The 70820-nt window shown below is 49.3% G+C and overlaps 1 protein-coding gene across 3 annotated transcripts; it reads right to left on the bottom strand.

The window, feature by feature from the left end:
- Positions 1 to 34924: 34924 nt before the first annotated feature.
- MSX2 (msh homeobox 2) lies at positions 34925 to 40992 on the bottom strand. Of its 3 annotated transcripts, XR_009260090.1 has the most exons (3): positions 40483 to 40992; positions 37770 to 37947; positions 36551 to 36662 (listed from the first exon to the last, which is right to left on the bottom strand). XR_009260090.1 is itself a non-coding variant. In XM_058723671.1 (2 exons), exons 1-2 carry the CDS (start codon positions 40859 to 40861, stop codon positions 36238 to 36240), a joined length of 804 nt encoding a protein of 267 aa, XP_058579654.1. In that variant the 5' UTR covers positions 40862 to 40951; the 3' UTR covers positions 34925 to 36237. The 3 variants fall into 3 exon arrangements, 2 of the variants coding, with proteins under 2 accessions (XP_058579654.1, XP_058579668.1); XM_058723671.1 differs by lacking the exon at positions 37770 to 37947 and having other exon boundaries at positions 34925 to 36662; positions 40483 to 40951; XM_058723685.1 differs by lacking the exon at positions 37770 to 37947 and having other exon boundaries at positions 36555 to 36662; positions 40455 to 40988.
- Positions 40993 to 70820: the final 29828 nt, after the last annotated feature.

The raw sequence follows: 70820 nt of genomic DNA, 5'->3' as shown, positions 1-70820 counted from the left end.
AATCCGCGGGATTGAGTGATGATGGCGCCAGGACACAAACCCAGGCATGATCAACCCCGGGTTGGAAGTGAGGTCTTTTTTTTTTTTGTTTTTTTTAAGTTTTTTAATTAAAAATTTTAATGTTTATTTTTGAGAGAGAGACAGAGTGCCAGTGGGGGAGGGGCAGAGAGAGCGGGAGACAGAATCCCGAGCAGGCTCCAGGCTCTGAGCTGTCCGCACAGAGCCCGACGCGGGCTCGAACCCACAGACAGCGAGACCGTGACCTGAGCCGAAGTAGGTTGCACCCTGGAAATGAACTCTTTCAAACCCAACCTGCAGGTAGACAAGGGCCATGTGTGGTTTGAGGACTAGCCTGAGATACTCCCCCCCTCCCCTCCCCCCCTCCCCCGCCTCCTGTGACGTAGTGGTGACAGGGAGGCCCCGTCGGTGGGGGAAGGGCCACCTCACTCCACCCGCATCCCCACCTGGGTCCCCAACCCAGGGTAGGAGGGAGCATCCTCACTTGTGGTTATGAGGACCCACTTAATGCCTGGCCCAGGAGCAGCTCTCAAATAAATATTTGCAATTATTATTGCAAATAGAGATTAGTTATTCCTCTCCTGCAAGAATGCAGGAGAGATACAAGGAAATGTGATGATGCAAAGGGTGTGAACCGTGAAATGTCAGCTCAGCGTCTCAGGGAGGTCACCCCCTCCGTGGGTCCCTTGGCTTCTGAACTGTGCGATGTTCCACGGTTCCAGCTGGGCACTTCCACCGGGGGGTCCCCCACGACAGCGCTTTAGTCTTTCTTCAATTTACCGTGGCCAGCGCCCAGCACACTGCCCTTGCCCACACGGGGACAGACCGCGGTCACTTGTTCTATCTCGACCGTACCAAGCCCATTTGCTGAGCTGACCCGTCCAGCTGGCCCAGCGGCCCTGTGAGCGGGTGCTGCGATCATCCCCGTTTTAGAGAAGGAGTCGAAGACCCAGCGATGGTAAGGGACTCGCTCAGTAACGAACATCCTATTACGTGGCGCGGCCGGGATTTGAGCCGTCATCAGGTTATCAACCACTCGTGAGTGTGTGCTGGCTGAGTTGGTGGACGAACAGGGAAGAAGAGAGGGAGGGAGGAGCTTGAGAAAAGAGGGTGGATTTGGACAGGAGCAGCATGTCGGACAAGGCTAACAGCCATAGGGAAAAGACGAGACGCGAACAGAGGTTCACATCTCATTCAGGAAAACAAACATTCCAGTGTGTGTTTGTGTGTGTAAAGCTTTTACTTTCTTGAGTCGCACTTAGCAAGTGCACCCTGTACACTTAATTAAGCGAGAGAAGCCTCCCTTCAGGTCCATTCTGCCCGTTCCTGTCTTCTATCTTTCAGGGGTCATGGACTCCTCTCGGCTATCAATTAAACAACTGAGTAGCTATAGCTGTTTCCTGAGAACCCGATCTCCTACCCCCAGAAACATGGAGCTTTGAGGGCATACGGGTATACATACATACATACATGTACACCTGGCTTTTTCCTTTTAGGAAAGATTCCCTTTAAATTAAAAAAAAAAAATATTTTTATTTTTATTTTATTTAATTTTTTATTTTATTTTTATTTTTATTTATTAAATTAAAAAAAATTTTTGAGACAGAGAGAGACAGAGCATGAGCGGGGGAGGGGCAGAGAGAGAGGGAGACCCAGAATCCGAAGTAGGCTCCAGGCTCCGAGCTGTCAGCCCGGAGCCTGACACAGGGCTCGACCTCACAGACTGTGAGATCGTGACCTGAGCTGAAGTCGGACGCTTAACCGACTGAGCCACCCAGGTGCCCCTTAAATTTTTTTTTTTTTAGCATTTATTCATTTTTGAGAGACAGAGCAGGAGCAGGGGGAGGGGCAGAGAGAAAGAGAAGGAGACACAGAATCTGAAGCAGGCTGCAGGCTCCAAGCAAGCTGCCAGCCCAGAGCCTGATGCAGGGCTTGAACCCACACACCGTGAGATCATGACCTGAGCCCAAGTCAGACGCTCAACCGACTGAGCCATCCAGGCGCCCCAGGAAAGATTCCTTTTAGAAGTGAACACGGATCCCTGGCCTTGCAAATGAAAAAGGGTCAAGAATCTAAAATTCCCACCCTTGCAAGTCCCCATATTGTTGAGTGGGTCTAAGGGCAACACTGGTGGGCTTGGGGACAGCTATTTGTTCTGTCGGCCCCTCCCCCAATTCTCTCACCCCCCTGGATGAGGGAGCCATGACCTTAGTAAAATGTGTCCTTCCCCTGTTTCCGAAGGCAGAAACGAAATCATCACTGGGATGATGGGACAAAACTTTACAGCTCACGGAGGACTTTCAAATTCTTTCCTTGATCTAACGGTTGACCAGTAGGTTGCTCCCTGGGAGGGAGGAATCACACACCCATTTCTCAGACGGGGAATCCGAGCCTCTGAAACAGAATGGGCGGCCAGGGCTGCCGCAGAGGAGTCTCGACTGGGCCTCGTGCCCGTCTGACTCACCAGCTGCCCCATCCCCAGGGACGGTGCCACAGGCCTCCAAGAATGGGGCCTTGGCCCAGCCTTAGGCTGGCGGCACTGGGAAAACCTGTGTCACTGAAACCATTACGTCAGAGGCCACTCAGTTCCTTCACCTAAGGTCAAGGCCAGCAACTTCCTGGCAGCTGGAAATTCACAACCAGGCTCTGGGTGAGTCAGTCAGCTGGAGACAGCTACCAGCACTGTCTGGTGAGGGGCTCAGTAGCCCTGCCCTCCCTGGGGCTAATGTCTGCCCTGGCACCCTCCTCTGTGTCAACAACTGGGGGGGAGGGGGGGAGGGGGGTGAGCCTGCTCTCAGCCCAACCTCTAGCCCCTTCCTGACCACTCCCCTGGGTCTTGCCTTCCTGTGCCACGGACCCCAGAGCGTGAGCCGATGTTTTTACATGCATAAAAGACATCAAATCACAAAGGAAACCAATGAAAATGCAGTTGTAAAAATAGCGTTACTTTGCAATAAACGAATGCATGTGCTTTCCTTCTTATTACATTAAACAACGAGATCTAAAGAGGGAGGTCCAACGTCCAATGTAATTTAAAGCACTGGTGAGCATAAATGATACTATGTTTGCAAATGTAACACGATAGGAAAATCTCTGTGATTCTGTGGGTATCACAGCTATCACAGCTATGGGCCTGTGGCCTACATTCATCATGGAAGGAGAAGCTAAATTTCGGTGAGGAGTCAGTGAAAATAAAGATTTTTACTTTTGCCCCATCTGAGTTCATGAACCCCTGGGGGGGGGGGGGAGGGGAGGGGTTCGGTAGATCCAAGATTAAAAGGCCCCGTGCACCAATTTTATCCTTGCACAGGGCTTAGATCCCCTGCTGACAAGCAGGATAGAGTGATTAGGGGCGAGTAGCTCCGGCCTGACAAGTCCCCTCTCTGCCTGCTTAGTAGCTGTGTGACCTAGAGGAATTACTTAACATCTCTGGACCTCAAGACCTCCTCCGTACAGTGGGTGGTGATAATAATCACTACCTCATGACACGATTGCTTAGCCCAGTGCCTGGCACACAGTAAGGGCTCTACTAAATACTTTTCATTCTGAGTGGTTGTTTTCATCTGCCCTTTCCAGAAAGCCCGAAAGGGCAGGGATTATCTCCATTTTTCCATCTGAAGACACCGAGACTCAGAAAAAAAGGACAGTTATGTGCCCAGCATAACACGGGCTTTTCTAATCATGATGCAGCCAGAGGAAAATTCCAGAAAGGTAATCTGAAAGAAACACAAGTCTGGACAGTGAGGAGATACTAAGGAGAAAGGCAAAATTCTCTAACCACATGCCAATCAGGTGACGTGGTCTCCAAATTAAAAACGTGGTTTTCGTTCTTGTTTTTGTGTTCTCCTCGGCAGGCAAAACTGTGCTGTTGCCGAATATGTATCTGCCCCAGTGACGATAAGCAGAGCTGGCTCTCTGGATTCTCCCAGGTAGGTGGCAGCAAAGTGTAGCCGGGCACGTGCGGCCACTCCAACACCCATCCCTCTCCGGGAAGCCCCCCCATCTCTCCCTCTCAGTCTGTGAGGTACTGGTGCGGCCGCCCTCCCATTCCCTCCTCAGTCTGTGAGGTACTGGTGCGGCCGCCCTCCCATTCCCTCCTCTACCCCCACTGTGATCCAGGTAAGCCACGGTTCAGAGTGCCACGAGACCCACGCCAAAAAAACAAAAACAAACAAAACAAAACAGGGACAAGCAAGTTGTGGCTTTAGTTGGAGCATTAGGAAAAGGGCCCTTTCTTTCTCTGAGGGTTCCTGAGAGCCATTGCCAGCCATCTTTATCGGCACCTAAGGACCTAGATCAAACCATACCTGATGGCCGTCTCTACTGTTCATTTTTCATTTCTGTTTAACACATCTTCTTTTCTGTTTAATGTGGGCTGAGCATCTGCCACTCGTACACAAGATCGTCTGAACTAACAAAATCTCATTTTCTTGCTTCTAGCCTCGCCAGCTCACCTCAGCAGGGTCTACCGTGCCCCAAACTCTTACAGGCCTAAGGCTACTGCAGTTTCTTAGCCTGCTGATGGAAGGGGACATGTCTTCAACCTGTCACCATTCACCCTCTGCCACCGCCACCCAGTGGAGCCATTTGCAGACTCGGGGTTCTAGAGAAGCCCCCGAGGCTGTGTTGTCCTGGAGTTCAGCTCTGGGCTCCCTGCCTGGACAGCAGGGGGTCAGGTCTTGAGCCCGGTTCTGCATCATGTCTGCAGGCCCTGGTTCCAGGACTTCCATTCTGTTAGTCCGGTATCTGAAGTACACAATCTGGGTGCTCCCCGAGCCAATCGTTCTCCTCCCTGCCGTCTACTCCAAGGCAGGCCCTCCACTACCAGCATCTTTCAGCTCAGTCCTAGGCTGACTCGTATCACATTTTTGACACCGTTTCCATATCTGGCAAAGAAATGGCTTGGAAAGTCAGACTTGGGGTAGACTGTGAAACTGAAAAATAAATTCCTTATGGAGATCATTTAAACCTAAGCCATTACAAATCCCAGCTATAAGAAGAAGGAGGGCTAAGACTTTCTAATACCCTGACAGTTAAAATAGTCATCGAAATCCAGCCTGATTCTCTAAGCCATGATTTTAAAGTCCTATCGGGAAAACTCAGGAGACGGAGCATGTTTGTGCAGAGGCGGGACGGTTACGGGAGCAGTGTGAGGAAAGAAAGTGAGTTTTCTCCTCCTGGCTTTGGGGAGGCCCCTTTGCACAGCCTGCGTGGTCTCAGAGCCTCTAATAGAGAACTAACTGACTGTCCCTGAAAGCTTCCTTAAAGACACATTTCCAGGTGGGACCGCATGTGGCTCGGATGGAGACAGTCACCCCTCCGGTGCACAGAGAAAGGGACAGGGGGCTCAGAGGGCAGTGGCCACAGGACCATGACAACGGTGTAGCTCTGCGGGCCAGGAATTTAGCCCTGGTCACTGCCTTGGATGAGGCCCACCTGGGGTAAGTCACTGATCTGAAGTTCGAATGGGCAAAAAGGACAGTAGCCGGGCGTAAATGACAATAGCTGAGGGCTCATCGTCTGCTGAGCCCTTACTGTGTGCCAGGCAACCTTCTAGGTCTTGATGTGCCCTACCTCAGTTACACCTCACGACAGCCCTATGGAGTCAACGGTCACGTTAGCCCCGTTTTGCAAGGGGAAGCCGAGGCTTAAAAAGGTCAGACTCCCCCATTACTTCTCTGCTGCTGTGTTCAAAATTACCGGAAAACTTCGTCGCTACAATCGCTTTTATTTATTACCTCCGAGTTTCGGTGGGTCAGGAACTTAGAAACACCTTTGCTAGGTGGTCCTGGCCTGGGGTCTTTAAAAAGGTTGGAGTCAGGGGCGCCTGGGTGGCTCAGTCGGTTGAGCGTCCGACTTTGGCTCAGGTCACGATCTCGCGGTCCGTGAGTTCGAGCCCCGCGTCGGGCTCTGTGCTGACAGCTCGGAGCCTGGAGCCTGTTTCCGATTCTGTGTCTCCCTCTCTCTGACCCTCCCCCGTTCATGCTCTGTCTCTCTCTGTCTCGAAAATAAATAAACGTTAAAAAAAAAAAAAATTAAAAAAGGTTGGAGTCAAGACATTGGCCAGGGCCGCAGTTAGCCAAAGGCTGGTCGCCTTTTGGAGGATCCCTCCCAAGATGGTTGATGCCTTTCACATCCTAATCTCAAGTGCGGTGCACGACCCTTCTGCCACACTCTAGACCCTCATGAGTAAGTCACTGAGAACACCTTGCGCTTCAGGGTGGAGGAATTCGGCTGCACCTCGTGAGGGGAGAAGTAGCAAAGAGTGTGTGACCATTTGTAAGAATTACCAGTCCCTTGTCCAAGATCACGGTGTGGCTAAGCCAGAGGGTAAGCCCTGGCTCCACAGTGCAAAACTATCCTGCCCCCTCAGGAACGGCAAAAAGAGAACCTTCTTCCCCTGTGCCGGTGACCTAAATGTCAGTGACACCCTTTGAACAGAGAAGACACGCCTGAGGCAAAACAGAAGGTGTTTAGTGGGAAGGAAGTTTCCCTTCCCACCCCAGGGCCCCCAATTCTTCTTCCCAAATGCAACTTGTGCTGACAGTTTTGCACGAACCCTTCCAGACCCCATCGAAGCCAGTGGTTCTCAGGGTGATCCCGGCCAGCAGCGTCGGCATCACGTGGGAACTTGCTGGAAATGTAAGTTCTCGGGCCCGACTCCAGACCTCATGAATCAGAAACTCTGGGGGGGGGGGGGGGGGCAGCCATCCGTGACAAGCCCTCCATGTGAGCTTGATGAACATCAAAGTTTAAAAACCACTCATCTTGGGGCGCCTGGGTGGCTTGGTCGGTTAAGCGTCCGACTTCAGCTCAGGTCATGATCTCACGGTCTGTAAGTTCGAGCCCCGCATCGGGCTCTGTGCTGACAGCTCAGAGCCTGGAGCCTGTTTCAGATTCTGTGTCTCCCTCTCTCTCTGCTCCTCCCCTGTTCATGCTCTGTCTCTCTCTGTCTCAAAAATAAAATAAAACGTTAAAAAAAAAAATTTAAAAACCACTCATCTCTGCGTATAACAAGCAAAGCATCAAACGACTTTAAGCCCCTTATATGTTCCCACCATCTAGGGTGTGTTATGAACGAACCTCTGTACATCCCGAAATTACCTTATAAATAGCACAATTTCAGGCGTGTTGTATAATACCTGAGTGAAAACCATGATACTATGATATCAGTCGCCCTGCTTTGGTAATTTTTTTTTTTTTAATGTAGCGGTAATCCTCCCCATATGGAAATAAATATCCTGCATGTGTCTTGATCTCTTGGAGACCCTGGGCCTTGTCTGCCGTTGGAGAAGTCCATTCCAGATGGTTCTCCTACAAGTCTTCTCATATGTCCAGACTCCATAAAAATACTATGGAAAAATACTTTTCAAGTTTAAGATCATTCTCCTGCGGCTATCCTGCAGTTTCCCTCCTCACCCAGAGGACGTATGATGCCAGGGTGTCATAGGAGGATCTTGTTTCGGCTGTTGCCTTTTTTTTTTTTTTTTTTTTAATGTTTACTTATCTTTCGGAGAGAAAGAGTTGGGGGAGAGGGGCAGAGAGAAGGGGACAGAGAATCCCAAGCAGGCTCTGCACTGCCAGCATGGAGCCCTATGCAGGGCTCAAACTCACAAACCACGAGCTCATGACCTGAGCCGAAGCTGGACACTTAACCCACTGAACCACCCAGGCGCCCCCTCTGCCCATGCCTTTTTTTTTTTTTTTAATTTTTTTTTTTCAACGTTTTTTATTTATTTTTGGGACAGAGAGAGACAGAGCATGAACGGGGGAGGGGCAGAGAGAGAGGGAGACACAGAATCGGAAACAGGCTCCAGGCTCCGAGCCATCAGCCCAGAGCCCGACGCGGGGCTCGAACTCACGGACCGCGAGATCGTGACCTGGCTGAAGTCGGACGCTTAACCGACGGCGCCACCCAGGCGCCCCATGCCCATGCCTTTTTGACTACTGTTCGAAGTCCCTATTCTTTACGGAAATACGACTGAGGCTCATGAATTTTGTTCACCGTAGTTGTGCCGATGATAAGAATAACGGTGACAGGAACAAAGCAGTTGTACCCTGAAGAAAACAAAACACACTAAAGAAAACGAAATTACTCTAACGTCTAATCCTTAACAAATCAGGAAATGCCTCTGCATTTTACCAAATTTATTCCAAATACAGAAGAGTCCACTAGAGGCTTCCTTCAGCTAGCAACTCTAGTTAACTTTAAGGGTGATTCAATTTACAAAACAGCCATTATTCACTTATGCAATGTTCTGGGAATGCATCCATGGAAGAAAGTGACGTCTGCTGGGCAGCCAGGGCCTGATGACAGAGCTGATGTCCTCAGATTGCGTTCGCAACCAGCAACGCATTTTTACCTTTTTATACTCCACGTATTAGAAAAGCAGCAACTAAAATCAAACGTCCTATTTCATCCTTGGCTAGGCATTATAGCAATAAGCAAGCATCTGGGACTTCTGGCCACAGGTCAGAATATAGATACTATGTGCACGCATGGGTTTCTAGGATACATTTCTCTGTCTGCAGCAAGCGTGTTCATGTTACCTTGTGCATGTTAGTTGTCTGTTGCTACATAACAAATTACCCCCAAATTTAGCACCTTAAGCAACAAATACGTATTATCTCACACAGCTTCTGAGGATCAAGAATCTAGAGCGGCCTGGCTCGAGGTCTTTTGTGAGATTGCAGTCAAGCCTGTAGACGCTTTCCTGGGGCTGTGGACTCTCCGACCTTGGCCTAGGGCTACGGGATATGCTTCCAAGCTCACTCACATGGCTGGAAGCAAGAGGCTTCAGTTCCTTGCCGTTTGATCTTCTCCAGAGGCTGCTGCTGACATGACTTTCAGAGCAAGTGACGTCTAAGAGAGAAACGGAAAGACGATGATAACACCCTGCCTTTTATGACCTGCTGCCCCTTGTCCACCTGACTCTGTTCATTAGAAATAATGCTAAGTTGGGGCTCCTGGGTGGCTCAGTTGGTTAAGTATCTGACTTCAGCTCAGGTCATGATCTCACAGTTGGTGGGTTCGAGCCCCGCGTCGGGCTCTGTGCTGACCGCTCAGAGCCTGGAGCCTGCTTCGGGTTCTGTGTCTCCCTCTCACTCTGCCCCTCCCCTGCTCATGCTCTGTCTCTCAAAAATAAACAAATGTTCAAAAAATATTAGAAATAATGCTAAGTCTGGTCTGTACTCAACAAGGGACTGAATGTGTGTATGTATGTGTAGTGTGTATTATATATGTGAATCTGCACATGTAAAATGTCCAAGTATTTCAAAAAACGTTACTTTTTTAACCTTTTTATGTTGAAAATCATGAGTCAGCTAATCTGGTTGTATCATTTGCCCAGCCTGGCAACCAACTAAGGACAAAAAAGAAGCAGCAATGGTAACCTGACAAGAATCAAAGGATTTAATTTGGGGGTGGGGGAGGGGAACAACCTAAACACCCACCAATAGGGGATTATTTAACTAAGGTATGCCTACTGGGCCATCATTAAAAATCATCATATTGTAGGGCACCTGGGTGGATCAGTCAGTTAAGTGTCCAACTTCGGCTCAGGTCATGAGTTCAAGCCCCTCAGGTCATGAGTTCAATAACTCGCGGTCCATGAGTTCAAGCCCCACGTCGGGCTCTGTGCTGACAGCTGGGAGCCTGAAGCCTGCTTCGGATTCTGTGTCTCCCTCTCTCTCTGCTCCTCCCTTGCTTGCCCTGTGTCTCTCTCTCAAAAATAAATAAACATTAAAAAAAAATCATCATATTGTCAAAGGATATAGGGTGCCACGGGAAGATGGTCATAACGTAATCTTAAATCAAAGACTCTGAAAAAAAATACTATGAGCCCAATTTATACAAGAATGATGCCTGTAGGGGCGCCTGGGTGGCGCAGTCGGTTAAGCATCCGACTTCAGCCAGGTCACGATCTCACGGTCCGTGAGTTCGAGCCCCGCGTCAGGCTCTGGGCTGATGGCTCGGAGCCTGGAGCCTGTTTCCGATTCTGTGTCTCCCTCTCTCTCTGCCCCTCCCCCATTCATGCTGTGTCTCTCTCTGTCCAAAAATAAATAAAAAACGTTGAAAAAAAAAAATTTTTAAAAAAAAAAAAGAATGATGCCTGTAAATTCACGAGTAACATTTCTTGAGCACTTACCATACACCAGGCACTATACTAACGTTGTAAATCAATAAGTCCTTTCAGTTAATCCTCACACTCTCCTGTAATGTACATATTGCCATCTTTCATTTATTTTTTTTTAATTTTTTTCAATGTTTATGTACTTTTGAGAGATGGGGCGGGGGGGGGGAGGGGGCAGAGAGAGGAAGACACAGAATCTGAGGAGGCTCCAGGCTCCGAGCTGTCAGTACAGAGCCCAACGCGGGGCTCGAACTCACGGACCGTGAGATCATGACCTGAGCCGAAGTCGGACGCTTCACTGACTGAGCCACCCAGGCGCCCACATATTGCTATCTTTTAGATGAGGAAATTGAAGCACAGCAAGGTGGAGAACCTGCCCAAGAATTGGAGGAAATATTTGTAAATCACACCTCTGAAAGGGGTCTAGTGTCCAGAATATATAAAGAACTCTTACAACTCAACAACAAGAAAAACCACCCACATTTAAAATGGATAAAGAACTTGGAGCGCCTGGGTGGCTCGGTCGGTTAAGCATCTGACTTCGGCTCAGGTCATGATCTCACGGTCCGTGAGTTCGAGCTCCGCATCGGGCTCTGTGCTGACAGCTCGGAGCCTGGAGCTGCTTCGGATTCTATGTCTCCTTCTCTCTCTGCCCCTCCCTGCTTGCACTCTGTCTCTCTCTCTCTCTCTCTCAAAAATAAGAAAAGATGTTCAACACTGTTAGACATAAGGGAAAGGCGATTCAAAGCCACTGTGAGATACCACTTTATACCTACTAGGATGGTGATGATGATAATCGGAAATTAATTTCTAAAAATCAAATTTAAAAGAACAGAAACTAACAAGTGGTGGTGACAATGCGGAAAAACCAGAACCCCCCCCACACTGCTAGCTGGGACCACAAGATAACGCAGCTGCTTTGGAAGACCATTTGGTGGCTTCTCAGAAAGTTAAATCCAGACCTGTCCTACGACTCAGCAATCCCACTCTGAAGCATGCACAGAATGAAAATTACAATCAGGCGTTGAAACAAAACTTTGGTACAAAACTTTGTACAAAAATTTGTGCAGCACTATTCACCGTGGCCGATAGGTGGAAACAACCAAACGTCCATCCACTGATGAGTGGCTAAACAAAAGGTGTATCCACCCAACAGAATATCAATCAGCCAGAAAAAGTAATGGAATCCTGATATATGCCACGCTATAGATGAACCTTGAAAACATTACGCTACGTGAAAGAAGCCAGACACAAAAGATCACATGTTATAGGTTCCATTTATATGAAGTGTTCAGAATGGGTAAATCCACAGAGACGGAAAGTAGATGGCTGCCAGGGGGTGGGGGTGGTGGGTATGGAGAGTGTGCTTCATGTGTACAGGGTTTCCTTTTTCAGGTGATGAAAATGCTTTGGAACTACATGTAGCTGAAGGTTGCACATTATAAATGTACTAACTGCCACTGGCAGTTTGTTTTTAATTTTTTTAATGTTTATTTATTTTTGAGAGAGAGAGAGAGAGAGAGAGAGAGAGAGAACACTCGCAGGGGAGGGGCAGAGAGAGAGGGAGACACAGAAGCAGAAGCAGGCTCCAGGCTCGGAGCTGTCAGCACAGAGCCCGACGCGGGGCTCGAACTCACGGACCGCAAGATCGTGACCTGAGCCAAAGTCGGACGCTCAACCGACTGAGCCACCCAGGCGCCCCATGCACCGTCTTTAACAAAAACTAGAGTTCCCCCAAGCTCAGTATGGAAATATCTCAACATCTCCTGGCTGAATAATCATGACGACAGTAGGCAGAAAAATTTGAAATGATCATACTTGGGTTGTTTAAAAAGCTTATGTCCGATATTCTTATAGAACTACCACGGTGTTTTGAACTTTTCTGTAACCATGTGTAAATATGATTTATGTAATAAAAATCTAGTTTTAATAAGATAATATCAATGCCTAATCGCAATGAAGCAGATTAAATTAGTACATGTATATAGATATACATATACATATACATATACATATACACACATGCCATATACATTAGAAAGTATACAACTTACAACAGAGCTAAGTTTGCAGTTGAAAAATGATTAGTCTGTGGAAATTTGTTGTTATTGAGTCTGCATAGATAATTCCTGGCTGTTCCCAAACCTACTGAATTAGAATTTTTAGGGATGGGGCCAGGCTTCCATATTAAAAACAAGTCCCCTATGTGATTCTAATGGCCGCTTCCTGTCTGCCCCCGCCCCTTGCACACACAGAACAAAGGGCATTGGCTTTGGCTTTGCTACTTAGTAGATGCCAGGAAGCTGGGTAATTAACATCTGGAGCCCTCAATTTATTTGTCTGTTATATGGGGGGGGGGGGGGGAGAAAATGCATGATAGGTACAGTTCTACTGGTAGAGGATAAAAAGGTCATGGGCATGACCAGAAAGAACTTGGGAATCATTCCCACTGGGGTTCAAACACCCCCACTTATTGACTGTGATGTTTAGCAAGATCCTTTCCCTCCTTCAGGCCTCATGGTACCTACCTCTTGGAGGTTTTGCAAAAATCAAGTGACAATCCATGCTAAGTGCCTAGCACATAGCAGGTACTCAACAAAAAACAGCAGGTGTCATTGATAAATGTGCCTTCTCCTTCCAAGGATAGGGATGGGTAGTGAGCAGGGGTCACTGAGAATAGGGCCGCTTTGCCCCTAACTTTCAAAAATCAAACTATAAGTTGTGTGTTCCATTCTCCCCAGGTATAAAGGAAACAGTCGTGCCCTCACGTGTTTCCTGGGTCATCCTGTTCTGTGCCCTGCTTTACTAGCTGAAAAGGAGGAAGGAAGGGAATGGGGGGAAATTGCAACCTGTGTAGGCAACCAGGCACCTGCTAAGATCCTGTCAGGCTTTCTGATGTTGGAACTCACCAACTGGGGCGGTTATAGAGAAAATCACCTGGATGTCTGGCCCTCTGTGCTACAGATGAGGGGCTGGAAGACATTTTCCGCAAGATTCACTTTACCCTTGAGATATTCTCCCCAAATGAGGTCACACCATAACTTGCAGAAATACTGAAAAAGGATGTGGTTCATCACCAGGCTTCAAACCTTGGTTCCATATGCAAATTAATACATCCCCCCCACACACACCTAAATCTGGCAATCATCTTGCGATTCATATGCATTGTGCTTGTATTTTTAAAAAGCACGATGTATTTTTTTTAAAAATATCAAGTTGCCAACGCCAATATTTTACCTATGGTGTAATATCTTGCACTTGGTTTTGGCATTTCTTCTTCTCTTCTTGCTTTAATTACTGGGGGAGCCTCACAAACCAGGTGTGGCCAGGCCCCTGGAGATGCCCACGGCCCCCCAGACAGCTCCTCCCACCGCCCATAGTCCTGGGAAGGGACCCAGCCAGCCGCCTGAACGGATCACAGGGCGAGCAGAAGGGAGCACGGGCCTCCGCACCTGACAGGCCCCACACCCTGGGCATGGCGAGCCCAACAAAAGGCGCCGTGAAATGCAGCGGGAGAAAGGGGCTGCAGCCTCCGTCGGATGGGAAACACTGCCGCCAACCAGCCCCGGGGTGCGCCGCCCTTGTCCCCGGAGTGAACTCTCCCTCTCTGCGCCCAGCTAATGGCGGGGCGCGCGGCCGCGGCCCCTCTTCTCCCTCCCTTTAAAGAGAAGGGCGCGATTGTGTGGATTTCACAGTCTGAGCACAGCTGAAAGGGAGAGAATTAAGTCTCCCTCACGGCTCTTTTCAAGGAGGCCGAGGCTGCGATTCGCCTTCATTCAGAATATATGAAGCTTTTGTGCGTCGGGCCCGGGCAGCCGCCGCGGCCCCGCTCCCCGGCTGACTCTCTTTACAGTGGAAACGTACAGTAATTAACACGGGTTCCGCTCCCGCCCGCGCCCCGAGTTGAAGGGGGCCGCCGCCGCCGCCGCGCGCCTGGGAACCGGAGCCGCGGCCCGCGTCTGTCCACCTGAGAACGGCGCGGCGCATTTGTAACCGTGGCCTTGCCGCCCGAGAGCCATCCATTTTGGCTGGCGCTGCCCGGCTGTCAGGGCGGAGCGTCGCCGCGGCCCCCGCATGTGTTGCTAATAAAAGCCCAGCCCTTCGCTCCACCTAGCAAGCTCTCGGCGGGGGCACTGCCTGGGCAGGGGTGGGGGGAGACCCTGGGGGCCCGGCCGAGGTGACCCTCGGGGAGGCTTCTCCATGTCTGATTTCGGGGAGTCTGCGATTCCTAGGGGGGCAGGAGGGCTGGAGACAAAATACTTAAGCCTTCCTCCATGGGAGTTGTCACTATGAGATTAAAATTTAATTTAATTTAATGGTGGTTTTTTTGTTTTTTTTTTTTGGTCTGAAGGAGATGAAATCTGAAATCCGGCCCAAGTGGCTGAGGCCTGCCAATATTTTGGCTGTGCTTAGTGTTCAAGCTTCTTTTTTGTCACTCTGCTCAGATGATTCATGCTGGAAAGCATGTTGTATCATTTATCCAGTAATGCAGCCTAATAAAACCCCCCTTCAAATATGTTCCTTAAAGAGCCAGAAGAATTTGTTCCTGTAGACTCAAACCTATGTTCTTAATAAAGCCTGATTGAAGAAATGGAGTGCTCTCTCTCTCTCTCTCTCTCTCAAAAAATAAATAAAAAAAAAATAATAATAGGTTAAAAAAAAAGGTTGGGGGCTGCAGAGGAGCTAATCTGATGCTTACTGATGAAACTCAACACTGCTCCCTTGTCTCCTTCCTTCCCTCTCTCTCCTGGTGGTGTTTAAATGCGTGGCTTAACACGGAGTTTTGAATGCAAAGTTAATTTTTATTTAAAAGAAAAAAATTTTTTAATGTTTATTTATTTCTGAGACAGAGGATGAGTGGGAGAGAGGCAGAGAGAGAGAGGGGGACACAGAATCCAAAGCAGGCTCCAGGCTCCGAGCTGTCAGCACAGAGCCCAACACGGGGCTGGAACTCACAGACCGCGAGGTCATGACCTGAGCCGAAGTTGGACGCTCAACCAACTGAGCCACCCAGGCGCCCCCAAAGTTAATTGTTAAAAACCATCCTTCTCCCAGTATGAGCACTAGAGTGATGCCAGTGTTCTAATTTGAGTTCTGTAGGAAGGAGAGCGAGGTTTTATTAGACTGGTAATTACTGAAGTAACTCTGCGCCCGCTCACGGTTCAGTGTCATGGCGAAAACCCCTTGTACCCTGAGCTGCTGAAGTTTCTAGAATGGTATTCAGTCGGCTCCTTGAGAGGTGGGTCACCTGCTCCAACCAGCAGCAGGCCTCTGAAAGCAGGTACCTCCATCTCTGGGCAAAATTCCCTTTCCTTCCAGCAAGGCGGGTACAAGTGAACAAGGTCCCGAGGCGGAAATGGCAGGCCCCTGCTGGACAAGACTCCCTATTAAGGTAGCAGGGTGCTTAATTAAGCCCCAGGGCTCTCTCTGGGTTCAAATGCTGGTGCTACTCTCTAGTCTGTGTGACCTTAGACAGGCAGACTCCCCTGCCTGTGTCTCAGTTTCCTCCTCTATAAAGTGTGGGTGACATACCTCCTGTTCTAGGTGTAATGGCCTTCAAATGATGTGACACGTGTTAGCTTTGGTTCACTATCTTTAATAACAGCTGCCATTTATTTAGCACTCACTCTGTGCTTTACCTATGTCACATCATTCCATCGCCAATGGATATTAGCAGCCCCATTTCACTGATGAGGAAAAATGAGGCTCAGAGGAACAAAGAGGTGAAGGAATTGGCTGCATGTCACATGGTGACTTTAGGGGCCATGGTGCAATTTCAAGTTGTCCTGGGAGCAGGGCACAAGGGAGCAAGCAATCTGGCCAAGAGGGAGATAAGAGGGCAAGATTCAGGCTCTCGGCTGGTTGAGACGGAAGTGAGTTTTAACCGTTTGAAAAGGGGTGTCTTAAAACCCATATATGCACTCTCCTTTCCTCCACCATCGTGGCGTGTGCGGTTGCCAGCTCTTTGCCACGTCTTCTCCCGGCTTTCAGGATCCAGCGATTCCTGGCCAAGAAACAAAAGCCGATGGGGCGCCTGGGTGGCGCAGTCGGTTAAGCGTCCGACTTCAGCCAGGTCACGATCTCGCGGTCCGTGAGTTCGAGCCCCGCGTCAGGCTCTGGGCTGATGGCTCGGAGCCTGGAGCCTGTTTCCGATTCTGTGTCTCCCTCTCTCTCTGCCCCTCCCCTGTTCATGCTCTGTCTCTCTCTGTCCCAAAAATAAATAAAAAAAAAAAGTTGAAAAAAAAAAATTAAAAAAAAAAAAAAGCCGAATAATCGCCTTCCCCAGTGGATTCGGATGAAAGCTGGTGATAAAATCAGGTAGAGCTCCAGGAGGAGACACTGGGGAAGAACCAAGCTGTGTTTACAAGGAATCACAATGAGATGGCTCGTGTGCCCATTCATGCTCTACGAAGCTCACTAGAGATGACGCATGTATCCCTGCTGTCAGTCTCACTTGCCCGCACCGTATCGCTCTGTAAGCGTCACTACTACCTGAGCAATTGGACAAAAACATGATTTTTCTGTTGGTGGATTGGTTCAGCATTCTGTGAGACCTTTTGTTTGGAAAACAAAACAAAGCAAAGCACACAAAACAAAACAAAACAAAAACCCGTATGTGAATACACACTGGGTGAGGGCACAGCACAGCCGAGTGATTAAGAGGCTCATCTCTGGCATCAGAAAGTCCTGGGTTCTTGGGGTGCCTGGGTGGCTCAGTCGGTTAAGCGGCCGACTTCGGCTCAGGTCATGATCTCACTGTCCGTGAGTTCGAGCCCCGCGTTGGGCTCTGTGCTGACAGCTCAGAGCCTGGAGCCTGTTTCGGATTCTGTGTCTCCCTCTCTCTCTGCTCCTCCCATGCTCACACTTTATCTCTCTCTCTCTCAAAATAAATAAACATTAAAAAATTAAAAAAAAAAAAAAAAAAGAAAGTCCTGGGTTCAAATCCCGTTTCTACCAATTACTCACTAGGTCACCTTCAGCGAATTCCTTAATCTCACATAAACCACAGACTCTTACATGAGAATAACAGGAGTCCTTGCCTCGAGGGAGTCTTGTGAAGCGAACCCTTTCCCATAGGCTGGGTGGTTTGAATTTCACCACTAGAGGTTTGTTGTCTATGACGTCACACTTTACACGTCAGTGTCATGACCTGCTCCCTTAACCCTCCCTCTGAGGGTTCAACATCTAGTTACAGGCTAAGAAAGAAGTATTTCTCCTCTAGTCCCACCCCGACACCCCATCCCCACCTCCTTTTTCTCTAGAGGCCTCTCCCGAACCCTCATGCTGGACCAGGTCCTGCCATAGCACGGACGTGACACCCTGTGCTTACACTTCCTAACACTTAACACTTCTCTAACTATGTGCCCTACTCCTGTCTCCCAAGTCTGGTTAGGCAGCCATGACGTATCAGTCGTGTTCATGCCTACGTAAGCTCTGTGCTAGCCGTGGGCATCTCTGCTATGCTGATTGTGGCCTTGAATGCTGCTGCCCACTCAAGGGGACAAGCACTCCTTTAGAGAAATGACCGATCCCATGCCTGAGGCAGGAAATATACAAGACGAGCCTGGATCGTCTTTTAGTAGAAAGCAAGGAAACTTTCAAAGATGAGTGAAGCTATATTAAAAAGAAGCCCACTTTAAAAAGCTCACGCTGGCCAAAGAGGGACCATTTGTGCCTCAAAAAAATAACTGGAATAGACTAAAAGACACAAAATATGTTTAAAGCCATGAGTCTGTTGACCTTTGAAGAAGGCTAGATGACTAGCTCCTTCTTCTGAAAGATGGCAGCTAAAGAGAAAGGATCAAACATTCTTCCTGCCTTTCCATATCAACTGTACCATGGGCAACCAAACAGCTGATGGAGAGAAGCTTCTTGTTATGGATGTATTATGGCTCATAAATGGATAGCAAATGATAGAATTGGGAGGTTACTACTTCACAACCTCTGAAGCAGTCATGAATCTAGGAATTGGTTGATTATCCCCAAAAAGAGAAAAACAGCCATGGAGTGCCCTGTGATGAAAGAACATAACGTCGTCCATAAAATAGTCTTTCCAAAAATTGAACTTAAATCTGATCAAACCTCGAGACCTAAGTAACAATTTTTAAGAGTTACAAGGGACAGGGGCGCCTGGGTGACTCAGTCGTTTGAGGGACCGACTTCAGCTCAAACTATGATCTCATAGTTTGTGGGTTCAAGCCCCGCATGGGGCTCTGTGCTGTCAGTGCAAAGCCAGCTTCAGATCCTCTGTCTCCCTCTCTCTGCCCCTCCCCTGCTTGTGCTCACTTGTGTGCTCTCCTCTCTCTCCCTCTCTCTCTCTCTGTGTCTCTCAAAAATAAATAAACATTAGGAAAACAAAAGTTACAGGGGACAGAGGAGCCTATTGTATAACACCACAGGGATGCGGACTGTGAGAAAACATACAGACAAAAGCCCTGGTGTTTTTCAACAAACTTATTGGAAGAAAACAGTAGAGAGAGAGAAGGACGCTTAGGCATTGAAAGGAATTTTGAGAGACATATGAACAGTTTGCAATGTATGGACCCTAGTTCCATATTATTTTCGATAAATTGTATTTTCTTAAATGTTTATTTATTTTTGAGAGACAGAGAGAGAGAGAGAGGGAGACAGAGGATCCCAAGCGGACTCTGTGCTCTGCACTGACAGCGGGGATCCCGATCAGGGCTCGAACCCGCCAACCGTGAGATCATGACCTGAGCCGAGGTCGGACACTTAACCACACTGAGCCACCCAGGAGCCCTAGTAAACTGTCATTTTTTTAAACAGCTAGGAGACGGATCTAAACACTGCCTGGATATTTAATGATATTAAGAAATTATTGTCACCTTTTAGATGGGATAATAACATTTTGCTTATGTTTTCTTAAATAATTTTTTTATCTCTAAACGTACATGCTAAAATGCCTATGGGTTAGATGACATAATGTCCGAGATTTGTTTCAAAATAGCCCCGGGAAAGAGGAGAAGTGGGTGGGGATAGTTTAGATGGCACAAGTTTGGGAATGAGTTAATAACAGGGTGATGGTCAGTGAAGCTCTTTATACTATTTTCTCTCATTTGGATACATTTGAAAATGTCCACAATTGGGGCGCCTGGGTGGCTCAGTCGGTTGGGCGTCCGACTTCGGCTCAGGTCACGATCTCGCGGTCCGTGAGTTCGAGCCCCGCGTCGGGCTCTGTGCTGACTGCTCAGAGCCTGGAGCCTGTTTCAGATTCTGAGTCTCCTTCTCTCTCTGACCCTCCCCCGTTCATGCTCTGTCTCTCTCTATCTCAAAAATAAATAAACGTTAAAAAAAATTAAAAAAAAAATTACTATGAAAATGTCCACAATTAAAACGGGAAAAAACATTGCAGGTATCAGCTCCGGTCAGTTAGAAGAGACATTTGGACATCAGCGCCTCTGATGTAAGGGGATGTCCTCGCTCTCCACACCAGCTGGGGCTGATTTCACATAATGAAAGAATGTGTCCATTTATTTGTTTGTGTTAATTCCATTGTCTGTTTCCTCTGCTAGAATGTGAGCTCCCAAAGGGCGGGATCTGGGTTTTGTTCACTGGTTATCCCGAGTGCCGTCATCTGTAAATCCTTGTTAACTGAGTGCTCCTCACGTGAAACGCCAAGACCAATATTTCCATTTCACAGAAGAGAACACTGAGGCAGGCAGAAAGAGCTGACGTTCTTGCCCGGGGTCACATGGCGGGTTAGCGGTGGGGCTGGGATTCATATTCCAGTGTCTACAAGGCTCCCATTTAATATCTTTGGGTCAGGGCATCTCAACCGGGTGCAGAAAGCTGAAATGAGGTCTACGGGTCCTGGCGTTTATAAGTACGTGGTAGCTGTCCTTCTCAGGTGTTCTCCGTGAGAAAGACGGGGAATGGGAGAAGCAGAGATCATAGCAACAGCTCCTGTGTCTTAGGATGCCATTTTGAGCACTTTACCACCACGAGGTCATTTAATGCTTACAACAACCCAAGAGGTGAGTACTAACCACCGCCCTGGGCGACCAAGGCCCAGAGAGCACACATGTTCTCAGCCTCACACCTTAGTCCTGACATTAGAGCCTTAAACCCTTCAAAAGGCCGCTGGAAAACATAACTTCACTGCACAGGGGGCTGGTGCTTCTGAAGGCAGCTGGCCCGGAGGCTGGACTCTGGGGACAGACTGATGGAATGCTCACCTGACGGGGACCATTGGATAACAGGTTAACAGGTTAACATCAGATAACTGCAGGGCTACATTGTTCTCAATTATCTAGCCCTCCTAGGCACAGGGAGTCAGAAACCCCACAGTAAATTCCAACTTGGCCGCAAAATCCCTCTAGGGGCCCAGGCAGGTCCCTTCCCCTCTGTGGGTCTCAGTTTCTCCATATTTCACACCAAGAGAGTTGGACTAGGCAGATGTTCCCAAAGGGCACTGCATGGTCTGACATCCTTTCATCCGACACTGAAATTCTGTGATCCCACCAAGGGAGCCGTGGTGTTTCTGGGACATCTCCACATCAAGCAGTTGGAGGCTCATTTTTAACCCCTCATAGATGTCTCTTACAAATTATCCAGGGTCATGGATTAGTTTCAATACAAAAGCTTAATTTCCTCTGCTTGGCTACTGTTATAAGGAATGGTCAAAAGGAGTCAAGGAACAAACACAGTGGGCTGGAGAGAGAATGCCCGGGATGAACTGAAGGACGTCCTCTCCCCGGACCCCTCCGGGTTTGGAAATCTCTGGGGCCTGTAATTCACTGCTGCATTAGGCAGTGCTGAGATGAATCATAACATTTGGAGCCGTCAAAGAAAGGGAGAAGAAAGGAGACAGGGGCCGGGGAGAGTGAAGGCTCAGTGTTTTCTCAGTTAAATACATGTTTTCATTGCAGTGTGATGGGCTGAGAGCAATGAATGGCCATGATTTAGTTATCTTTTGGATGGATGATTTTAAATGCATGTTGGAAAGGCTTTCATGAGACTGACTTTTAAAGCTGAAGCAGAGTGGAAGTCTTTGGGGGCGGGGGGCGGGGGGGGGGCACTGCCTGTCTTTCAGAGGTTGTAAAAGCCCAGGGTCTGGAGATTCCTGGTGCAGGCATTTTGTTTCTATGTTTTCAACTGGCACGCGTTCACTTCCACCCCAGAATCCTTCAGACCGTCGTCACCACCTTGTCACAAGGAAAGGGAAAGAAAGGCTCGAGATGATGTTGGCCGGGGGGTGGGGGGGGACGGAGGAAGGAAGGGAAGGCAGAGGGTATGGTGGTAGAATTCTCTGTATCCATGAGACGTTGCTCTGTGCCCATTACTCTGGTGACAATGTGAGGTGTTGGAGGAGACAATGAGGGAGGACCAGTGCTAGATAAATGATTAAAAGTACTCTCTGCCCCACCGTTCATGAGCAAAATGGGTCATTTTGAAAGTGCTGTTCAGTCACGCCCACCCGCCTCAACACTGAGAAGTTTGGTTTTATTCCCCGTATTATCCAAAATAACACCAGGGAAGACAGCTAGGTTAGCCCTTTGTCTGCACCCCAGGCCTCCCCTGCAAGTGAAAGCCCACAAGGCCCTGTCACTACCTGCCTGAAAAGCTTTCGCTGCTACTCGATGCCCAAAGAAAGGACTAGAATCCTTACCACGAGGTACAAGGCTCACCTCCAAGCCCTGAGGGTGTTCTCCACACCACGCATCCTGAGTCGCATTTTCTATGTCATCTCACTTTACCCCCACAACATCATCCAAGAGAAGTGAAATTGTCCCCCACAAGTTGCATACGAAGAAATCAAGTTCCAGAGAGCTTAACCTCCCAAGGTTAGTGGAGTGAGAATCTGAACCCAGGAGTGCTGACCTAGAGTCTGCACCCTTCCCGACCCCCCTCAAAGCCCATTTGCTCCTCCTGAGCACCCGACTGCCGTTCGGTTCCGTTAGTCTCCGTGCTCTTCCTCTACTCTGAAAGAGATGTTCGTGCTTCAAGACACGGTTAGAAGTTTGCCTCCTCCGTGAAGCCGCCGCATCAGCCCTGGCAACTCGGTTTCCCCTTTCTGCCAACTCCCAGGGCTCTGAAGCCTCCCTGGGGGGTTGTGCCATGCACCTCTGGGCGGTAATTGTGCAAGTCCCTGGCTCTTTCCCCATCAAACCGGAAGCTTCTTGAAGACGAGACCCCAGAGGGCTGGCACAGCCTGGAGAGGAGACAGACATAAATCCCCACATAAACACATACTTCAAAAGGGGGCTTTGGGGGGTAGGCGAAACAGGTGAAGGGGGCAAGAACTGAAAAGCCAAAACTCGAACAGATATTTACAGACCCATGTTGATAACAGCATTACTCACAGTCGCCAAGGGTGAAAGCAACCCAAACGTCCATCAGGGGCTGAATGGACGAACAAATTGTGGTATACACACAACGGTATATCATTCAGACTTAAAAAGGAAGACCGTGCTGAGACAAGCTACGATATGAATGAATCTTGAAAACATGCTTAGTGAAATAAGCCAGACACCAAAGGACACATGGTGAATGATTCCGCTTACATGAGGTATGTAGCGTAGGCAAATTCAGAGAGACGGAAAGTAGAATGATGGTTCCAAGGGGCCGGGGGAGGTGGAATGGGGAGTTAGTGTTTAACTGGGTACAGAGTTCCAGTTTGGGAAGATGAAAAAGTTCTGGAGATGGATGGTGGTGATGGCTGCATAGCATTGTGAATGTGCCTGATGCTACTCTGAAATGTACACTTAATGGTTAGAATAGTAAATTTTATGTTATGGGTGTTTTGCCACGGAATGAAGGAAGGAAGGAAGGAAAGAAGGAAGGAAGGAGGGGGGAGGGAGGAAGGAAGGAAGGAAGGAAGGAAGGAAGGAAGGAAGGAAAGAAGGAAGGAAGGAGGGGGGAGGAAGGAAGGAAGGAGGGAGGGAAAGAGGAAGGGAGGGAAGGAGGAAGGGTGGGAAGGAGGAAGGGAGGGAAGGAGGAAGGAAGGAAGGAAGGAAGGAAGGAAGGAAAGAAGGAAGGAGGGGGGAGGGAGGAAGGAAGGAAGGAGGGAGGGAAGGAGGAAGGGAGGGAAGGAGGAAGGAAGGAAGGAAGGAAGGAAGGAAGGAAGGAAGGAAAGAAGGAAGGAAGGAGGGGGGAGGGAGGAAGGAAGGAGGGAGGGAAGGAGGAAGGGAGGGAAGGAGGAAGGAAGGAAGGAAGGAGGAAAGAAAGATGGAAGGAAGGAAGGAAGGAAGGAAGGAAGGAAGGAAGGAAGGAATGGGGAAGGAAAGAAGGAAGGAAGGAAGGAAGGAAGGAAGGAAGGAAGGAAGGAGGAAAGAAGGAAGGAAGGAAGGAAGGAAGGAAGGAAGGAAGGAAGGAAGGAAGGAAGGAGGGAGGGAGGGGGGAAGGAGGAAGAGGGAGGGACCAAGGATGGAAGGAACAGAGGAAGAAATACATGTAAGGAAAAGAAGTAATTTCTATGACAAGGACTCATCATACATAACACTCTTTTCTCTACCATTCCCCCTCAGTTTTAATACATCTAGTGGCACTAACAAGAAATCCCAACAGAGCAACTGGCAGACCCCGAGTGCGGTGGAGTGTGTTCCTACTCCAGGATTTGCTTACTTTGCCTGGGGAGTTTGTAAATTAATTGGGCATGTAAGACGCTGACCTGACTGGAAGAGTTACAATTGCAGTAAACACCCACCGCCGCCACCCACCTGCCAGGATCAACCTCCAAAGGCGACACCAATCTTACCACATTATCCCCCCACACCACCCGTCTCCCGGCTCCAGGACTGACCTACCTCTAATTCCTCTGAAAACTAAATCTCATGTCCTTTAGCATGGATTTTCTGCTTGCGGCGGGAGTCCCAACTCTTCTGGGGACCTTATGACCCTACCCCTCGGTATGAGCCTCTCTTTCCTCCTCCCCATGATGCTGCCTGCCTCAAAGAAGCCATGTAGGTGACAGAGCTTTTAACCTGTGAGGTTGTCACAGGTCGCTCCTTACTCCTGGTTCTGAAATGGGCTTTGGGGCAAAGCTCTACGGTAGCGGGACCACATGCCTACCATCATGCCATACGTTTAGCGTAGTGGGCTTCTTGAAATCCTCTAAATACCCAAATAAATGAACCAACACAATCAAACTGGAGCCCTCGACATTACAAAGTGCTCTTTGTCCATTTGTTTTATGTGAGCCGTTTAGTTTTAATTTACGATCATATTTCATAACCTACCAGCGAATGACCTGCAGTATATTTGTAAAAAAAAGCGATGAAGCCCCAGTAACGTGAGACCTCACGCTGGCCCGGAGTTTAGAAATCTGGGCTCTGATAAGTGTAAGGCAACTGTCAGACTTTGGGGGAGATTTTTACGTTCTACGAGTTAGTAATACGTGAGAGGTCAGGTTTCTTTACAATAACTGCAAAAATCAAGATAAATTTCACAAAGGCTTCCTGCACCCCCGGCTCTGGGCTCTGCGACCTGCATTATTAACATTGTTACGTCGTGGAGAGAGTCATCGTCCCCCGACCCCTAAAGAGACTTCGAATTGAATGCAGTTCAGTGTCGCAGGGATGACCCGTTTTGCTCTGAAACTACTACTTTTTAAATTTCCCACCTGATTCCTAGAAGTTTTTTGCTTTAAATCCTATCGCTGATCCCAAGGTCTCTAGAAAGCTAATCATGCCTTCATTATGCCTCTGAAAAACACCTCTGAGGGCTACCGAAGCCAGGAAAAGTGCCACATGACAGAAGAGAAACCCGAGGCTTAAAGACAATAAAAGAAAATTTTCTGGAGATTCTCCTCTCCTTCCAAACCAGCTGCAGCTCAGAGCCAGGACTCCGCCTCTTGCACTCGTGTCAGCGGGTGCCTTAATTAACCTCTGGACCACACTGTAAAACAAACTCTAAAGAAGTGGCCTACGTCCACCTAGACAATTTTATAATTCAGGAGGGTTCCATTTAATGCAATATTTTAAATGCGTTTTTGCCCATGAAACGTAAGGACAAGTACAATTGGCTCTGCGGAGTCTGGCTAACACGCCAGTCAAGGTCGTGAAAGTTTCTTTAATATTCTTCTGTGACTAGTCATCAGAGACCCGAACCGATCAAGAATTCTTTATAACTCGGGGCGCCTGGGTGGCGCCGTCGGTGAAGCGTCCGACTTCAGCCAGGTCACGATCTCGCGGTCCGTGAGTTCGAGCCCCGCGTCGGGCTCTGGGCTGAAGGCTCGGAGCCTGGAGCCTGTTTCCGATTCTGTGTCTCCCTCTCTCTCTGCCCCTCCCCCGTTCATGCTCTGTCTCTCTCTGTCCCAAAAATAAAAATAAAAAACGTTGAAAAAAAAAATTAAAAAAAATAAAATAAAATAAAAAAATTAAAAAAAAAAAAAGAATTCTTTATAACTGCCTTGATAGCACTACCTGACCCATCTTGCCAAATGCAAATCATTTTTATTGTCTGGTGAACTGAACCGACTCTTTAAAAGTTGGAACTCACAACATTTTCAGAAACTTTCAAAATCCGTTAAACCCAGAGCCCCCACAGTGTTCCAGAACGGTTGGTTATGTCATTTGGGAAAACATTCACCTCCCTTATTCAATAAACACCATGCTTACCAAGCACCTACTTGGACCAGACACTGTTCTAAGCGCTAGATACATGGTTCCGAAATAGACGGAACGAAACGTTTTCCTCCACGGGCTTCCTATCTTTCCCCACTGCTAACTCTTGCCATGGTTTACAGGAGTTAAGTCAAGATCCAGAGAGCCACCAGTGGCTAGTCTGAACTTGAACTAGGTAACTCGGGTATCTCATTTGGCGGTCTTTGGTGGAAGCACCGACATATCAATAAAAGGAGAACATAAGCAGAGCAATCTATTCAGAAGGGAATACGATGAGGCCGGAGGCTTGTCTTAATGCCCAGCCAGCATGCTATTTTTACCAAGATGGCATGTTACAAGATGAATAAAAATAGCAAAGTTTTCTTTAAAAAAAAAAAAATGCTTTTACTCACACTTTCTCTAAGCTTGGGAAAATATGATTTGATGAGATCAAATAATATACACACATGTTTTTAATTTGGAGTGGCTGTGGGAGATGGATATTATTGGGGACCGAAACCGATCCCCGCCCCCATCCCGGTGCCCTTGGTCCAGGCTGCTTCTCTTAATGAGCTACTAACATTAAAGGTATAGTAGGCCTGGATTTCAGGTCACTAAGAAATCAAAATTGCTAAGGCCCCTTTGAGCTCTGATCAGCTGAACTGAACTAGACATGTAACTCTTCCCCTTTTTGTCTTTTCTTTTTCCATTTTCGTTTTTCGATATTGCTCTCTACCTAGCTGCAGCTATGTGACTTGGGGCAACTCACTTCCACTCGAATGTTCTTGTACCATATCATCACAAAATTCCCTTCTGCCTTGAGATTCTACAGTGTGGGCCTTCACTGTTATCCTACCTCCAGTTTGAGATATTAACCTGAAATGTCATTTAGCTTCAGGTGACAACTTAATTTTAATTCAGAAACCCAGTGGGCCCAAGGACCATCTCCTTCGTCCTGGTTTCTGCTCTTGTAGGTGACATAAACCCCAAATTTTTGATGAAAGTGAACGCTCTGCAAGAGTACTTTTGAGAGCATGTTCCTTGGAGTCCAACGGTTCAAATCCCAGCTCTGCCATTCACCGGTGGTGAGACCACAGGCAAGTAACATAATCTCTCAGGGTCTCAGTCTCCTTATCTACAAAGTGCGGATGACACATTACGGTGTTATTCTGCAGATTAAAATGAAATGAGGTAGAGACCAGATCCTGCCCGGCAGGTAGGAAGTGCTCATTTAACCTGTGTATGATCCAACGAGATGAACAATATCATTGTTTTCTTCTTAGCTGTAGAGAATTTGAGTAATTCTGTTTGGAGAAGTTCAGACAAGTCCTGGGGTGAGAGGAGATCAATGTTCAGGATGCCTCGTGCGTGCTGAGACCTCAGTAAAAAGTCTTTTTTTTTTTTTAAGGTTTATTTATTTTTTAGAAATAGGGACATGGGGGAGGGGTAGAGAGAGAGGGAGACACAGAATCCAAGGCAGGCTCCAGGCTCTGAGTTGTCAGCACAGAGCCTGATGTGGGGCTCGAACTCCCAAACTGAGAGATCGTGACCTGAGCTGAAGTTGCACGCTTAACCGCTTAACCAACTGAGCCACTCAGGAGCCCCTGAAAATAGTCTTCACTTGCTGCTGATTCAGGGAAAAGGAAGGTTTAGTTGGTGTGCTTCTAATGTTGCCATTTTGAACCCCACCTACTCGTCACACATCAGTTTCACTTAATTTGCTCTAAAAAGCACATGATTGCCACTGTCTAGCCCCGACCTAGCCAGGGATTGGGTGTGAAGGGAAATTTGGGCATTACTGCCCCTGAAAAAGACATTTGAGGCGACTCAGCTTTCGTCGGTCCCCGACTTGGGAAATCTGCCTTCTCTAATTGCTTCTTTCTTCCCAAGACCTAATTTATTGGCACTTGCCTGCTACTTACAAGGGAAAACTCAGTTTCCCTTCTCACCAAAGTGGGCTGTCCTTTAGTGATATCTGTGCAGGGCAGAGATGTCCCTAACCCTAGGAATAACATACGTCTGGAGGTCTGGTCCCAAAGGCAGGACCACCTCACACTGCCCTGTGCCGGTACGTGGACGCTGATGTGAGATAGCCTTGCCCCGCCCCCACCCCGCATCCATTCAGGATGACTTCACTGTCCAGTTGCTTCCGGGGAATTCTCAAGTCCGAGATCCTACTCCCCACACCCACCCCTGGGACTTTTTATGTGGTCTTCTTGGCTCTTCTCTGTTCCCATTGCTAAACAAAGAGAAATCCAACTGGAAAGACTAGACGGGGTGAACGGCCGATGCGGTGGGAAGGAGGAGGGATGAACATTTTGCAGCCCTCAGACTTTCCCTGAATTGGCCAATTTCACATCAATAAGTGCCTCATCCATCACCACCACCTTTCAGGTGATTTTCTGCGATGGGATTTCAGGAGGCACTTAGCGTCTTATATACAATTTCTTTACAAAGTCAGTTTTTCCATCATCAAGCATTCTCAGCATTGAAATAAAAATAGGCAGAGCTTTGCTATTTAAAAAGCTCTTTTTATATCAGGCCCTGCAACCCAGAAACCCCTTTCAGGAAACTATACACTTTTTTTGAGTCCACAGAAAGAAAGAAGGAAAGAAAGAGAAAAAAGGAACCAGCAAAGCAGATCTCTAGTCCTGGGAGGACTTAACCTCACCCAGGTGGGAAGAAATATAATTAGTTGTCAAGCCTGCCTCCATTCCTTTGCTGTGTGATCTCAGGGAAGTCACCTTACCTCTCTGGGTACCCGTTTTCTCTTCTAAGCGTGGTGATACTGAAAGTATCCCGTCTTTTACCTTGAGGGTCAAATGAGGATGTGAGTATTTTGGACACTGGAATACATTTTATAAATATAATAAGGGATCGAAGGAGGGTGTAAAGGGACTAAAGAAAGTCAAAGGCGGACTTCAGATGACTCTTGCCCCTTCGTCTTTGTTTTTTTAATTTAGAAGAACTCTTAATAATAAGAGCTATTAAAATAAGTGCAAAATAAAATTCTAGGTGATTAAACATTACATCATAGTTGGCAATTGCTTTTAGTGACATATAAAATGTGTATTATATTGATGGTGTCTTCGATTAGATGAAATATATATTTAACATAACTCTTACTATATATACAGTATCTTACTATATGTATATATTTAGTAAGTATATATAAGTGTGGTATATATATATAGTATATATAAGTATATATATAGTAAGTATATATAAGTGTGTATATATATGTGTATATATGTGTGTGTGTATATATATGTGTGTGTGTATATATATATGTGTGTGTGTGTGTGTATATATATATATATATATATATATATGTATCTCCTGCTTTTCTTCACTGGACGTTCGCTGTCAATATTATTTGCAAACCGACCTAAGCTAATCTGACCACTTGGCCTCACGCAGTGAGACGTCAGTGAGCCCCTCTTCATCTTTCTTTCAATGTACAGCTATTACTTCCCCATGAATGGTAAACTACATGAAACACAGACGTGATGTGCTCTTTTAAGTAAAGGCTCTCGACAGAGCAGGATAATATCATGTAAATAGCTCCCCTGACATGGCTTCCTGGGCTCTGAGCCACGGGCTGTGTGATTTCAGCCCTGCTCTGCCACCTCTCTGGGCAGCTTGCTGTCTGAGGCTTACTGTTCTGCTCTGTGAAAATGGGAGAGCTCACGGTGCTTTAATGTCAAGGTTTCTGGGAAGGCAAAGAGAGAAAATGGGAGCGAAGGATGGCATTCAGACGGCAGACAAGCCAGGGCCTCGGTCTGAGGGCAGGCTCCCCACAGCTCAGGTGGGGGCTCAGGCCCCCGTGTCCTCATCTAGGAGATGGGGACACGAAAAACGGGGATACTTCACAAAGCTGCAGGGAGGAATAAAGAAGATCCTATAAGAGGTACCTGGCCTAAGGTGCCGGCCCACACACCTTAGCACAGGGGCCCCAGGTAAATCTCCGGCCTCTGGGAGGCACTATTGCCTCGTGCTTTCACTCAAGGCCTGTGGAATTGCCGGGTCGTTAGGTCTTATCCCAGTGGGGCCACTGCTTACCTCTGCCACCCCGGGCACGTTAATGGAGGAACCAAAGTTCCCTTAACCCAAACGCAGATGGTAACTGCATCTCCGGACGGTGCTGAGACCCCACCTAACTGATGCGTGTAGATCGCTGGGCACCCGTGCCTGGCCCTTGGGGAAGCGCTAAGAGGGAACTGTTACCTGCTTGGCTTGCTCCTCCGGTGGCGTCGAGGTGTAAGTTTAATGATGGGGGTGGGGGTGGGGTGGAGGTGGGATGCGGGCGCCTGGCCGACTGAGGTCTCCCGGGCCAGCGGAGCGGGCCGGGCCGGTGTCAGCGCGCATTTATTGATGGCAGGTATTTGGGGAGTAATTGAGCGCGGCGGCCGGCCCGGGGCGAGAGTGGGCCTCCACGAGCAATTAAATGTGATTAGGCCGAGACCTTCAGGATCCAGCTGGGTGATTGATAACCCGGCCGCATTCCTGCCGGGCCCGCGACATCAAACGGGCGGCCGGCGGCGGGCGGGGCAGAGGGGGCCGCGCGCGGGGACCCGGCCCTTCTCCGCTTGGCTCTGCCCTTCTCGCCCGCGACGCCCATGGTCAGGGAGAAAACGGATGATATGTCCTCCTCCTGCCCAGGGGTCTCTCCCTTGCTCCCTCTCCAGGTGCAGCGGGGGAGGCAAGGGCGCAGAAGGGACTGGTGGCGAGGGGCCCCCTGCCTGAGGGCGCAGCGCCCAGAGAAGCCAGGCCAACCGCTGGGGCGGAATCTGGGAATCCCGCAGGAACGCTAGAACCAGGGCAGAAAGAAGGGCAACAAAGGGCCAGAAGGGGACACATAGGTGACAGTGGGAATGAGAATAAATTGAAAACGGGGGGGGGGGGGGGGGAATATGGAGAGATGCAACAGGGGAGCAAGGTGGCAGAAAGAGAAGAAAATAAAGTTTAGAAGGAGAGCACGGAAGAGGAATTGTATAGATAGTAGGAAAGTAGAGAGAAGAAAAAAAATTAAAGATGTAAAGTGGGATGAACATGAAAAAGAATGAAAGTTGAGGAGAGGGAACTGAAAGAGATAGCAAAGAAAAGAACAAGAAAGAGGGGGCAACAGGGGAGAGAAGAAACTAAAGACGAGATGGGGAATGAGAGACAAAGACTGGGGAAGACAGAAGAGAAAGAAGTGACAAGGACGAAGAGGATGCCCTGCTGGCCTGGGTCCCTCCCCAGCTTCACCCTCTTCCATCCCAGGCCCTGCCTCCTTTTCTGCCAGTTCGGTGCCCCGAGCCAAGCATCACCTGGTGCCTGGGAGGCCCCGGGCATTTGCCCCCAGCAGCCCAACTCCAGCCCAGCCCCAGCCCCAAGCCAGCTCTTTCTCCCTCCTGGCTGGATAAGGGGGTCCACGCCCCAAGCCCAGGGTGATCAACGGGCTCCCTGCATCCCAAGCTTGGGCCCCACGGGCCATGAATCACAAGTGGAGGTGCTGGGGTTCCTGGGGGCCGTTGCCTCGGGATCCCCGGAGTCTCCGGAGCCAGGGAACACTTTCTGTCTGTGCTGACTCCACAGACAGGATCAAAACAGCATGAAAGAAATCAGAGCGAGAACGTCGTCGGCAGGAGCTGGACTTCTAAAACCCCCTTCCGCCCCCATAGGCTTCAATATTAAAAAACCCCCTAGGAGCCTCAGACACTGTATTAATTAGTGCAACCACCCATGAAAAGTTGGGTTTGGAGAGGCATTCTTTGCCCTGTGTGAAAAACCAAGTCTAATAAACAATTGTTAAGTTGGCCTGTTGCCGCTGGTAAATTACATAGCATTAAAAAAATAATGCTTTTCATATTAGGCACTAATTAAAGGTTGGGACAGCTTTAAAACAAGAGAGGGAGGGGGGAAATCAAAGAAAATATAAAAATGTTCTTTCAAGAGTTATGGGAGGTTAATAAAGTATGTCTGTTAGAGTGAGCCTACTTTGCCCCCAGCTACAGCCAAGCTGGAGCCACCACAATTGGGTCTCAATAAGATAATGATATTCCTTTCTCCGCTATTAAAAGCCTCCCAGTGCAAACTTAAAATGATTTATTTAATTTAGGAAATTACGAGGTGTAACTTCAAAGCCCGAGCCGTTAGTAATGGAAAATACCAGGTTGTTTAAAATTATAATAATAATTGTTTGGAGAACTCAGGACATCAAAGTGTTTTCATCAACAAATGCAGAGGGGTCCGGAGGAGGTTGGCAAGAGTCAGAGGAGGTGGATGGAGTTCGGATTTGATTATTATGAACCTTATCAAGGCAAGACTCAGGACTCCCGAAGCCTGGTACTCTGTTCTGCTTTGAAGCAGGCTATTTCGGAAAGTAATTTTACTGCTTTTTATTTAGTTTCTAGTAAGGAGGAGGTGAGGGGGTGGGGTAGGGTAGGAGGGGGGGGGGGAGAGGGGTCCAGGAGTTGACAGCCGACTTTTCTTCATTGCTGTCTGACCAATTTCATTAAAGAGGCCTACAGCATCACCAATCTGGAAATCTTTTTTTTTTTTTTTTTTTTACACTGAAGAAGGACACAGGCACAATCAACTTCACCAACTGGGCCCTGTGATTTCAGGGTGTGTGTGTGTGTGTGTGTGTGTGTGTGTCTGACGTGGGTTCTTTTATAAATGAGGTTTATGTTTATTCCAAACCCAGCAATGGAGAGGGAGTGGGGGTTGGGGAATGGCCTCTCCAACCCGTGGCAAATGAGCGGCTTTTATAGCAAAGAATGGCCGTGGGAGTTTTCATTCGGTCAGACAAGGTTCTGCTCAAAGGCAAGGATCCTCTTTTCAGTCAGGTCAGGCAGACGTTTTGCCAATGCCTGCTCCCAGCCAGCCAGGCCCTCGCTGCCTACCTCCTGCCGGCCCTGCCCCAGCATCGCCTCCCCAGGGGTGCGGGGATGGGGAGGATGGGGAGGCTGAGTCCCAGGTCCCCAGGGATAGGGAAAGCCCCGCTGGCCAAAGTGAGGTGGGGAAAGGGGTGGAGAGTAATGCTCCAGAGATGAGCTCTCCGGGTTTGGGAATCTGGGGAGCTCTGGAGACCCCCACGTTATGTCTAAGACAGCCTCTGCAGGGCCCGTCTTTGCGAGCCCTCGTGCCCTCCACCACGCTCATGCTTAGGCCTCAGTTCTGCTGCTGTCACTTACTGGCTCTGTGACCTTAGTGAGTACCCTCTCTGAGCCTCAGTTTTCTCATCTATGAAATGGCATCAATAACACATCCCCAAGGGGTGTGCAAGGATTTGATGAAATGTGCGAGGAAATGCCTACTTCTGTCCGCACTGAGCAGGAGCTCAATAAATGTGATCTCCTCTCCTTTCTTCTTCCCCTCTTTCCCCAAAGCAGAGCTGTCTTTCTAGAAAAGTTTGGTGGAAGCGTTGAAAGTACGGGAGGACTGGCATCTTCGGCTTTAAGTCCCAAGGCACAGCTTCGCGGGTCCCAGGTGAATCAGGGTTCTCCTGCTGCCTCAGGTTGTCAGTCCGGTCTCTGGAACTCCTGGCGCACAGAGCCTGACCGAGGTGGGGACCAAGGCGACCGCCAACCCGAACACGGGGCAGGTTAGAAGGGAGGCGCAGAGTCAGCCGCACCGCCTGGGCCCCGGGGGCCTCTGGCTGTGGTCGAGGTCCCCGCAGCCCTGCCGCCTCCTCGCCTCGGTAACCCCATCCACCTGGTAGCGCTGGGATGTGTATGCTTGAGCCTGAGCCACATCTTTTTTTCTCGCTCCCGGCCTCAGTTTTCCTTTGGGATTTGGGGCGATTGGGCTAATGCGCAGTCGCCCAGACCGTTTCCAATCCACCCCATCGGCCACGCAGGTCGCAGTCTCAATTCTCCTGATCGCACCCTGCTTTGCGAACCCCTCCTCCAGAGGGCAAGCTGTCTTAACCCGGAGCTGCGGTCTCCGGATCCCCCAACCGGGATTGAGATCGCCCGAGGCTGCGGGGTCGAGCGGCGCCGGGAAGGAAGCTCGGTGGACGGGCTAATTAGGGACCTAACGTGGCGGTTGGATTCCGGGCTGGGATTAGGAGGCCCATCGGGATGGCAGAGGCGAAAACTGGGGAGGTTTGGGACGCTCCCGGGGCTCAGCTCCGGAGCGCAGCGGTGCAGCGGCCAGAAATCGGCCCCCAGCTTGGAAGCAGGTCTGTGGGCTCGGTTCTCGCTCCGCGCTGGAGCTGGGAGATCTCAGACTCGTCGCCCGACCCGCGGGAGCTTCCGCCGGGCGGGAAAATGCAGTCTCTGGCGCCCACCTCCAAACGGGGTGTCGGCGCAGTGAAAAACGTGAGACGGAAAAGCGCCAGTTCTAGTCGATGCCCGGTATCTATCTGCCTACCCTCCGCTTCCGCAGCCTGAAGTTCTCGATTCCCTTCTGCCCGCGTTCCCGGGGCCACCGTCGTTTCTCATCCGAAAACAGACCTCAGAAAGGTATCATCAGTAGCCACTTCGGATTTGTTTGTGCAATAAAAAGCGGAATTTAAGATCCGTCTCGGCCTCCCTCACCCACTGCGATTTTTTTTTTTCTTTCTTTAATGGTGATGCCTCAAAACCCAAGCCTGACCCCGTTCTGTACCCAGTGGAAAGGGAGGCTGCAAAGCAAACGGGGCTTGAATGAACCACCTTCCCCCTTCAAACCGAAAAGAGCATTTGTTCGGGGTCCATCTCCTTGGAAGGAGTGAGGAATGGTAAACGGAATGCGATTTGACACACTCCTGAAAGGGCAGCAGGCAACCACCCCCACCTCCCAACCCAGGGAATGCATCTAGTTACAATCCCCATTTGCAAAGAGCTATAGGTCCCTTCCCCCCAGTTTTAAATCGGTTGCCCTTTTGGTAGCTGGCAGATTTCAAGTTCAAGATTTTCCCTTGATCATCTACCAACCTCTCAGATCCCTGGACCACCACCCCCCGCCCCCACTTCTTCTAAGCTCATCTTTCACTAGAGTTTGAAAAACCGAACAGCAATTCCATTTCTTTTCCACGACTAACACAAGCTGCCAGAGGAATTATCTCCAAGTATTTGGTTCGCTATTTGCGATCGACTCCCCCAACCCAGGCTGAATCTGGGCACTCTTCATTGATTCACACTAACATCCTAATAAAAATCACCAGCCCCCTCCCCCAGTCTTGGGGGCATTTTGGAGTTGAACCCAGCTAAGAACGGAGAGCACCCTTTAAAATAATTGTTTGGACAAACTTTACTGCAATAAAACAAATGTTTAATTTAATTCAGAATAAGAGATAAGAAATAACTCTTCAATAAAATATATAAAATTATACAAGGCACCCTTTCAAAGGGATAAAAGTATACTGGGGGGGGGGAGGGGGGAGATTGATAGAAAGATGGAAGTACCAGGAGCTAAATGGGCTGTTTGACAAGACCATTTTTTAGCAAGTCAAAACATGGCTTTCCCCTCTGCCCCCAACATGTTAAAAAGTATATAAATTTTTCTAATAAGTTTAGCACATACAACAGGTACACAGAGAAAGCAGGATTTGTTTTTCTTTCTGGATCTATTCATTGTTCAAGAATATTCAGCATATAGGTAATGGTTACAAGATATTTTTTTTTTTTAAGCAGAGAATTAACTACACTCCCCGCCCCCCAGTCACCTTTGCAATGTGTGAGGACTGACTCGTACCTAGTATTTCACAGAACCCGTCAATTCTCCCCGACAGGCCTTAACTTTGTACTCTCCAATTATCTGAAATGGAGTTAAGCAACAGCCTTGAGAGGAATTAGGAAGTTACTTCCAAGTCCCACCTTACCCCAAGGCATCCTTAGGACTCTTCTCATCCCCAACCCCCTTTTATCGATCTTACAAAAAAAAAAAAAAAAGTTAAAACTTTAACAATCTGTAACAGTGTAGAAAGAGGGAAAAATACAGGGCCAAATATGGTAGTACCTAATGTATTTTTTTAATGCGTGTAAAAATGCAAAAACATGATGTGTCCCCGTCTTCTTGAGGAATCTCTCCATTATCTAATTCCTAGGCGTGTTTCTAATTCTAATCTTTGTTTTCCATAAGCAGAAGGCAATCATCCCATCAAAATCACCCAATGTCAGCAATTTTAGCGAATAATTTGTGCCTCCTCTAAGAAAGAACAAATGGACTCTTTTAGGAAGGTGATACATAGAAAAAAAGTATAGATACTATGCATATAAATTTTGCCTTTCAAAATAATCTGAATTTTTACGTCTGCTGTATAAAAATGTATTATATTTTATTACATATATATTTATATATAAAAACCATCAGAGCCAATCTTTGTGAAAGGAGAAGGGGGCATCTAGAAGATTACACCAAGAAAATGGGACTTGGTGCCTCCAGCCTAAAGAAATTCGAACTATGTCGGTGGCCCTGTGGGCCTAGCCACTTAGGGTGGTGCATGCAAAGTTTGCGGAGCAGGAGTATCGGCTTGGTACAGCCTTCTTGGAGAGGGAGGGGGGACCCATTTAAACAAACATCCATCGTGGAGTCTATGGAGCTGGTCTTCCTTAGGATAGATGGTACATGCCGTATCCGACTGGAGTCGCATAGAGTCCAACAGGCGGGATGGGGAGGACAGGTCTATGGAAGGGGTAGGACGCTCCGTATATGGATGCTGCTTGCAGGGGTGAGTTGATGGGGAAAGGGAGGCTGAAGCCAGAGGGCAGCATAGGTTTTGCAGCCATTTTCAGCTTCTCCAGTTCTGCCTCCTGCAGTCTTTTTGCCTTGGCCCTTCGGTTCTGGAACCAGATTTTGACCTGGGTCTCTGTGAGGTTCAGAGAGCTGGAGAACTCTGCGCGCTCTGCAATGGAGAGGTACTGTTTCTGGCGGAACTTGCGCTCCAGAGCGAGGAGCTGGGACGTGGTAAAGGGGGTTCGTGGCTTCCGATTGGTCTTGTGTTTCCGCAGGGTGCAGGTGGTGGGGCTCATGTGTCCTAGAGAACAGAGAGGAAGGGAATTAGCAAACGTGGCTTTCTCTCCAGGTGTGTCCACCCCTGCACAGGCCTTCCTCTCTTCATCTTTCAGAAAGGGACCTCTGTCAAAACTGTGGGAGAAGTACCATATTTAAGTGGATAAATTGCTTGATTTAAAAAACTGAGTCTTACAAAAAGCTTGCGATTTTAACAGTGCATAGAACTATCTATATGGGAACCCACAGCATAATGGATAATGGAAATAGAATTATCTATAAGCGGACCCTTCCTCAGCCAAGGGAGCTGAATGTTCTCTGAGAAACAAAACCCACGTCCTCTGAGCTTCATTTCTCTGGTCTTTAAAAAGGGGGGGGGGCGGGATTCATGATAATCGTCACTTCTCTACAATGCTGAGATAATCCCATACGAAGAAAAATGAAAAGGGTCCTATAAACTGCGCTGGTCCCCTCTCCACACCGGGAAAAGTTGGAGCGCATCAGCATATTTATGAAGGATAATCGTGCAGATAAGGTCTGCGGTAAATTAATAGCATCTCTGGATTGGGAGCAGCCCCGTGCAATAAACAGCCATGCAGCTGTCATTCCATCCAGTCTACAGATTATACAACCTGAACATCATTTTACAGACCTGAACGTGGGATAAGTTTCTTGGCCTGGTGCTTCTGTAATATAAAGTTTACTAAGAAGGAGGGAAAAATTAGCTCGCTCATAAATGTAAATGTCAGGGGAAATCATGCTGCCTCTGAGTTGAGAGCATGTGATGACACCTTATCATCCCTACCCATTCTCTGGTTTAGGAGCAAATGTGTAAACGATTAGTTTGTCGCCAGGATTTGGAAAGAGGGAGTAACAAGCAAAACAAAGGTATGCCAAAGGCATCCAAACTCCATATTTAAAATGGATTCAATTATAGGAAGTCATAGCACGGGGCATCTTTGTGATTCCATGGTACTCAACTAACTTGGGGCTTCTTCTCCTCAAAGGGAGGCGGGGGCAAGAGTGTGGAGCTGAGAGGCAGAATGCTAAACAATTAATTTTCTGCATTTGGCTTTTACGAGCTATGCTAATTTTCCCAAAGTAGCCACAGTAGTAACTCCAAAGTACTCACGGGGAGAATGTCACATTTCTTGTTTAGTTACTTCGATGGCCCAAGAAAGAGTTTACACTTCATACTTGAGGGTGATACAACAAGTCCCACCCAGCCTCCATTTCCAACAAGAACTGGGTTTGTCCTAATGTGACATTATGAAGCATCATTTTCGGGACTGAAAAGCAAGTAGTAGGTTCTGCAATCAATCAAAACCAGAAATCTGGGTGAGGGATGGGTAAGAAACTACCACAGGAGTGTAGACTTTTGCGTAGGCAAATCCCTAAATAAACGGGGGGGGGGGGGGGCACCTACTTCGTAATTTACAAATAAACTAACAACACCTTGGGGAGACTCAGAGACCCGCTTTCACCCTTCCCAAACCTGACCTAGCTCTCTGGAGGACCCAGCTGTCGCAACTCAGAACCAAGCTCCTAGAGTCTAAGCCTGAGCCTACTCTCTGTTTGGAAGAAATCTGTGCCCCGAACAGTCATCCTGGCCGCTCTAGAGGCTGCATTTGAATGATAAAACCCGGGCTACAGGGATTGCACACGTGTATCATAGCCATAAAGTCCAGAGGCTTCCTCTCAACACTCCCTACCTCGCCTCCCCTCTCTAAACCAGTCAAAGGATGGATGCGGTTATACAAAGCAAAACAGCAGTTACCCTACTTCCTCCAAATAACAAACCTGGCCAGGCAGGTGGCTCCCTCCTGCCCCAGGCTCCTGCCCCAGGCTCCTGCCCCAGGGCTCCCACTGCCATTTCTAGGCCCAAAGCACCAAATGAACCACTTTTTGTTTTTAAATTAAATCCCTTCTCCAGAATCTTGGATTTTTCTCTCCTGAAGGTCATACCCAGAGCCCCAAACTGCCTTACCCCCTAGCAGGGAAGCTCATCTCCACAGAGTGGGGAGGGGGGGTTGTTTACAGAACAAGTGGGGAATTGCCATCCCAGGACCTGAAGGCCTAAGGAAGTGAGGATTTCTGATCTCTGGACACTACTCTCTGTAAGGCCTGAATCCTTGGTGTGTTCATGGACATTGACCCAGGCCTAGAAATCCATGGGCACTCAATATTTGTCTAACAAATTAAGTTTCTTAAAGTTTCTGAGCCTCTATCTCACCATCAATAAAATGGGTAAATACCGTGTAGTGTGGCTCAGAGTACTAAATTTTAGAATGCCCAGAGCCCTGTCTGCCACACCAGATAGGTGATCATCAAATATTCCCAAGGTTTTTTTGTTTTTTGGTCAAGCCCAAACACAGTGTGTGCAGATTCCTCTGAACTCTGCTGAAATGTCCTTCTCGGTTACCAGGAGGCCAGCTGCAGCCACACAGAGATCAGATAAGATAATATGGTGAAAAGTGCTATAAAGCACTGTGCAAACTTGAGTTTAAATTCTTTGAGTCCTGAATCTCCACATCCTTTGAATCTTTCGGAGTTTCTAACAGGGTGGAGAGCTATGCCAGAGGGGACAGCCACTGAGGCCTGGGTATATGGCCTTGTTTTGTTCACAAAATACTATGCATCTCGAGTCCTGAGGGCTGACTGATGAGAATGGGGAAAGGTGTGATTCTACTGGCTTTGGAAAAGGTCCCTCCGCAGACCCCCTCTTTCTCACCTTTTCTAAAGGTGCACTGGGTAGGGAAATCGTAAAGGCTAGGAGATAAAAATTAAAGAGTCTATAGGGAATGACTTCTCCAAATGCAAAAGGACCCAGGCCCAAAAATAAATGCTAAGGCTGGAGGAGAAATAAATTCTCCTGGGCCTGCATGGCCAAGTCTTGCCTCATTGGCAGGAAGCGGGGTGCAGGTGTGTGGACCTCCTCTTGGTTTCTTTGGGGAAAGGGATCAAAGGCGGTCAGGGCACCATGCAGAGGAGCAGAGTTTGGACACCAGGACCCTTTGCCCAATTCAGCCGTTGTTGGTGACCCGGGTCAAGCAAGTCCAGTCCTCCTAAAGCCTGGTGTTGTCTGTAAAGGGGGTAACCACCGGTCCTGTGCCTCCGCCTACACTTGGGGTTCCAGCAATGATCAGGGTCTGGTGAACTAATGAGCATCACTTTGTAGAAATCTCAAGCGCTGCTGGAATGCTGTTAATTATTACTATGAGCCAAGCGGAGCCCGCGCCCCGCGCGCCTGACCCCAGCCCGCTCCCTGCGAAGGTACTGGCTGCGGGGACGACAGGGAGACTTTTCGCCTTGGCACCAGCCTCTGCCGCCATCCCTTCCGGGGATCGGGACCCAGAGGACGGTAATGATTTCTACCCAATGCCGGGGGTTAGATTTCTGCCAGTCTATCTTTAAGATGAGGGCACATCTCGCTGGGTTGTAAACTTTGAAAGGAGGTAAGGCACCTCTGCCTCTGCCCGGCACACATTCGCGTGCTCATTAAAAGTGTATTCCCCTTCATTCTTGGGACAGAAACCCGCTGGACGGTGAACCAAAAGTGAGCAAAATGGTTGGAGCGCGGGGCCGAGGACCAGAGAAACCGATAACCGAGCGACCCGGCGAACCAGCTAGGATTCGCCCTTCAAAGACCAGCGACTCCTCAATTGTGTCGGATACTTTGCACAGCTAGGGGATCGCGAACACGCGATGCGCGGATACGAAGCCAGAACTCCTAGGCTTGCTTTCCCGGGCGTGTAGTGCAGAGGGGGGTCTCCGTCCCCCCCCCCTCCCCCAGCCTGTGACACCGGCCCCCGCCTACCCCTTGTCCGGCTCGGACGCTCACTCACTTGGAGGCGGCGAATATCTGCCGGGTTCCTGCATCCACGCGGCTCCGTCTTCTGAGTTCTCCGACTTCACCGAGGCGGTCTCGAAGGGCTTGACCAGCGGCCCGGGGCTGTGAGCTTCCCGGGCGCCGTGTCCCGGCAGCAGCAGCGGCCGCAGGGTGGCCCCGGCCGAGGCGCTTTCGGCTGGCAGTGGGGACGCCTCCTTGGGCGGCTTCTTGTCCGACATGAGCGCCTCCACGCTGAAGGGCAGGCTGGAGACCTTGACGCGGCGCTCCTCCGCGGCCCCCTCCGCGCCCCCAGGCCCCGGGCCCGGCCCAGCCACCATCGCCGGGCCCTCCTCATCAGACGAAAACAGGTCATTGCCTTTGGACGGAGAAGCCATGACTTCTCTGCCCTACGTAGCTCCCGGCGCGCGACTCCGCTGGCAACCCGGCAGCGGCGACTCAAACTTTTTTGGGGGGAGACGGGAGGGGCGCGCCGGGAGCCGTGCCTTTCCTCCAAGGGGAAGTAGGAGACTCGGCTCAGCCAATCCGCGCCGGCTCTGGCGCTGACGCCACAGACGCTCGCGTCTGATTGGCTCTCCAGGAAGAGGCTGGGGCCTTTTTTTTTTTTTTTCCTGTTTGAAATAAATTAGGAGTTAATTACAGGAGCAGTCAGCAGAGTTGTTATTAGGCGATCCCTCAAGGGTTATAATCACGCCAAAACTGAAAAGTCCATGGCGTAATTAAGGCCGATTATTTAAAGAGGAAGTTCGCCGAGTCCCATTTCTTCTCTCTTTTGACCCCTTTTTAAAAAGGCACCTCGCGCCCATACCACTTTCCCCAACCCCCCCGCCAGAACAAGTTTAAAATCTCCAACTCACACTGCAAAAACATTTGTGAAGCTCCTACTATGCGTGGAAACTGGACTAACTTTACAATTGTAGGAGACAACACTGAAAACAGGGGCCAGCATCCTTGCTAAAGGAAATTATACATACATGGCGCTTATAAGAGTATCTTGCTATTGGCAAATGCTCCACAGCGAAAGCTGTTACTGTAACTCCCCTGGAAGAAGGGACATGGGGAGCCCGAAAGATGGTCAGGAGCTGGTTTTCCAAATAGTTGGAAATTTTAAAGCAGTGGTCCCCATCTCTTCCACTTGAGACAAACCCAGCGCACTCTTAGAAAGTGTAACCCGCGCGTTTTCTTTCCCTTGAATCTCTTCTCTGGGCGACACCCGGATCCGACCTTTTCCCCAAGACTATGTGTATTGTGTGTTCGTGCGTTTGTTTGAGCCTATGTTTGTCATGTGTTTTGGTGCCAGTGTTTGCCTTCAAGGGGGAGGAGGAAGGAAAAGGCGCTGATAGTACCTAGTCCTTCCCTTCCTCTTGCAAATCTCAGAAATACTAGGTTCTGAGTTTGCACACCCCAGGCCTGTGTACATTTTTGAGAAGCACATTTTTTATTCATTGCACCTGGTTAAAAAAAAAAAAAAAAAGCATATATATCCCCACCCAGCCCCAAATTATACCCTGGGTAATTACATCTCAAAGCCTTAGTGATGACTGTACCAGCCCTGGGACAGGGGAGAGGGAGTTTAGAGGGTGCAGAGGCCTCGGATCCCTCTGCAGGCCACCGGCCCAAGACCGAAGAGCTTCAAATGACCCTCTCCAAGCTGCAGTTGCTCCCCCCTATATCTCAAGGATTACCCGGGAGTGACGAGATAAATAGAAATCTTCCAGCTCAGGGCCTGTACACAGCAGATGCTTGCTAAACAGTTCCCAGCGTCTTGCAAGGAAGGGACTTTGTTTTTAATTACTGAAATGATCAAGGCTTGGAGGCTATCTCCCAGTTCAAGAATCTTAGAGACATGACACCCCCCCCCCCCAACCCATGTCTCTGAGGCACTGCTTTCTTCACCCTAAACATCTGCCTGGAGTGAAACTGTGCTGGCTGAGGATGTCCTGAATAGGCATGATCTGAATCTTAGGGAGGCACAAACAGTCTGCCCTGGTCAATTAATTCAGTCTGACTAGACCATTAGAAATGTTCTCAAAAAGTTAAAAAGTAAAGGGAGTCCTAACCACAGTCTTCTAAAACATCTGGGTCCCTCTCCCACCAAGCACATCCTGTCACCACCCCCCAACAAATTGGAAGCTCAGAGAACGTTTTTTAAAAAATTAAACTATCTGGAGATGTATGCTTTATCCCCTTGAGTCATACTTGATGATAGTTGGCTTGATATGCATCTCAAATACAATACAGGTAAATCCAGATTAAGTTCTGTGCCTTCTAGAGGTACCCAGCAAGGTGCAGGCTATATATTTTGGAAGCAAACCTGAAATTCGTTTAGCCCTAAGCTGCCAAAGTGTACAAAAGGGTTCCAGCTTTCAGTTGGGCTGTACTCAGGCACTGTTTTAAAATTGTTCCTGAAAACACACTGTTCATATTTGTTAATTTAGGGGCATACAGGCTCATTCCTGGGAAAAATTTAAAAGTCAATACTACTAGAGCTCTTTTAATGAACTTTTCTAGGGCAGGAGAAGCCGGGTTCCCCTCACTACTTTCAGGCCCTGATGTCCAGAGAGGGAAAGAAAATTATGAAGCTAGGAAGAGGAAAATAGTAGAGACAAAACAAAATAATTGGTGTTCAAAACCAGGATGCCAAGCTCTGGCCATCAAATGAGCAGGAGAGATGCCCAGAGGGCAACCAGCCGGCTCACCTTGTCTTCTCCCTGCTGGGGTGGGGAACATTCGGGAAAGGGTCTCACTTCTGCTGGTAAACAGGTAGAACCTCAACAGAACTCTAGCCCTTTTACGGAAAGCCCCTTCTGTGCATTGGCTGAACATTTTATTCACCTCTTCCTGGCCGCGGGACCTTGGGCGCATTACTTTGCGTCTCTCAACCTGCTTTTTGACTTCCAAAATGAAGGATAATAATCCTTACCTGGGATCGCCCTTATAGTGATTAAATTAAATAGGCTACAGAACGTAACCAGAAGGTATAGGGTATCAATACAAAATATTATATATCAAAAGCAGTAGCAATTTATCGAATGCTTTCTCTCTGCTAGATACCCGAATTGAGGCTCATCGCCAGCCTTCACGGAGTTCACGATAGGTTCTTTGTAAAATCTCCGGGGCTGAGAATTTTTGCCTTTGGCGCTTAAGGGACATTTAGTAAAGGTTAGTTCCCGGTGACACTGCCGTGACTGCAGTATTTGTAGGCAGGAAAGTGGGGTTTCAAAGGGAACACAGCACGAAGAGTCAACTCTGCATGATAGTTTACTACCTGTCCTCCAGGATCTCATTGGTTTCTTCCTACACACTGCTCCGGGCGGAGATCATGTCCCCCATTTTACGGGGAAAAGACCAAGGCTAGGAAGAACCAACTGTGCTACCCGAAGTCACGCAGGTTGGAAGTGGAGGACCCGGGGATCCCCAGGCGCAGCCCTGGGCCCTATACACAGACCTCACCCTTCCAAGTTCCTGCGCTCCCTGGGGGACTTAGCACGTTTAGGAACCCTGCGAGGAGCCGCCGCGCACGCGCACCGCGGGTCCCAGGGCAAAAAAAAAAAAACGCTGCTTGCAAACTGTGGTGGACCACGCGCGGACCCTTGCGTTTGCAACGCCCAGGACCGATCGCTGGATCCCGGCGGCTAGGAGGAGGCGGGGGAGGGGCGGAGGAGGGGGCTGTAGACGGGCCAGGGCTGCGGGCAGGCGCCAGGCGCGGGGAGATGAAAGGCGGGCTCCAGGGGAAGGGGCTGCGCCGGGTGACCGGCTCCAGCCGCGCCGGGCGCCCCGCCCCCGCCCCGCCCCGCCCCCGCTGCCCCGGGCAGAGGCGGCTGCCCGCGCCGGAGCCGCGTTAATTGCTCTCGGCCCCGGCACTCAGCCTGCGCGGAGCCGGGACAACCTCGCTCCAGGAGGAATGACAATTCGCCCTAATGGGACAACCTCGCTCCCAGAGGAGTGACAATTCCTCCTAATGGGCCTCTCGTTAGCGGCCTATTCTCCCGAACCCGGTATCAGAAGCGGGCAGACACGCGGGCGCCAATGTCCGCCTGGAAATTCCACAACACAGCTCCCCCATCACGCCCCCCCCCCCCCATCATTCCCTGTGTGACCTCGAGGAAAAGGCTGCTCCTCTCTGAGCTTTTTTTCTTACCTGTGCCCTGAGAAGTAGGAATGAGGGCAATCCGACCTTAGTGGGGTGGGCATACTTCCGGGCATTTAAGAGATCATTTTCAGAGTTACAGAGCTGGCAGTTGGGGGTGGGGGTGGGGCGGGGAGAGTGGCATTCAGGGTTGCTGCTTGAGGTTGTCTGGGGGGACGAATCCCATGCTTCTGAAGTTCTAGACGCTCAAACCGGGTGAGCTACGGCCCCTGCCCGCTGAGATCACAACCTGAGCCCCAGTGGGCATGGGAGAGAAGGGTCCTTTGCCAGAGCGCTCTGCGGATTGCACAAGTCTGCCTGAAGCCTGAACTTTCATTAGCTTCCCATTTTACAGATGAAGAAGTCGAGGCGTAGACAGGAGAGAAGCTGGCCCCGAGATCTCCGGTGGGACAGGTCCAATCTGACAAGGTACCCTGGAAGAAGCCCACAGCAAGGATGTCCTCCACGGGGAGGGGAAGGTCCCACAGTCCAGAGAGGGATGGGCCAGTTTGTGGAGACTTCCCGTTGTTCTTCGTCCCCGCAGGTCCCAGGGCTGGAAAAGGGGAGGGAGCTATGAGTTCCAGTCCTTCTCTAGTTGTATATTCAAATCCAGGCCCTGCTTTTGCCATCTTTCTGGACCTCAGTAACCTCCTTCAGAAGCAGGCTACTCGTGCTCAGCTTACAAGGTTGCTGGTGAGGACTAGATGAGAAGCCTTACCAGAAAAACACATAGCACAGAGTGTGGCTGCATTAGGTCCCACACTCACAAGTGGTTGCAGCCGTCCCATCTCCAGCGTCCTGGAGACGCCCTGGCTTTAAACAGGGTTGAGCCCCGTATTTCTCATGGGACAGTGGATAAATCCCTTCATCTCCTGGGTTTCCTCTTCGGTACTATGGAAATGTCCAACATTCAGTAAGCATCGGATATTATTGTTTCTTAAATCATTACTGATACGTTTACCTCCTTTTCAATAGATCTGCCTGGCATCACGCACACGTGGGGGGCCAATGACCCAACACTGGATGATTTGAGGCATGACTCTGCGACTTTTTTTTTTAGCTTTGGCCCTCCCCGCCTCCCCACTCCCGTTGGTAAAATGGGAATAACTACCCATCTTTTGAGAGGGAAGCAGATTGGCAACTCTTGTTGAGTCAGGGGTAGGGACTGAAAAAAGAATTGCTTTAGACAAATGGTTCTTCTCAGAGTCACTTCTGTTTCCCAGCCCCTGGGTACAGCTCACTGGCACCTTCCCAACCCCCCCCCCCCCCCCCCCTTGCACTGGAGGAAGGTTCCCAGGAGCAAGGCCCAGGCTCTGATTTTTCTGCACGGAAAGACCAAAGGGCTCCCTGTAAGAGATAGTTCCAGGAAGCTGGGCGGCTGCCGGCCTATGGAACCAGTCTAGCCATCCAGGATGGGACCCAGGGATCCTGCCCTGCCATTCACAAATCTCTGCCCACCTACCCCTTCTCGGTTTGCCCATCTTTAAAACCGGGAAAACCACCCATACTGGGCTGGGCTGAGGTGAGGTTAGAACCAGGGCTCAGTAACTGTCAGCTCTCTCTTATTCCTCAAGGAACCCTATGATGTAGGGGGCCCTGATGGCTCCCTAAGGAGGAGAAAATTGAACCTTAAGTCTTGATAAGAGTTTCTCACAACTAGTAAATACCAGGGTTTTGCTGATTTTAAAATTTATGTATTTTGCCTGAGGCAGAAGTTGCTGTAAAGGTGGGAGGGGAGGCATCTGGAACTGCTCACAGCAATGAAGTATCCACTATTTCCATTTTCTTCCACCTTGACAGATGGGGGGCGTTGAGTCCGGGATGGGCTAAATAACCAGCAAGGGGACACAGCAAGGGCACCCTGGATGGTGGATTCCCAAATAGTTACACAGGCATCTCCAATCTCTCTTATTTGGTGGTTTCCCCGAATTGTTTCCACCAACTGGGCCTGGGGGATGAGGGGAAGAGGAAATGTGGGGAGTTGTTTAATGGAGATAATGACATATATATTTTTAATTAAGGAAGAATCTCTTTCAATTGTTCCACCCCTAGTCGCCGGGTGGGGTATAAGCCAGGTTTGCTTTACCTGTATGACGAAGACAATTTGTTGGTCGTTTCTGGAAGGGAAGGAGGTTGGGACACCGGAGCTGGGCCCCAGACCTGTGTCAGTCTTGGGAGGGGGCTGCAGGTCACCACCGGCAGGAGGACCCTTGAGGACCGGTGGGCGGTGGGTGACAGGAACTGCGGTCCGGCTGTAGGCGTGGCAAAGAGCATTCGAGTCGGGGACCTCACTTGCCCCTCAGGACTGCACTGGGGTGCGGACGTTCCGCGATCTCTCCGAATCCCTCTCGGCCTCCGCCCTTGAAGTCGCACACCCCATTTCATTGAAGGCGCGACTGCAGCTCAGAGAGGCGCGGCCAAGAAAGGAGTCGGGCTGGATGGCGCTTCGGGACCCCGGAGCCGCCTCGGGGACCCTCTGATGCAGACACCCGGCCTCCTGGATCCACGGAGGTCTGATGTCAGAGTCCCTGCGATACGAACTGTGTACAGCGCCCGGAAGAGCCCCTAGCACAGCGAAGGGCTCAATAAACACCACCAGCTGGCTAAATGAAAAGCCCAGCAATCAAAGTGGCGGAAAACTTTGGGCCGCTCACGCCACTGACTCTCGGAAGGTACCGCTTTCCCCAAGTGACTTGGAGCGAACCTTGAGTTGTGACGAGCGGTCTCTGCGTCTTGACCATTGGAGTTTGCCCGCAAAGAAAAATAGCGCTCATTCTACCCGGTGCCGGGAACTCACCAGACTTTGAGTTAACCCTCGCACTCCCCAGTAAATAGCTGCTCATTTCACAAGGGCTGGGGAGGCTGTCTCCCGGGCAAGGTCCCGCAGCAACTAAGTGACCCAGTCAGCATTGGACCCCAGGTGAAACTGACTCTTGACCCCAGGTGAAACTGACTCCAAACCCCGAATTGGTTTCCCTTTATTTTTCTCCAGATTGCATTTCTCTTGTCCCTGGCCTGACCCAGGGAGCCACTCAGCATCACGCTGTTATCTTCACCTGCTCCCTTTAGTTATAGCTTGATTTTGTTGCATTTCCCAGATTTTATAAAACAGGAGTGTGTTTACACAATAGGAAAAGCATACCTGAATGTATCCTCAAACTGAGTTTGAGTTTCTCTTCCTTCTAATAATAGTAGTTCACGCTTAAGTAAAAAAAATTTGATGTTTATTTATTTTTGAGAGAGAGAGAGAGAGAGAGAGAGAGAGAGAGAGAGTCTGTGAGTGAGGCGTAGAGAGAGAGGGAGACACAGAATCCAAAGTAGGCTCCAGACTCAGTGCTCTCAGGACAGAGCCGGACAGGGGGCTCGGACCCATGAACTATGAGATCATGACCTGACCTGAGCCCAAGTTGGAGGTTTCACTGACTGAGCCACACCCGGGTGCTTATTGAACACTTACTATGTGCCAGACCCTGTACTCAGCCCAAGACAGGAACAAACTCACTGAATCCTCACTAGAACTGTATCTACTAGCTAGTATTTTCATCTTTACCTTGTGGGGAAACCCGATTCTCAGGCATGGAAAATCTAGAAAAATAGGATTTCTTTTATTTTTTTTTAAAATTATGTTATTTAAAAAGAGGTCATTCTCAGGGCGCCTGGGTGGCTCAGTCGGTTAAGCGTCCGACTTCAGCTCAGGTCACGATCTCGCGGTCCGTGAGTTCGAGCCCCGCGTCTGGCTCTGTGCTGACAGCTCAGAGCCTGGGGCCTGCTTCCGATTCTGTGTCTCCCTCTCTCTCTGCCCCTCCCCCGTTCATGCTCTGTCTCTCTGTCTCAAAAATAAATAAACGTTAAAAAAAAAAAATTAAAATAAAAAGAGGTCATTCTCTCCCTATCCTCTACCCCCCTCCAAACCTAACAAATAATAGCCACCGCCATTTCAATAGGAAAAATAATTTTATTAGATCCGCAAACTTTAAATACGGTTAGGCCTCCCTCTGCTCATAACTTTAACAGCCTGTGTGTCCTGTAGCTTGATAAAATTGGGACTTTTCTCCTTTTTCACCTTTCCCACGGGGGCTCTTTGCAGTCTCTGTGGGGAGGACAGGAGAGCGAAGGGACAGGCCCCCGACCGCAGCCACGAAGCAAGGATTCTTGTGTCCCTCACTTGTGGGGTGACTAAGCAGGTCCCTTCCCTCTCAGGGTCCCCGGCTTTCCTCACGGGCAAAATGAAGGGGGTACGGTTAATTTCCTGTCCCTCCTGGTTCTGTGGCTTTCTGATGAGGGAGTGAGTAAAAAGCTCAGTCTGCTCTTAGTTCTGTCTACCCCCAGGCTGAGTGAGGTCTCCAGGAAAATAGAGACATAGAATGGAAAGATCACAGGAGGCCGGGAGGAGGAGGGGGGGTCGGGCCGGGGTGGGGGGGTGTTGGGGGGGGACGCTGTTGGAACCCCGATTTTATCCTGGACCAGCTGCGTGTCCTGGGACATTCTCCCACTTTTCTGAGCTAAGAGCCTCCTGCTCCCTGTCTGAAACTGGGGCTAATGATTCCTATCTCTGGGAGTTAGGAGGAGTACACGGGCTCCCGGATGTAAAATTCGAAGAGCTGAGGGGCCTAGGAGGAAACCCTGTGGATCATTGTTAATGATATAGTCAGAGCTAACACTGCTGGTGAGGACACTTGCAAAGAGGCTTATGAAATTATGCTTGCTAAGAGTCCTCAGGGCCTGCGGGCAGCACAAGGAAGCTTTGCCAACTGGTGGCATAGCCCTTCTCGGGGAAAAGATTTGAGGGGTCTCTGGACCCAGCACGAAGTGGCGTCTAGGCACATGACAAGAAACGTTTTCCATTTTCGGGGATCTGTTCACCTTCCCGTTAGACTCAGGAGCCTGTCTCGGTACAACTTTAACACCTCGACAACGATGGCGAACGTCCTGTGGACAATGCGCAAGGCTGCGATCTTTGGGAGGCAACAGCCATGTAGCTGGAAAAAAACAACAAGATCGTGTTGCCTCCACTCTACTTATTTTCGGAGTTAACCCCTCTCTGGTCCATGATAGCTAGTACTGTGACATAAATTTCCCTTTAGAGGTCCTGTTGTGTTTGTTTGTTTGGTTTGAAAACAAGTTTCTTTAAAGTTAAACATTAATTAAAGAATACCACTGTTGGTGCTGGGATAAGGCCAACAATCATAATGATTGTTCTTCGAAAACGGAACAATCATGTAGGAGGATGCCTGAAATTTGCGTTAACACTGATTTACAGGGGGGAATACTGCATTTCCAACAGCCTAAAATCTGGTTGGAATCCTGTTCCACCTCCTCCTAGCTGGATGGCCTTGGGCGACTTACTTACCCTCTCTGGACCTTGGATTCCTTATCTGTAAAGCTATGGGGATAGTGATCATTCCGATCTTCTAGGGTTGCAGGAAGAATCCACCACAGAGATAGTAAGTAAATGGAGGACCACACCGCATTGGAAGCAAGGGGTTGTTGGTATCATTAGTAAACAATAGATAGGAGAATTTGGTCAAAACACTGACTTATTTCCCCTGCATCAGGCTCTCTGCTAGCTTAACAGTAATTGTAAAAGAGGACAATTTTTTGAAAGCGGGAGTTCTGTTTAGTTCTGTTTTGAAAGCGGGAGTTCTGTTCAATCAGCACACTGTCACTTCCCTAGAGGACACTTTCAGAATCTTCACAGAACATCACGATCTTCTGTAGGCAAAATTAAGACACCTGTAACTTGCAAATGGGGCAGAAAATGGTTTCACTTGTCCTTTTCAAAAATTATTAAACACATTGCCTAATCTGCCCTTTTCTCCTGTCTTTCAACCTTCCTCCCTATTCTATTCCCTTCCTCCCTTCATTTCTCCTCCTTTCCCTCAGGTGGTTTTTCCTCAGTGTTACTCCTGGAAAACAAATGCTCATCGGTCCTGCCCTCAAGAGTCCCCCACTCTAGTGGGAAGACAGCTTATCAAGTACCCCATTACCTGCCCTCCACCCCATGTGTCAAAGGACTGCCCCAAAGCCAGCCCTGGCTTGCAGAACTCTCTCCCTTCACTCTCATGGTGTCACCTGAATACAGTTCATGACACAGCTGAACAACATTTACAAACCAGGAAACTTTCCGTAGAAGTCTGGAATCATGGCTTCTCTACATCAGTCTGTAGGTAAGAGGCCCCAGGTGTGTTCTCTTTAGATGGGACATGTGTCCCAAAGACAGGATACAATGGAATATGGTCCCCGAAGGTACAGAGCATGTGTCGGATGGTGGGATGCCCAGAGGGAGACTGACCATTCAACCTTGGGGAGAAGGAGAAGGCTATTGGAGGAGATGTATTTGCACTGAGCAGAGAAGGGTTTGCCGGGTTGTGAAGGGGGACTAGTTGCTGGCAAAGGAGGCTGTAGGAGACAAGGAATAAGAATTGATGGGGCGCCTGGGTGGCGCAGTCGGTTAAGCGTCCGACTTCAGCCAGGTCACGATCTCGCGGTCCGTGAGTTCGAGCCCCGCGTCAGGCTCTGGGCTGATGGCTCAGAGCCTGGAGCCTGTTTCCGATTCTGTGTCTCCCTCTCTCTCTGCCCCTCCCCCGTTCATGCTCTGTCTCTCTCTGTCCCAAAAATAAATTAAAAAAAAAAAAAAAAAAGAATTGAAATGACCCGGTCTGTGTCAAGAGAGTAGGGAGGAAGTGGGGGGGCACACAGGCTGGGGGGAAAGGTGATGGAGTGGAGAGCCAGAACCCTGAGGGCAGCAGTGGGACCCTGAAGGGTCTTTCTTGCTTTCCTTTCTTTGCTTTCTGTCACCTTTTATTAAATTCTCTTAGAATTTCAAAAGCAATAGATATTCACCATAACCAATGAAACAAGCATGAATAATCTCCTCGGTTCTCTTCCCTTAATGTAACTAGGATTAGCAATTTCATGTGAATCCTTGGATATTCCTTATTATGTATAAATACAAAACAGCATATATAAATACAGAAAGGCAGAAATTGACAGTGTGTGTGTGTGTGTGTGTGTGTGTGTGTGTGTGTGACTCTATCATTCTATCTCTCTCTCCATCACTTGCTTTCTTGTCACATGCTCTTCCGACCAGGTCAGCCAGGTGCCCCACTACCAAAAAGTCTTGGAAAAAAAAAATCCTTGCAACCTTTCAGACTCACACTCTTATTTTAAAGGTTTAATTTCTAAAGCTGATATTCCTGGAGCCAACTAGGTGTATTTCTTTCTTTGTTTCTTTAAAAAAAATTTTTTTTAAACGTTTATTTATTATTGAGAGACAGAGAGACACAGAGCGTGAGCAGGGGAGGGGCAGAGAGAGGGGAGACACAGACTCCGAAGCAGGCGCCAGGCTCCGAGCGGTCGGCACAGAGCCCGACGCGGGGCTCGAACTCACGACCTGTGACATCATGACCTGAGCCGAAGTCGGTCGCCCAACCGACTGAGCCACCCAGGTGCCCCCAGCTAGGTGTACTTCTAATCTGAACAGCTATCGCCAGATTATTTCTTATTTATATTTTTTTGTTTTTTGTGTGTTTTTTTTAAATGAGGGATTTATTTGTTTGTTTATTTATTTATTTATAGCGAGTGGTGGTGCACAGCATGCATGTGCACGTCAGGGGGCAGAAGGGGAGAGAGAGAGGAGAGAGAGAATCTCAAGCAGTCTCCATGCTCAGCTCGGAGCCTGACGTGGGGCTCAATCCCACAACCTGGGATCATGACCCAGGCTGCAATCAAGAGTTAGATGCTCAACTGACTGAGGCACCCAGGCGCCCCACCAGATTATTTGTTTAAAAACCCGTTCCAATGTCCATTTCCAGTAGCAGACCCATTTCTCCTCCCGCTCTCCCAGCGCTAGATATCTCCCAGCGCTCTGTGTTCCTTTCTGCTACCGACAGCTTCGAGCAGGGGACTGATGCCATTCCAGACCCATCTGGGAAACTCCCTGGGAGAACATCATGGAAAACGGGGCACGGGGGTAAGGAGAGGTGTGCCAGAGCCCGTGAGAAAGCTGTTTCGAGGCTGCTGTGGGGTGAGGCGCAGCGCTGGGAAGGGAGAGGCAGGGAGGGGGTTGAAAAGTGAATCGTGGAGAAGTACACAGGCCACACGATGCCTCCCGGGGCTGGAGGGGTGCCCCTGTGGCCTAGCCTCACGCTCTCCTCCTCCCCTTTCTCATGCTCCTTCCTTCGTGGCCAGCCACCCAGCCTCCTGTCCTCCAAGGTCGATTTCAACAGCTTCCCATGTCTGGAGCCCTGTGCCCAGGCAGCAGGCCACATAGAACAGAGGTGTGACCGGGGCGCCTGGGTGGCGCAGTTGGTTAAGCGTCCGACTTCAGCCAGGTCACGATCTCGCGGTCCGTGAGTTCGAGCCCTGCGTCGGGCTCTGGGCTGATGGCTCGGAGCCTGGAGCCTGTTTCCGATTCTGCGTCTCCCTCTCTCTCTGCCCCTCCCCCGTTCATGCTCTGCCTCTCTCTGTCCCAAAAATAAATTAAAAAAAAAAAAATTAAAAAAAAAAAAAAAAAGAACAGAGGTGTGACCTTGGCTGCCTCCACCCGGGGCCTGGGTGAGTGGGCAGGGCGGGGCGGGTGGACAGACGCTTCCTTGCGGGGCAGTTGGAGCCAGCCTTGCCAATGAAATTGCTGGTGACTTCACAGTGTAGGTTGATAATTAGCAGTGTCGTTTCATCTAATCCTCACCGGTTTGCCTTTTCACCTATGCAGCACCTGGTGACAGACGTGTTGGATCCCTGGAAAAGGGCTGGGAAGGTCCGGCCTGCTGAGACTGGGGTGGGAGCCCCTGCTAATGCTCCCGGAGTGCCCTTGGAAGTCTCTTTCCAGCTCCCTCCTCCCCTCATTCTTTCATTCTAGTGTTCTCTCTCCGTCTGTGTCTTTCTCCCCAGCCCTCGCCTCAACAGCAGACTCATTTTCCGCACAGGCCCGGATGGGACCTGTAAAGCCCCTGGGAAGCCAGGAAGCCCAGGGATGGGGCCATCGGGTTCTAAAGGGTTTCCCCAACCTTGAGGAAAGCTGAGGCAGCTCTTCAGGGCCTCAGGAGAATCTGAGATTGTCATCAGTACGGGACGGCCTGTCCGGCCAGCGTGTTTGTTCAGCTCTTAAATAGTCCAAGAGAGTGTGGTAAGCTTTCCCGGACAATGGAGCCATCTGACTTCACAATTAGCTCCGTTCTCCATGGAGCAGAATGTGGGCCAGCGAGAGGCTAATTGCTGAGATTTCTATCCTCGCATGACCTCATAACTGACTCTTGAGCAGTCACATGGATGTCCAACCTTAGGGGCATCGAGTAGAAGAATGTAACCATCCTGAGTGTGGCTTAAAACGTGAGGGGTGGAATGGGAATTCACGCTCCGTTCTGGCTCTGACGGTGGGTCCGCAAACCAACGGCCAGGTCTTCTCTTGGAAGAAGCGGAGAGCATCTTCTAGTTCATCAGCGCTGACCCGGTACATGGTTGCAGAGTGCCAGAGGAAGGGTACAGGCTTCGGAGTCGCTCAGACCAAAGTGTGGGGGCTGTGTGGCCTTGGGAAAGTCACTTAATCTCTCGGCACCTCAGTTTCCGCATCTGTAGAATGGGATGGTAACAACACTGACCTCAATACATTGTTGGATTATCGTGTTGAAGTGACCAAGGACCTGCCACACTTCTTGGCACGGGAGTAGGCACTTAATACGTGGAAGCGACAATTTCATAAGCTATTGACTTTAGAGTCCCGCTGGCTCTGAGAGGAGGAGGGACGACGGGAATTGCTTCCTTGCCCCCCCCCCGCCCCCGCCCAGCTCCATTTCTGTATCGACTACCGGTTACCCAGGCGATGCCAGGCCGTGGATGCCCAGCGCGGCTAGAACACGCACAGCTACCGAGGCCCCGGGACGGCTTGTGTAGCCGTTTCCTGACACGGCCAGTGTCAGCCCTTGTGACTGGCAGAGGTTGTTGGGACAAGGGGCTCAACTCCCATGGTGAAAGGCAGCTCAAAACCAGTTGGGGTCACATTTAAACAGAAACAAATACATCCAAATCTTTTAAATTAAAAATTAGATTCAGTTAAACAGCAAAAAAAGGTCTGTGTCAAGGGGAGGGGAGGCCCTCAGATTTGTTTATAAACACAGTAACATAAATATATAAAGGGAAGCGGCTCGGAGTGTTTGGGGGCCGATCCTGGCCGTTTCTTCACGGGGCATGTTTCCCATTACAAGAGGGAAATGCAGGCCACACATGGGCAGAGAGGAAATATGCAGACGGGAGAATAATTGGGGGTGCCGGGGTCGTGGGATAATCCGTGAATTTGTTTTCAAAATCTTCTTGAATGTTCCGCTGCGTTTACAATTTTAAAAAGTTTAACGGAATCCACCCTACGTTGAATTCAGCTGGAACTAACGTAGTCTGTAGGTGCGACTTCCTGTGAGATGCATCCTTCCGCTTCCTCTGGGAAAGGACTGCAGTAGCTTTTACTTTTAGCCCTCTATCTCTCCAAAACCCATTTCATATCTGCCTGGGTGATCAGGTTGAGTTAGAAGCTGGGTACCTATTTCAGAGAGGGTTCCCTTGCTGGCTGTTTGCAGTGCATGTGGCTGTAAGGCTTTGGGGCGGTGGGGGCGGGCAGCGTGCCCACGGTCTCACAGCCTTGACTCTATCATGCCTATTTACAGGAGGGGAAACTGAGGCTAAAGAGCAACCAATCATCTGCTCAGGCCTAATCAGCTGTTATCAGGACAGAGTAGGTTTCAAACTTCAGTCTCCGGGGGTGGTCAAGTTCTCTCGTAGCCAAAAATAATTCCCTTTCTCGGAAAAAGTCTCCTTCTAGAGTCTTCCTGGCAAAACAGGGATCGAGATGGCAGTGTACCCCCAGTCGCGGACATGAATTTGTGGGCCCCTCTAACAGCTTGCAAAGGGGGCGAACATAAAAAATCTCTCTTGTTCTCTCAATCTCTCCCACCCTCTCGGGCAACCAGGCATTTCCATTGTTGAGAAAACCCAAGTGTCATAAAAGTGATTTGGATAGAAAACAAATAAAAATCTGGTTTGGGAAGGAAAGCCAAAATTCCTCATTATCAACAACACTGCTTCTTTAGATAAATATTTACCTAATCCAAGTCTTCTTCCTTTTTTCTCTCTTCCCTCGACAAGAATGTTCTTCCATCTCGGCAGCCGCAGTGGCCCTGTTGGAACAGACGACGTTCAATGTTTCCATCGTAAGGCATGTTTTTCTGGGGTTTATTACTCAGCTGTAAAAATGTGCTCTAGGCAAAAACTTGGCATATTAAGTCTCATCTCAGAGGTAACTGGTGGGGATTTTTTTGAAAACCTTTTTTCTTTTTACAGACAAACTTGGAAAGAGAAACAAAAAGGTCAAGAATTTACTGTTGGAAACTATGGGTTTTGCCCCCATGGGTTTTCCTCTTTGGTTTGGTTTGTTCTGTATTATTTTTGATCTCCTCTAACCAGATATTTGGGGCAAAGTTATAGAGGCTATAATCCCAGACATGCATTTATTCTTCCTTCAACAAATATTTACTGAGCGCCTACTGTGTCCCAGACACTGTGTTAGACTCTGGAGATTTGTGGGCAAAAATACCCATGCGGTCTAGGTCCTCATGGGGCTGACGTGCGCACACACTCAGACACAAAGCCCGCGTGTGACCGGATTGGAAAAAAACAGAAACTTCGATGGGCACTAAGGGGTCGAAGTGGAGGAAAAACAGTAAAGGGGGTGCAGGCACTGGGACTGTTGCTCTAGATGAGCTGGCCTGGGAAGACCCCCTCAAGAGGCAACATTGACTCCAAGATGCTGAGGCTAAGAAGAAAAGGAGCCTCATGTCCCTCATGTCCAGTGTGGGAAGAAGAAAAGTCAGGAAGAGAGGAAAGCAGGTGGGAAGGCGGTGAAGAGTGTGGTGTGGGGGCGCCTGGGTGGCTCAGTCGGTTGAGCATCCGACTTGGGCTCAGGTCAGGATCTCAGGGTTCATGAGTTCAAGCCCCACACTGGGCTCGCTGCTGTCAACGCAGATCCCGCTTCAGATCTTCTGTCCCCTTCTCTCTCTGCCCCTCCGCCACTCTCACTTTCTCTCTCTCTCTCTCTCTCTCTCTCTCAAAAATAAATAAACATTGAACAATGTAAAAAAAAAAAAAAAGAGCATGGTGTATGGGGGGCACATAAGGAAGGCCTCCCTTTCTGGACTGCATGGAATTGGAGCATGGTTGAAGATAATATCTAGCACCCAGGGGGGCCCAGGCAGGTGGTGAAAAGGGATGTTAGCTTTCCTCCTGTGTGCAAGGGAAGCCATGGAAAGATGTTCAGCGGGGCAGGGAATGATGGGAAAGATCTTCTCTCTGGAAGATCTTTCCAGTCTCCGCGTGGAAGATGGATCGAGAGGGGCACTGCGGAAGGAGGGGGATCCTTCAGGGGGGCAGTTGCAGCTGCCCGGATGTGAGCTCCCGGTGGGCTGGGTTGAGAAAGGGGCAGAGGCGATGCAGGGAGGTGTGTGGATTCCGGGCTGGCTTAAGGGAGGACTGGACAGGAGCTGCTGGGGATGGGGGGCAGTGGGGCCGGGGAGGGAGGACTGGGGAGGAGCCAGGGTAGGTCAAATGTGGTGCCACATCCGAGGTGGGGGAGGAGCAGGGAAGGTGAAGGGAGGGAAGGGCTTGAGAAGGACTCCCGGTTCCTGGCGTGGCCCACTGGGTAGCTCTGGTGTGGAAGCAAGAGAAGGAGAGCAGCTCCAGGAGGCGGGCATCCTCGTGGCTCAGACGGAGCAGTCACTCAGCCTGGGTCCAGTCCCTCCTCCACCCCTTGCCGGCTGGGCAACCGTGGAGAAGTTACTTTCCCTCACAGTGCCTCCGGTTCCTTCTCAAAAATGGAAATAGAGGGGCGCCTGGGTGGCTCAGTCAGTTAAGCGTCCGACTTCGGCTCAGGTCACGATCTCGCACTCTGTGAGTTCGAGCCCCGCGTCGGGCTCTGTGCTGACAGCTCAGAGCCTGGAGCCTGTTTCAGATTCTGTGTCTCCCTCTCTCTGCCCCTCCCCCGTTCATGCTCTGTCTCTCTCTGTCTCAAAAATAAAAAAATAAATGTTAAAAAAAAATTAAAAAAGAATGGAAATAGTAATAGAATCTGCCTCACGGGGCTGCTGTGAGAGTCAGACGAGCCCATCGAGGTACTCAGAATAGCGCCTATACGTGTTATGCACAAATCGGCGCAATGAAAATAACACCTGTAGATGCATCTACAAATAGAACTCCATTTTGGACACAGGTTGATTGAATCGCTCCTTCAGGCAACACTGCTGACCCCCTGCCCTCATGGGGCTTGCTCTCTGCTGGAGGACCCAGCCATTCTGGAAATAGATACACTGCACTGTGACAAGAACTTCTGGGACGCGGAGCAGGGACCTACAGGAGAGAAAAACGGAGACGACAGAAATCAGATTGTGTTGGGCATCTCTAGGGAAGTCACACATCAGCTGAGCAGGCTTTAGCAAGAAGAGGGGGGATCATTCTGGATCTAGCGAACGGTAGAAGGCCCCGGGGTAGGATCGGGAAACCGAGTGTGAGAAAGTGTTTTAGAGCAGCCAAAGCAGAAACAGCAGGCCCAGCTGGCCCAGGGCCTGTTGGCCACGGTCAGGGCTTGAGGTTTTATCGTAAACGGGTTGGAGACATGATTGAAATGTTTCAGGCAGGAAGAGAGAGATCCTGACTTGCATTTTCAAAAGAACACTCCGGCTGCCATGTGAACTGGGGGCACGTTGGGGGCCAGGGCGGGCAGCGCCGGTAGATTTAGGGGCACTGTGGACAAGTGGGGGAGGCTGTGGGTCTCCAGGAGATGGTGGTGGTGACCGTGCAAACGGAGAAACGGATGTGCCTCAGAGAAATGTCAAAGGTAACACCAGTTTCGTCTCTACACGGAGGCCGTAGGGATTCCCTGCAAAGGCAGATCTGACTCAGTCACTTCCCTTCGCAGATTTTGTCAAGGGCTCTCCAGCGCCCTCGGGATAACGCCCGAATCTCTTGCCACGGTCAAGCCCCTGTCTCCCTGTCATACACTGTCCCCTGCTCCTGGACACTTGTCTTCCCTCTCCAAGCACCACCTCCACTCTCCCTGCCTACCTCTGTCTGATGTCAGCCTCCGTCCCCTCCCTACTCGCTGGGGCCTAGGTGTGCCCACTGCACTTAGATAAGGCCTCGAGTGTCAAACTAAATGGATCGAGAAACTCTAGTTTATCCAACAGATGCAATAATCTGAAAGCTCTCTGTAGTGAATTCCCATTCTCCCAAGTCACCCTTCGTGCTATTAGCTAGTTGTGCTGGGGGAGACGGGAACTAATGTTTGATTAAAAATGTACTCGGGGAGGGGCGCCTGGGTGGCGCAGTCGGTTAAGCGTCCGACTTCAGCCAGGTCACGATCTCGCGGTCCGTGAGTTCGAGCCCCGCGTCAGGCTCTGGGCCGATGGCTCGGAGCCTGGAGCCTGTTTCCAATTCTGTGTCTCCCTCTCTCTCTGCCCCTCCCCCGTTCATGCTCTGTCTCTCTCTGTCCCAAAAAAATAAATAAAAAACGTTGAAAAAAAAAAAATTAAAAAAAAAAAAAAAAGAATGTACTCGGGGATTAAAAAAAAAAAAAAAAAAAAAAAGAATGTACTCGGGGATGGTGGTTCACCCACCCCTGCCCCCTTCACAAGAAGCCTGTGAGGGAGACACAGCGGATGAGGACACGGAGGTTCTGAGAGGTGAAACCACCTGCCCAAATCGCTAAGGTAGTAAGTGGCGGGTTAGATTCAGTCCCAAGTCTTACGGAAAGCCAAACCACACCCTTCCCCAGGCCTGAGTGTCCCCCTCACGGCTCACCCAGGCCTAATACCCTTATCTCCCTTGGGCTGGCTCCACTGAATGAGGGGCACTCAGGATCAAGAAGAGTCTGGATGTACGTCTTTTATGGGCTGAATTGTGTTTGTCCCAAATTCGCATGCCGAAACCCTAACCCCCCCATGTGATGGCATTTGGAGATGAGGCCTTTGGGAGGTGCTTAGGGTTGAAGGAGATCATGAAGGGGGGGCCCCTCGTGATGGCATTAGGGGCTTTATAAGAAGAGAGAGAGATCCTTCTCCGTCAGCCATGTGAGGCTCCAGCAAGAAGGCAGCCATCTTCAAACCAGGAAGAGAGCCCTTGCCAGGAACAGAATCTGCAGCACCTTGATTTTGAACTTCCCAGACTTCATGACTCTGAAAGATAAATCTTTGTTATTTAAGCCCTGCCCCCGGTCTGCGGTACTTTGTTATAACAACCCGAGCAGACTGTTACGCTCTCCTTCCTGGTGACCGTCCATTGTCCCTTGGAAGAGCTCAGGTCCCGCCTTCCTCTAGCCCTTCAGTTTTGCCTTCTCTTGAACTGCTAGGAACGGGATGCCTTACCAGGTGGATGCTTGGGTCCCCCTCAGAACCCAACCTGTAATCCTACAAATTCACAGGTGAGACAAGAAGAACCAAAATTGCATTTGTCCCCACGCTTCCCATTTCCCAGATGGCAATGCGAAGGCAGAGTGAGGTCAAGGTCACTTCCAGCTTCATTCAGCCTCTCTCAGTCCTGGGTTTGGCAGCCTTTGAATGCGGTCCAAGCAGACCCCGTTGGAGCCCATCCTTAATGAGCAGGCTGGGCCTTCAACAGGCCCAAACTCATGGGCATGCACGTAGGTCTAGAATGAGTTACAGAGACTTAGCCCTGGGAACTCAACGGACCGGGCTGCCACCTCCCCCTGTCTGTCGGGCCCTCCTGAACCCCAGCTTGGATGCAAGCCCTTGCTGAGTACCCCCCTAATGTCCCTATAGCTCTTGCTGCCTCTGAGAGGCTTGGACCTCCAGCCCCACCATGCCCTGAGGGCACGGACAGCAGTCACATCTCTGCCTGAGAGCACTGCTCACTGTGGTGTAAATGTGACCGATTCTGACACATCTTCAGGACCCTCTTGCTCCCCACCCCCAACGTGAGACTGTCAAATCAGAGTCCTGTGGGTAGAGTTCACGAATCCACATCTAGGAGCTTCCTGAGAGATGCCTTTTTTTTTTTTTTTAATTTTTTTTTTTTAACGTTTATTTATTTTTGAGACAGAGAGAGACAGAGCATGAACAGGGGAGGGGCAGAGAGAGGGAGACGCAGAATCTCAAGCAGGTTCCAGGCTCTGAGCTGTCAGCACAGAGCCCGACGCGGGGCTCGAACTCACGGACCGTGAGATCATGACTTGAGCCGAAGTCGGACGCTTCACCGACCAAGCCACCCAGGCGCCCCGAGAGATGCCTTTTGAAAACAAGATGCAAATCCAGAGGCCGTAACACAAAGGATTGAGAACCTAGTCATATATAAATAAAAAATACCTTAAGAAAAAACAAAACAAAACAAAACAAAACAAAAAACAACATAAAAATACCGCCCACAAACCTGCAAAGGCAATTTGCAGCATAAAGGCAAAAGAGAATTTTTTTTGGTTTGTTTTACAAGAGGCTGAAATTAAAAAAAAACAATCCCATAGCAAAATAGGAAAAAGATGTAAGCTGGCGATTTGCGGAAATGGAGGTACAAGGGGTACAAAACATATGAGTGGCTCTTCATTTTCTTTTATGATTAAAGAAATGTAAAGGGAAACAAAACTTCAATACTGTTATCCCCCTGACATGTTTTCAGTAATAGTAAAACATTAAGAAGGGTTTTGAGGAGCACCTGGGTGGCTCAGTCGGTTAAGCCTCCGACTTCAGCTCAGGTCACGATCTCGCGGTCCGTGAGTTCGAGCCCCGCGTCGGGCTCTGTGCTGACAGCTGGGGGCCTGGAGCCTGTTTCGGATTCTGTGTCTCCCTCTCTCTCTGCTCCTCCCCCGCTGGTGCTCTGTCTCTCTCAAAAATAAATAAACATTAAAAAAAAAAGAAAAGAAAAGAAACACATTTGCAAAGGCTCATTCATTCATTCATTCATTCTTCATTCTGTGGATCTGGTCCTGTTTCTAGATGCAGGGAATACAGCAGTGAACAAAAGAAAAACCTTGCTGCCCCCCCCCCCCCCGAGAATATATTCTTTTGGGTGTGGGCGGAACCTAGCATAAAGAAACAAGAAAGTATAAACTATACCAGAGAGCACTCAAAGCGAAGAAGAAAAGCAAAGCAGGGTGAGGCAATAGAGAGGCTTGTGGTGTCAGTTCAGATCCTGACTAACTCGGCAGGATGACAGGGTGACGATGAGGAGAGATCTGAATAAAGTGAGTGGGGGTGGGGGGGTGGTCAGTTCGGTCTTGAACAATGAGTAAGAGCTGAAGTGCTTTCGTGGGATCCAAAGGAGTGGCCCTGCACCTTCTATGCCCTGAGGGCTTAAAATGTGCCCCAAACTTTATAATATGGCTCTGTGGAATCCTTGCAACCATGGGAAGTGGGTGTTGGGGGAAATTGGGGCTGAAAAGTCAAGTGGCCGGCTCACCGTCTCTTAGCTAATAAGTTGCAGATTTGAGACAGGAGCCTGCCCCTGCCTGGCACCAGCCTGCCTCCTGAGAAGGTTCCCTGGGCAACTGGTGGGATTGGGGGAAGACAGGCTGCCGTTCACTGAGCCGGAGAGGCGAGGGTGGGGAAGCTTTCTCTCTGCCAATCTGCCTGTTCAAGAAATCCCATCAAATGTAAAAGTTCTAAAACCGGGGTCCCGGACCGCTCTGGTGGCGAGGAAGGGAGATTGTCTTTGGAGCTGAGTGGGAAAATGTATCTTTATACTTGCCGTCCTCTAACTGAAACGTACTACTTACTTTCGTTATAAATGCAGTCCACAGCCCAGAACAAAGATACCAGTAACTGATTTTGCCACTGGTAGGCACCAGGCGTCTGCAAGCCACGCTGCGATTGTTACAGAGATCTTGACACTTCATTTCTATTCATCACGGCTTTAAAATAATGAAAGTCATTGGCTCAGTCCCAGATCATGTTACTGACACATTAACAAAGAAGCACCTATATCAACACATTTGCAACATTCTGAGAACTGTATTTAAATAGGTGGTTATTTGCTTTCGTGCATTTGAAACAGGAATCCATAGGCTTGAGAAGTGGCCAGGGGAGCTCACTGCACAGGATAGGTTTAGAACTCTACAAGGGCCCCCCCCGCTGTTCTTGTGCATCTTTTTTTTACCTTGACCTCTGTGCTCTGGATCTCCAAGAGGTGGTGGCAGCTCTGGCCTGGAGGCTCCTGGAGGCTGAGATCTGGCTTTGTGCAACTCTTTAGCCTCAGGCTTCGCCGACAGAGCTCAGAAAATGTTATTTTAATTTGGATTTGATGTTGACATTTAAAAACCAAGGGTTTTCGCACACATCTGGACTTCTGGCTTCTCTTACGAAATCAGAGGGTCTGGCAACCCTGGGCCTCTCCACCTCCCATAGTGCATTGACTGGAGTTACGTAGCGGCTGCCCCTACGGACCAAGTGCCGCTCTCCAGCCTGCCACAGCTCCTGGGCACCCACTGCAGGTGTACATTCCCCAGGGACTCCCCAGTCATTGGAGGTTTTTATCCCCAGGTGGGGGAATGGTTTTTTTTTTTTTTTGGGGGGGGGGTGGGCGGTGGACAAGTTTAGCAGCAAGTGGTGATTCCCTGAACTGGCCCCTGCTGTACCAGTTAAGGAGAGAATATCTGAGCACAGAAGCTTTGGCCAAGCTCAACTAACAGGTCAGAACACAGGTGGATTGGGGGCCACGGACAGTTCCGGGGTCTCCCTGATCCCAGTCTCGTTTCTTGCTTCATTGGACTCACTGAAAACTTTCTGATTGCTTCTCATTGAGCCAAGGATAAAATCCGGGCTCTGGAGAATGTGCCCAGCGCCTGGTCCCCCCATTCCCCTGGGTATGTTCCCCTCTATGTTCTCCTCCTTCTCAGCATTCAGGTCAATGTCATCTCCTAGGCCGGGAGGGTTCCCTGACCACTCTCCAAAGGTGTGCCCTTTCCCTGTATCCAATTTCTCTCCTGCTCTCCTGCCTTCTTTTCCTCCAAGCTCTTACCATCATCCCAAAATTATGTTCCCAGCGTATTTATTTACTGTCTCCCTACCAGCTCGCAATCTCCGTGATGGCAGGCCTTCATGCCTAGACACTGCTGGTCCATCTAGAGCTTTCGAAACATACCATCAAAAGAACAGGCAGCAGGCGGGTGGCCTTGTGCCAGCCCTATCCTGTACCTCTCCCCCAGGGGCTCAGGGACTGGGCGAAGTTGACTGGTAACTCGGCAGTTTTAAAAAGCTGCCTTGTAAGCCTTTGTCAAAATACTCTTACAGCAAAAGGTTGTGCCTGCCACTGCCTTCCTGTGGGTCTTTGGGAAAATCACTTAACTTTTCTGACCTGTTTCCTCATGCGTGTCACCCCCAGGGGATAAATAACATTTACCTCATGGGGCTGTTGGGGGGAATGAAATGCAACTGGCAGATGTTCCCACCAGCACCTTCGTGCATAGTAGGTGCTTGACTAAATCCATTGAACCCTTTGCCATCCCCCCCCCCACCCCCAACTTTCTTTCCCCTTTCAGCTGGAGCTGGAAGAAAGCGTGTCAATCACGGGATAATTTATGCAGCATGATATGCCTTTATTATTCCACGCTGAGTCGGGGCTTCTACTGTCCAATGAAGGTCAAAAGGAGGTATGGCTTTTATCTTTCCAGCAACTCTGGAAACACAGGGGGGAGGGGGCAAACTCTCAGAGGTTTCCTCCTGAAAACAAACAGATCCTCTCCCCTGCCCTGAATAGCTTTCTGCAATCAAAGCTGTAAAAGTCTGCAAGCAGCAGGACTTCGCCCTGAGACTGGAGGGAGCTAATAAAGCATTGAATGGAGAGAGTGACCCCTAACTGGCAGAGGGGTCCCCGCTGGGCCTGGGGCCCGCGCCTGCTGCCTCGTGGAGAATCCAAAGGTCACGTGTCATTAGTCAGTGTCTTACAGCGACCCTTTCAAAATTATCGATAAAGGGGAAGGAGACCCCAAATGATTTTCTTCTCTCTTTTCTTTCTTTTTTCACTGTAGGAAGAGCTACCCTGCAACATCTTTTTCTTGTTTCTTTCAGAGGCAGAAAGAGCTGGATGGAAATCCTGAGTTTCATGCTTGGGGAAGAAATAAAGATTGAGACCAGCGTCTTTTCTTTCTGATGCGGTTTCCCAGTGAGGTCCTGGTGCTGAGAAGTCACTCTATCTGGGTTCCCATGAACACTTGTCTTGTTTCGCCCTTGTCCTAAAATCCTTCTCAACGGCTCTAAAGGCTTCTGAGGAGGGATCTCTGTCCTGCTTTCTAACCTCAGTTTGGCCCGACGCCTGGGACCTCTGCAAAGACGAGAGCTGTGAACTTCTCGCCCTCACCTTCTCTCTCCGTGACTCAGTTTCCTCATCCGTGCACGACGGGCAGCCTCCTGGGCCCAGAGGGAAGTGACCCGGATGACCTCATTAGGGTCTGAGGGGCACTTAGAGAGAGGAGCAGCCCTTCCTCTAATGGGAAGACTGACAGTGATCTTACTTCCATTTTGATTTACTTAAGCCCCAGCAACCTGTGGTTGTGGTTGCCTTAATCTTTGATTCATTAGCCACGGATTGATTTGATGACATTCCTGGGTTTATAGGTAGTTTTTGTATTGCTTCTTATTTGTAGTACAGTTTGTGGAATAATTAAGGGCTACGTCGTACCTCATCTGCAAATGCCTATTGCAAAAGCAAATCTTGATGCGCGCGTGTGTGTGTGTGTGTGTGTGTGTGTGGAGAGAGTACACATCCTGCTAAATGCAGTTACATCCGGCATTTAACAGAGAAAGAGGGCCACCTGTAGTCCAAATCACTCTGGGATATTCCTTCAATTGTTCCTAAAGCCTTGTACATGTGGATATGCGTGCATAACGCTGTATAGCAATAAACACACATATACATAAATGAAGACAGTAACGACCACATTGGACATGTTCTATTGCTTTGGACATCAGATGAAACACTTACCTGGTGTTTAGAGGACAGGTTATGTGAATATTTCGTATCTTCAAACACTAGCATCCGGCCCCTCGGGGCAACATGCTCTGCGGCACCCCACCCTATTTAAGTCCCTCATGTTAACATTGGATTTGAATAACTTAAGTGCCCTTATGCTGTGACCTCCACAGTGACTATTTTTCCCCCACGCATCATCTGTAAGCATTGGGATATTTAACTCCAAAATTAATATTCCCACATGCATTGGAGGGGAGCAGTCAGTGTGCAGGACCAGCCATGTGGTTTTTTTAAAGCGGTGAAGAGGACATTGAACCACAAAGCAGTGCCTGTGACCAGGGGGATGGGATTCCTCCCGTCACTAACGGGCAGCTGCCCGGCAGAGAATCAGGCGGGACCTTCAGCAGAGGGGACAGGGGCCTTGTCATTGTCGCACTCCCGGCCATCATCAGGTCAGGCTCTGGAACAGAGCAGGTGTCCAAAAACATGGACTGAGTGTGGGAATATAAAAAAGGGGCCTGGGGCCACCTGGATGGCTCAGTCGGTTAAGGTCTGTCTTTGGCTCAGGTCATGATCTCGCAGTTTGTGTGTTCAAGCCTCGCATCGGGCTCTGTGCTAACGGCTCAGAGCCTGGAGCCTGCTTCGGATTCTGGGTCTCCCTCTGTTTCTGCCCCTCTCCCACTCACACTCTGTCTCTCTCTCTCTCTCAAAACGTAAACATTAAAAAAGAAAGGGGTGGGGGCTGGCCAGAAGTTTGTAAACAGGGGAGGAGGGCAGAGGTGGGCATGTGGAAGATGAGGGAACAGAGGTAGGAGGGGATTAGCAGGGAACCAAGGGGGGAGAGACAGGAGCATGAAGGGGCAGGTGGTTATGTTAAAGAAAGAAGCAGCCCGGGCGCCTGGGTGGCGCAGTCGGTTAAGCGTCCGACTTCAGCCAGGTCACGATCTCGCGGTCCGTGAGTTCGAGCCCCGCGTCAGGCTCTGGGCTGATGGCTCGGAGCCTGGAGCCTGTTTCCGATTCTGTGTCTCCCTCTCTCTCTGCCCCTCCCCCGTTCATGCTCTGTCTCTCTCTGTCCCAAAAATAAATTAAAAACGTTGGAAAAAAAAAAAAAAAAAGAAAGAAAGAAGCAGCCAAGGAAGCAGAACTTGTTGTTAAAATGAATGGTCTGAGGTCAGAACCTGTGTGCTCTCTAGGTTTGCCGGCCAGGATACGGTCCTCTGTTCCCTTTCCTGACCTGCTTGGATCTCTCCCTATCTCACCATCCTCGCTGCTTGCCACAGCTTCATTGTCTCTGCCTGATCTGTCACTGGAGGTGCAGGTTCCTCTGGAACAAGGAGAGCCACCCCCCACCTCCCGCCCCCATTCGGCTCCTCCAATTCCCTCAGTCTCGAGCAGTCAGTTCTTCAGCGTTCAGGGGACAATGTCTAAGTCCCACTGGGCTGTGACTGGACTTTCTGCTCATAGCATTTAAGAGCCCCCCGTAGGCATTGGCTGGCTTGACTTTTAGGGCTTCCTTGTGTTTTCTAGTCATTTTGAGAGGATCCCCAAACCAAGGTCTCTAGCCTAGTGCAGGGACTCAATCTTTGTCCTGCCCTTCCCGAACTTTTCCTGGCTTGAGAAATGGGACCCTATTGGGTTTGTCATGCTGAGAAACAAGCTCCTGATTTCTCGATGCCTCAGTTTTCCCATCTACTAAATGGGACTTTATAACACTCCTTACCGCATAGAGCTGTTTTTAGAATTAAATGAACAAATGCAAGAAAAGTGCTTAGGAGAGTGGCTGGCACAGAGCTGCTAATTATTATTTCTATTGTCGACTTGAGTTTGCTTTCAATGATTGCTTTATTTCTCATCATTACCGCTTATGACTTTTATTTTATTTACTACTGTTTATGATCTCATTTCTTTTTTTTTTTTTTAAGTTTATTTACTTAATTTGAGAGAGGTGGAGGAGGGGCAGAGAGGGAGAGAAAAAGACGGAATCCCAAGCAGGTCTGTACCACGAGCACAGAGCCCAGCTCAGGCCTCAAACTCATACCACATGAGATCGTGACCTGAGCTGAAATCGGACATTTAACCAACTGAGCCACTCAGATGCCCCTATTATCTAATTTCTTATAACGATTTATATATTTTTGTTATTGGCTTGATTCCATGTGTTTTTTTTTGTTTTGTTTTGTTTTTAGCAGCCTTCGTGCCCGGCAAGGAGCCCAATGTGGGGCTTGAACTCAGGACCCTGAGATCAATACCTGAGCTCAGACCAAGAGTTGGACCCTTAACTGACTGAGCCATCCAGGTGCCCTTCCATATGTTTGTTTTATTTTTGATAATTTGCCATTTTGACAGTGATTCCCAATGATTGCATGTTCACCGGCTTGGATTACTTACTGTCATACAGAAGTAAGATCATTTACTGTCCCTGATAACGTAGGCATCAATCTCAAAGGGCCATGATGATCACATTTGTTGCTTAAATAGCTTATCTCTCATATTTATGTCATGGAGAATTTATACATTAATTCAGCCCTTGAACTGATTTTTTTTTTCTTTTTTTTTTTTTTAATTTTTTTTTAACGTTTATTTATTTTTGAGACAGAGAGAAACAGAGCATGAATGGGGGAGGGTCAGAGACAGAGGGAGACACAGAATTGGAAGCAGGCTCCAGGCTCTGAGCTGTCAGCACAGAGCCCGACCCGGGGCTCGAACTCAAGGACCGTGAGATCATGACCTGAGCCGAAGTCGGACGCTCAACCGACCAAGCCACCCAGGCTCCCCTGATTTTTTTTTCTTAAATCACAAAACCAGGGGCATCAAAATGTGACGTCTCAGTTGGCTCTGCTCAGACTTCTGGAGAAGTCACAGTTGCCAAGAGCAGGTGAACGGCTGGCCGTCACCTACTCTGAGCCTTGGCTCTTTCCAGGTGTGAAATATGGGCAATGACACTATTTACTTCATGGGCCTGTGATGAGGTGTGAATACAACACTGTAAAGTGTGGAGCACAGAATGGTCCACAAATGTCAGCCAATGTTAAGTAACACATAATTCCCCGCACCCCCCCCCCCCCCCCGCCTGCCCCGACCTTTTTAAAAAGAGATTATTCTTGGGGCCTCAGTTTTTTCATCAATAAAATGGCCAAGCTGACTATAAGGACTAGCGACTTTAAGCACCGGATAACTACAGATTCTTGTCTCCTTCCCGCTTGCTCACCCCTGAAACCCAGGGAACCCTGTGGAAGAGGAAATAGAAAACATGGCCTTGCCCGCTTCAGAGGCTCATTCCTACTCGGAGCCCTGAAATATTGGCCAGGCCAACAGTGCGGGTGAAGTGAGCCAGTAAACAAGGTGCCCAGCCCCTTGGGAGCAGAGAAGAAAGCAGGGTTCTTTTTAAGTCTTCCCCCCCGGGGATTGACATTTTATTAGCATAGAGATAAATAATGCCAGATAAGAGGCCTCTGGTTTTACATCTGGGGCTGCAAGAACGTAGTCTGGGAGAGAAAACATGACGTTTCTTGCCGGGGCGGATCCCAGCCCTGGAGGAAGGAGGCCGGGGCCCCACCAGGATATGCCGCCAGCCAGCGGCTTCCCAGCTCGGTGGGAAGCAAGTTTTGACAACAGCAATGCTAATTGATTAAATGTTCTCATCAGAGATTACAGTGCAGAGAGCGATCACATTTTGATTTCTTTCAAGAGGGGAGGGCCTGCCCTGCCTTTAACAGCTCGGTTTCTCTGTGAAGAATAGATCCCAAAGTATAGGAGGCCCTCGTTGCGTTTCTTATTCCTGGCCCTGAGTCATTCTGTGTTCGTGTTAAATAATATACTGACTACAAACCACCTTGTACAATTGCCTTTGGTTTTCTAGGTTTGACTGGAATTTGAACCTGCAGCCCTGACAGAGGGCTGGACTTTGAATGCGGGTCCTGCCCTATAATGGTGTGTGGGTTTGGGAAGGCGTGTGCACTCTCTGGGTGGGCCTCACTCTTCCTACCTGGAAAATGGGGATTTGACATATTTATTTCTTAAAACAAATACCGTTCAGGAGCTGGTTAATAAAAACAACCCAGGGGCGCCTGGGTGGCTCAGTTGGTTGAGCGGCCGACTTCGGCTCGGGTCATGATCTCAGGGTTTGTGAGCATCAGGCTGGCTGCTGTCAGGGCGGAGCCTGCTTTGGATCATCTGTGTCCCTCTCTCTCTGCCCCTCCCCCACTCCCATTCTCTCTCTCTCTCTCTCTCTCTCTCTCTCAAAAATAAATAAAACATTAAAAAAAAAAACACCCACAAGCTTCCTTAGAAAACAAACAAACAAAAACCCTTGACGAAAGACACTGTTAAGAAAATGAAAAGGCAGGGGCGCCTGGGTGGCTCAGTCGGTTGAGGTCCGACTTCGGCTTGGGTCATGATCTCACAGTTCATGAGTTCGAACCCCGTGTCGGGCTCTGTGCTGACAGCTCAGAGCTTGGAGCCTGCTTCACATTCTGTGTCTCCCTCTCTCTCTGCCCCTTCCCTGCTCATGCTCTGCCTCTCTCTGTCTCAAAAATAAATAAACATAAAAAAAATATTAAAAAAAAAAAAAGAAAATGAAAAGGCAGTTGGAGAGTGGAAGAAAATATTCGGGACGCATATATTTGACATGGGATTTGTAATCAGAATATATAAAGAGCTCTTTCAACTCAATAATAATAACACAGATAGCCCAATTAAAAAATCAGCAAAAGAAGGGTGCCTGGGTGGCTCAGTGGAGTCAGCATCAGACTCTTGGTTTCAGTTCAGGTCATGATTTCACATTTGTGAGATTGAGCCCTGCGTCGGGCTCCACACTCTCGGCACGGAGGCTGCTGGGGATTCTCTCTCTCTCTCTCTCTCTCTCTCTCTCTCTCTGCCCCTCTCCTCCTTGTGCACACACACACTCTCTCTGTCAAAAATAAATATACTTTTTAAAAAAAAAATCAGCAAAAGATTTGGACTTTTCATCAAATGGACGCTCAGCCCATGAAATGAGGCTCAACATGACTAATCCTCGGATAATTGCAAATTCAAACCACAATGATAAACCACTCCACACACATTAAAATGGCTTAAATCAAGAAGGCAAATGGGGCGCCTGGGTGGCTCAGTCGGTGAAGCGTCCGACTTCGGCTCAGGTCATGATCTTGCGGTTCGTGAGTTCAAGCCCCCTGTCAGGCTCTGTGCTGACAGCTCAGAGCCTGGAGCCTGTTTCGAATTCTGTGTCTCCCTCTCTCTCTGCCCCTCCCCCGTTCATG

This window comes from Neofelis nebulosa, chromosome 1, assembly GCF_028018385.1.
Source record: "Neofelis nebulosa isolate mNeoNeb1 chromosome 1, mNeoNeb1.pri, whole genome shotgun sequence".
Taxonomy (NCBI): Eukaryota; Metazoa; Chordata; class Mammalia; order Carnivora; family Felidae; genus Neofelis; species Neofelis nebulosa.
This window is presented reverse-complemented; position numbering and strand designations above follow the sequence as displayed.

Bases quoted from the DNA above. Each gene is read 5' to 3' on its own strand.
- MSX2 (XM_058723671.1), bottom strand. From the start codon at position 40,861: ATGGCTTCTCCGTCCAAAGGCAATGACCTGTTTTCGTCTGATGAGGAG. The intron at 36,663-40,482 runs GTGAGTGAGCGT...TCTGTTCTCTAG, and splicing joins CAGATATTCGCCGCCTCCAA to GACACATGAGCCCCACCACC.